Below are 67,613 nucleotides of genomic sequence, written 5' to 3'. Positions count from 1 at the left end.
TCCGTCCCTCCAGCGGAGCTCCGGCGGTTCGAAGCGGCCTGAGGCCTACCACGGCACCCGAAGCCGCGGTGTTTCCTGCCAGCCGTGGCTGGAATCACGGCGAGAATTGCGGCCGCGGCGGGACGCCTCCGCTCCTCCGGGAAGCTACCACCACCACCACCAACGGTCCTGCTAACCTAGGAGGGATCCATCTCCACCCCGACGCTCCAGGACACCAGGTACTTCACCAGGGGCGCCCACTACCCACCAGGGAGCCCAACCACCATCACACCGCCAGCCTCCAGGGACTCACTCAGGGATCCCACCATCCACCGGAAACCCCAAACCACCAGGGACCCTAAGCCACTATCCCTCCAGGGATCGCTACTACCCCACCAGGGATAGCACGGCCACCATCCCACCAGGGATCCCCTGCCCACCACCCCACCAGGGACCGCTCGCCCAGCACCCTGCTTTCCGGCACGCTATTCCCTCTGGCGATGCCCCGGCGACTAGTGGCCCACCACGACCCTTGAAGCCGCGGTCTCTCCTACCGGCCGCAACAGATCACGGTTGAGCACAAACCACGCAGGGCCGACGATCGCTACTGCAACGCCCCGCTCGACCCTGACGACGATCCTTCAACACCTCCTGACGCTGCGCCCTTCAACACCTTCAGCGCCTCACGACGCCAAGCCCACAGCACCCGACGCCTGGCCTCAACAACCCCAGTCACAGAGCCGCCAGCATCATCAGTCGCCATGCCTACCAACACCCCCAGCCATCGCACCCTACGACCCCTCCGCTAGCCGAACCACCGTACCCACTGAAGACATGCCACAGCACCCACGGTCGCCAGCTTACTGCACCCACAGACTGCTGCCAACCAGCTGCCGCCCTCCACCCTCACTCTACCCCTACAGAAGGACTCAAATGACTCTCCCACGGTAATACAGATTCCCCACACCACCCTGCCCTGACCTGTATCCCTTCACCTCCCCTGACCCAACCGTCACTCCACCCACCCCAACATGCCTCCTGCACTCCTCCTCCTCGTTTTCCTCTCCACCATCCCAAAAATCACCTCCCTCTACCCGCCTACCCCCCCAAAACAGCTCTACATTGCCCCTTCACTTCTCCCCTCTTCCCATTACGGCACTCACCACCTCCTCCTGCTACTCCACTCCCCCGTTGACCCACGTGCCACCACTATCAGACCCACACTCTCCTGCACTTCCCATCCCCATGCCACCTTCCTCACCCTTCTCCTTCTCCTATCCGCTGGGGACATCTCCCCGATCCCTGGCCCCTCGCCACCTCACCCCTCCTCTAGGGACCCCCCTGCTCCCGCCAGCTGCCGTAACCCCCTCAACCTCATACCTGTGACCCTTCTCCCCGCATCCATCCCCCCTCTCTCGGTTGCACTCCTGAACGCCCGCTCGGTCTGCAACAAACTTACTGCCATCCATGACCTCTTTATCTCCCACTCCCTTAACCTCCTAGCCATCACCGAAACCTGGGTACAGGCCACTGACTCCACCTCCCCTGCGGCACTCTCTTATGGAGGTCTCGTCTGGTCCCATTCACCAAGACTGAGCGGTCACAAAGGTGGTGGGGTCGGCCTGCTCCTATCACCGCTGAGCACCTTCCAGGTCCTCCCTAACCCTCCCTCCCTAACCTTCTCCTCCTTCGAGGCTCACTGTATCCGGCTCTTCACCCCCACCCCCCTAAGGATCGCAGTGATCTACAGGTCTCCCGGATCCATACCCCGCTTCCTGGATGACTTCGCCGCCTGGCTTCCCTTCTTCCTCTCCTCTGAGCTACCAACCATCATCCTCAGGGACTTCAATATCCCCATCAACGACAACAGCCCGGCTACTTCCCAACTCCTCCACCTAACCTCCTCCTTCGCGCTCACACAGCACACTCAATCCTCCACCCACATCATTGGGAACACCCTGGACCTCGTCTTCTCCCACCTCTGTACCCTCAACCAGTTCTCTAACACCCCCTTCCCTCTCTCCGACCACCACCTCCTCACGTTCTCCATCTCCCCTTCCCCCAACTCCCCCCCCAGAGCGCCAAACCATCACCAGCTGCAACCTCTGAACCCGGCCCCCCTCCACTCAGCTACCGACCGCCTACACGACAGCATCCTTCCACTGTCATGTCCTGACCTAGCCACTAACACGTACAACGACTCACTATCAGCTACCCTAGACTCTCTGGCACCCCTAACCACACGCTACATCAAACCCAGACCGCTCCAACCATGGCAGAACGACCACACTAAATGCCTCAAACGCCGCAGTCGCGCGCTAGAGAGACTATGGCGCAAAACCAGGTCCCCCCGTTCATTCTCCCTCTACAAATCTGCCTTCCTCACACCTCCTCCCTCCACGCCACCAAGCAGGCTTACTTCGTAAACCTGATCAACACCCTCTCCTCCTGCCCTCGCCGACTCTTCTCCACCTTCAACTCCCTACTCTCCACCCCCCTTCCTCCACTCAGTACCTCACTCACCGCCCACGAAATTGCCACTCACTTCCACAACAAGATTGATGCAATCCGTCAGGACATAGTCAACTCGCAATCTACCTCCCCACCTAGCCCCCCCCCTATCTCCCCCTCATCTCTTCCCTCCTCTGACCTCGCAACCGCACTGCCCCCCTCCACACCCAAGACCCCGCTTACCGTAACCCCCCCAACTCTGCACTCCTTCAGCCCCGCTACCACTGAGGAAGTCACCAGGGTCTTCTCAGAAGCCCGCCTCACTACCTACCCCCTGGACCCTATCCCCTCTCGACTCCTCCAGTCACCCCCCTCTTCCCTCATCTGCTCCCTCACCCACATCTTCAATCTCTCCCTCTCTACTGGCGTATTCCCCTCCCCCCTAAAGCATGCGCACATCACCCCCATACTCAAAAAGCCCTCCCTGGACCCCTCTGACCCAAACAACCTCAGACCCATCTCCCTGCTGCCACTCACTTCCAAACTCCTGGAGCGCTTAGTCTACGACCGCCTAAGCGACCACCTAACTGACAACAACCTCCTTGATCCACTACAGTCCGGCTTCCGTCCCCTACACTCCACCGAAACCGCCCTCCTCAAAATCACCAACGACCTACTAACCGCCAAAGCCAAAGGCGACTACTCTGTCCTCCTCCTCCTGGACCTCTCTGCGGCCTTCGACACAGTTGACCACCCCCTCCTCCTTAATAAACTACTCTCCCTTGGCATCAGAGACACCGCTCTCTCCTGGTTCTCCTCTTACCTATCCCGACGCTCCTTCTGCGTTTCCTACAATGGTGCCACCTCCCCTTCCCTCCCCCTCTCTGTTGGGGTCCCCCAGGGCTCTGTCCTTGGACCCCTTCTCTTCTCCATCTACACCTCCTCCCTTGGCAAACTCATACACTCCCACGGCTTCAACTACCACCTCTACGCTGATGACACTCAAATTTACCTCTCCACCCCCCACCTCACCCCCACATTCTCCGCCCGCATCACTCACCTCCTAAACGACATCTCTGACTGGATATCGCTCCATTTCCTCAAGCTCAACCTCTCCAAAACCGAGCTTCTCGTCTTCCCTCCTGCCCGTGCCCCCCCCCCATCCTATCCATCACTACTAACATCACCACCATCAATCCCGCCCCGCAAGCCAAAGTCCTTGGAGTCATTCTGGACTCTAACCTCTCCTTCCAACCTCATGTCAAATCACTTACAAACACATGCAGGCTCCACCTCCGGAACATCGCCAAGATACGCTCCTTCCTTACCCCAGACACCACTAAATTACTCGTACACTCCCTGATTATCTCACGCCTTGACTACTGCAACTCCCTCCTCACCGGTCTACCCCAGTGCAGGCTCTCCCCGCTTCAGACCATCCTGAACTCAGCGGCCAGATTCATCCACCTCACCACCCGCTCCACCTCTGCCACCCCCCTCTGCCTATCCCTCCACTGGCTCCCTATCGCCCAACGCATCAAATTCAAACTACTCACTCTGACTTACAAAGCCCTTCACAACACTGCCCCTAACTACCTCACCAACCTGATTCCCAAGTACCACCCTACCCGTACCCTTCGCTCTTCACTGGACCTCCTTCTATCTTGCTCCCTGGTCTCCTCCTCACACGCACGTCTGCAAGACTTCTCCAGGTCCTCCCCCATCCTCTGGAACTCACTACCCCAATCCATCAGACTGTCACCTTCCCTCCTCACCTTCAGGCGCTCCCTGAAAACACACCTCTTCAGGGAAGCCTACCCCACCCTCACCTAACTGCTGCTCTCCTTCATTCCTCCTACCACTCCATCCCCCACAGCCCTCCCTCCTAGATTGTAAGCTCGAAAGAGTAGGGCCCTATAACCCCTCGTGTGCTGCTTGTAGGTGCTGTGATGTTTCATGTATTGTCCCCCCCTCTATTGTACAGCGCTGAGCAAACCCTTTGGCGCTATATAAACTAGATGTTATAATAATAATAATAATAAAGATGTGAGTGAGGGAGCATAGGATGGAAGAGGGTAACTATAGTAGTTGAGAGGGGACAGAATCTAAGGGGCAGGTGGTGAGACGGGCATCTGAGAAAACTTTAGTGACCTCTTCAGTAGTAGCAAGGTCAAAAGAGGAAAGTGTTGAGGGAGGTTTAGTATGGTATGCTAAGTGGCATGGATGTCTGTGCAGTGGAGATGCCTCTACGAATTGTATCAATCTTGTATTTGAAATTATTTGCAATCCTGTAAGCAGTGAGTGAGTTACTGGGTGGAGGAGGAGAAAGTAGAGAGTTAAAAGTAGAGAAGAGATGACAAGGATTGCATGACAAGGTATTAATAAGAGTGACAAAGTAGGCTTGTTTGGAGGGAAGAATTGTATGTTAGGAAAGCAGATTTATATAGGGTGAATGCTTGCTGAGATTTGGTTTTACACCACAATCGCTCCAGTGCACAACTATGTTGCTTATGATTTCTGGTGTCCTCAGTCTGCCGCGGTTGTAATGGTCAGGGCCTGGTACTTCGTGTAGTTAGAGGAACAAGTGAGTCTAGTGTGGATGAAAGTGAACTGTTGTAGACAGCAGTGACCAGGTCAGAGCAGGACAGATGAGAGATTCTGTCATAGAGGCGTCAGTTGCAGAGTGGAAAAGAGAAGGATTAAAGTTGCGAAGGAGAGATAGGTTATGTTTGAAGACACTGTAAAGGTGATGAGAGTGTGATCAGAGAGAGGAAAGGGGGTGTTTGTGAGGTTGTAGGAAGTGCAAAGATGGGAGAAAACAAGGCCTAATGTATTCCCATCAGAGTGAGTGGAGGACTGTGTCCATTGTGTTAAGGCAAAAGATGAGGTTAGGTTGAAGAGTTGGGATGTAGCTGGGTTGTTCACATTAATGGGGATGTTAAAATCTCCAAGAATGATAGTGGGTATTTCAGAGGAGAGAAAGTAGGGTAGCCAAGCAGAGAAGTCATCAAGAAAGCGGGACACCGGTCCAGGAGGCCGATAGATCACTGCAATCCTTAGAGAAATGGGAGAAAACAGCCGAATGCAGTGAGTCTCGAAAGAAGAGAAGGATAGAGAGGGAGGGTTAGAAGGTGCTCAGTGGGGATAGAAGCAAACCAACTCCACCTCCTTTCCGACCACTGTGTCTGGGTGAGTCCAGAGAAGGCCTCCATAGGAAAGTGCTGCTGGAGAAGCAGAATCTGCTGCTTGAAGCCAGGTTTCTGTAATTGCTAGTAGGTTAAGGGAGCGGGAGACAAAAAGGTTATGGACAAAGGTGAGCTTATTACAGACAGAGCGGGCATTCCAGAGTGCACATGAAAAAGGGAGGGTGGTTTTTAGGAGCATGGGGATCGAGATTAAATTGAGAGGATTGTGGCTATTCCTGGAGGAATGAGGGTGTGGGGGTGAGTTACTGGAGGACCAGGGTTTGGGAAGATATCCCTAGAGGTTAAGAGAAGGAGGGTGAGGAAAGTAAGATGGGAGTGGAATGTATATGAGTGCACATGCCTTCCTGTTCTGGTGTTTGGATCAGCAGGTGAGTAAAGTATTAGCAGGAGGTGATGAGAGCAGTAGTAGGGAGATGGTAGCAGTGAGGGTGATATGTATAAGCTTTGAGGTGGAGCAGAGGGGTAAATGAATGAGATTTTGGGAACGCAGGATAGTAATATGAAAAGGAGGAGTAGAGGGAGCATATTAAAAGGTACACGGAGTCGGAATCAGACTTGTAGGAGATGTTTCCCAGGGTGTTTGCTTGCAGTGCATCCAGTGTGCAGTGGAGTTCTTTGTTGTATCTTTCTGCTGCTTGAGTTATCCTGCTTTAGTTAAACTGCTGTGTTCAACTGTTTTGCACTCCAGCAGAAAATGCACTCACGCAGGACAATGCCCCCCCCCCCCATCTGCAACAACTGTATCCCCCATCTGTGACCTCCCCCATAAGTTGGTCTAAATTTATAGGGAGATAATCAAATGAGCAACTCTTCTCCACCCCAATTAGGATCCGATAGGGATCACATGAATTTTGGGGGAGGTTGGCCAAAACAAGATCAGTCGTACACATAGGACAGGGTCATAAAAGATGATTGATTCTCTGATGACAGGCAAAGGAAGTGAGAATCAATCATTACAAACATACAAAAAGATATAGGACTAATTATCCTGAGTTTTGCAGAACGTTGGTGCATATCAGGGAGACAGGTTAAGGTGGGGATCACAGAACAGCATTTATCCTAAAAGCACAGGGTACCAGTGGTGGACCTGCCACTTCTGGTGTTCAATGGCAAATGCCAATCAAGCTCTATGGTGCCAGACAGTGAGCACAGGGCCCACTAGAGGACGTCGGGCCCTCAGGCCACCCTCGTAAAATCTGTTTCTGATTGGTCAGAGACATTCACACCAGTGGCCTTCTGGAGGATATTTTGTAGGGCTCTGGCAGTGCTCATCCTGTTTCTCCTTGCAAAAAAGAGCAGATACCAGTCCTGAAGATGGGTTAAGGACCTACGGTCCTGTTCAGCTCTCCCAGAGTAACTGCCTGTCTTCTGTAATTTCCTCCATGCTCTTGAGACTGTGCTGGGAGACACAGCAAACCTTCTGGCAATGGCACGTATTAATGTTCCATCCTGGAGGAGTTGGACTGCCTGTACAACCTCTGTAGGGACCTCATGTTACCAGTAGTGACACTGACCCTAGCCAAATGCAAAACTAGTGAAAAACAGTCAGAAGAGATGAGTAGGGAAAAAAATGTCAGTGCCCTCCACCTGTAAAACCATTCCTGTTTTGGGGATTGTCTCATTGTTGCCCATCTAGTGCACCTGTTGCTAATTTCATTAACACCAAAGCAGCTGAAACTGATTAACAGCCCCCTCTGCTACTTAACTGACCAGATCAATATTCCAGCAGTTTAACTGACTTGATGCTATACTCTGATTAAAAAGTGTTCCTTTAATTTTTTTGAGCAGTGTATATATACCATAGTTTGTAGACTCCATAACTTTCACACAGAATAAAAAATATACACTGATTTCAGTTATTTTTTTTACCAAAGAAATATAGCAGAATATATTTTGGCCTAAATTCATGAAGAAAGATTATTTGTTTGTAAAATTTATAACAGAAACTAAGAAAAAGGTGGGTTTTTTTTCAAAATTTTCAGGATTTTTTTGTTTGTATAGTAAAAAGTAAAAAAAAATCCAGCGGTGATAAATTACCACCAAAAGGAAACTCTATCTGTCTCAAAAGGATGATAAAAATTTTATTTGGGTACAGTGTTGCATGACTGAGTAATTGTCATTCCCCCCCATCCTCTCCAGCACGACCAACAATGCCACCATCAGTCCCACCCGCAAGCCAAAGTCCTAGGTGTCACTCTAGACTCAAACCTGTCCTTCCAACCCCATGTCCAATCGTTGGCAAACTCATGCAGGCTCCACCTCCGCAACATCTCCAAAATATGTTCGTTCCTAACCCCAGACACTACTAAACAAATAGTTCACTCCCTTATTATCTCACGTCTGGACTACTGCAACTCCCTTCTCACCGGCCTACCTCATCACAGACTCTCCCCGCTTCAGTCTATCCTGAACTCAGCGGCCAGCCTCATCCACCTTACCAACCGCTCCGCTCCTGCCACCCCCCTCTGTCATTCCCTCCACTGGCTTCCGATTGCCCAATGCATTAAATTCAAAATACTAACATTGACATACAAAGCTATCCATAACACTGCCCCAAACTACCTCACCGACCTGATACCCAAATACCACCCAACCCGTAATCTTCGCTCCTCACAAGACCTCCTACTTTCTAGCTCGCTGGTCTCCTCCTCCCACGCCCGACTGCAGGACTTCTCCAGGACTTCCCCCATCCTCTGGAACTCACTACCCCAATCCATCAGACTGTCACCTACCCTCCTCACCTTCAGGTGCACCCTGAAAACCCATCTCTTCAGGGAAGCCTACCCCGCCCTCACCTAACAGCCGATCTCCTCCACTCCTCCTACCACTCCATCCCCCACAGCCACTTCCTCCTGTACCACTATCCTCTCCCTCCTAGATTGTAACCTAGAAAGAGCAGGGCCCTCAAACCTGTGTATTGTTTTGTTACTGTATTGTCTCATGTTCTGTCCCCACTATAATGTACAGCGCTGAGCAAACCTTCTGGCACTGTATAAATACTGTATAATAATAATAATTCAAGTGACAGCACTGAAAGCTGAAAATTGACCTGGGCAGTAATGGGGTGAAAGTGTCCAGTATTGATGTGATTAAAGGGGGGAGGGGTGGTAAAAAAAAAAAAGCGGCTCAGCCAAACCATTTTACCTCCCCTGATTGCAAATGTAAACTAAGACTAAATTAGCAGCTACAAATGTTCAAAATCTGAAAGTTTAATATCACTTCAAAGCGGAACTTCATTCTCGCAACCAACATGGACTATTTCTAATCTTTTTGCTGCTAGCATTAGTAAATAGATAGGAAAGTGTATCATATTTACATGTTCTAAGGCTCGTTCACACCATGATGCAGAGACATCAGTTTTTCTGCACGCGTTCTGCAAGAGCACAACAAAATCAATTGTTCTCTATGTGCCCTGTTCACACCACAACACTACTATCATATGCAGATTTTTTTCTGTACAGTAATATGCAACGTGTATAAAACTCACTGAAATGTGCATGAAAACAGATGTCTCTGCAAATGAAATCTGCGTGCCAGTTTCCATCAGTTTTTCTGCACATATGGTGTGAAGAAGCCCTTAATCTTTTTTTTGTATTCTTTCATTTACTTCCTAGTGTCCATGCCTAGGCAAATTATGTCATACATCTCAGGAGTCTTCAGGAGGGGAGGGAGAGTTCCATAGCTCCCAACTGTAACCCCCGATTCACATATATGCGGCCGTGCGGGCTGCGTTTTGCACGGGCACAAGAGCCCATTCATTTGAATCAAGGAAGAAGTCCCTGCACTTCTTTGGAAAACACAGCCCACACAGCAACCTCGGTTCCCAGTACGGTTGCGTTTTTCAGTGTGGGCGACATGCCATTAGAACTAATGGCACCCGCCCGTTGGGTCCGCATGTCTCTGTGCGGGTGGTGCGGCTGCACCACCCGCACATATGTGAACCTAGGGTCCCTGATTTTGAGGGACTGTCCCTCATTTGGAACAAAGTCCCTCTGTCTCTCTTTCCTGCTCATTTGTCCCTCATTTTGGTCTGATCTACATAGTTGTATATAAAATGCACTTTTTATTAATCAAAAAAGTGTTTTACAGTGCTAAACCTTTCATTCAATTTCTTAATTGCTGCATTTGTATATTTCAAAAGCCAGTATGAAGGAATAGTAGTGGTAAAAAAAAAACACTTGTGGGTTTTCTCAATCATTTTTATTTGTATAATTCTCCTTTATGGGGGCGTGGCGGGGGGGGGGTGTGTCCGATATCTACATACTTTTGAAAATAGGTGTTTCTCCTCATTCCCATCTAAGAAAGTTGGGAGGTATGGAGTTGTCAGCTCAGCCAATGCCTGATCTAAGCACAGATGGACTCTAGGAAGTAACTGCTACATGCATCACCTGCCCTTAATGAAGATGGTCACTGACAGAAATGCCAGGAGGTGTTTTTAAAAATGATTTCTCAGCAAAATTAGGCATGGAGACATGGATGGATGGAGCAGTTTGCTTTGAATATTAAAAATGAATTTGATAGCATTTTTGGTTTGTGGTGCTCAGATGCAGTGCAGTTCTGCATCAGTACAGAAAGGTGTATCTCCTATCAGCCCTTAGTCTAGGTTCACACCTATGTGTTTTTCGCTGCATTTTGCAGAAAAGCACAGCAGTCCATTTAACATGATTTCCTATGGGACAGGTTCACATCTCCATGTTTTTACCCGGTGTGTTTTTTGGAAAGGGTCAAGGACTTTTTTAAACACAAAAAGTTGCATTTTTGGTTCCAAAGTCTTAATCCTGGGTTCACATCTGTGCAATTGGTGTCGCTGCAGATCCGCATGAAAATCCATGCAGCCGCACAACCCGCACAGAGGAATAAGGACCCAACGGGCGAGTGCCATTAGTTCTAATGGCACACCGCCCGCACTGGAAAATGCAACCGTACTGGGAACCGAGGTTCCCATGCGGGCTGTGTTTTCCAAAGAAGTGCAGGGACTTATTCCCTGCATGTCACGGGCACGGGAGTCCATTCAAATGATTGGGCTCTTGTGCCCGTGCAAAACGCGGCCCACACGGGCGCATATATGTGAACCAGGGGTTATTGGAGACAATGCAGAAAAGCATGTAGTGCGTTTTTGATGCATTTTATTCTTCCCAGCAAGAAGTTGAAAAAAAAACAAAATGCATCAAAACGCGTCCATAACGCATGTGCAAAAACGCTAAACGGACCAAACGCTAACTGCATAGGTGTGAACCTAGCCTTTCCAGCTGTAGCGCCCCTAAGGCACCACAAGATGGCATTAGTTGCCTCCTTAGTGCGGAACGCATGAGCCGTTTGTGTTGTCGGAAGTGACGTCAGGTAGTTGGTTGCCCAGGTGCTGAGAAGCGGTGCTAGACATGGCTGGGGACGAGGTGATATCGGCTCCGGCGGAGGGCACGAGTTTACCAGAAAAGAACGGTGAGGGCAGCGAAATGCTGTGTGTGGGCTACAAATGGCAGAGGACTGGCTCATGGCAGTGCTATCCCCTTGTCTCAGTAATGTTTTCCTATGCGGACAATAGCGGGCTCGGGGCTGCCGCGAGTGTTCCTGGGAGTTGTAGTCGGGTGGGACTTGGTCCGCTGTGTGTAATTGGCTGAAAAGACTACATATCCCGGCGTTCTATGGGCTGGCCCCAATGACGGTTAACTGTCATATGAAGAGGGCGGCTGATTATCTGTATAAAAACAGCCTTGTATATATATAAGAAGACTGATTACCAGGGTAGTCACTGGTCATCGAGGTTACTGCCATTTACACAGCTGGTTGGGTGACTTTATTAAAACGCTCAGAACCGGGGCTGGCTAGGAGAATGTTTGGATGTCATGTTTACATGAAAAGAACCTGATCATTGTGTAGTGTGACTTCTTCCAGTGTCGGTGGGACAGCCCAGATTGGTGGAATATGTTCCATAACCCTGGTGCCCAACCTGTGGTCCAAGGGACGCATGTGGCCCCTTGGTATATGATGTGCGGCCCTCGGGCCTGTCTGTCCTGGGAACATTAGTTAGAGTAATAGCATTGATCACTACTAGTCCTATGTAATGTTCCCAGTTTCGTATTGTCTGCTGCAGCATATCCCCAGCCAACAGTGTAGCATGTCCACACTCTGTGACCCTCATTTTCTCTACTAGGCCTGCAGTTTCTGACTCCTTTCAAGCATTACATATATTACATCACTACCCTAGTCTAAAAATACCAACTAAATTGTTTTCTTCGTTGCTCCCAAGACCTCCTGCTCTCTAGCTGCTTTGTCACATCCTTCCATGCTCACCTCCTGGACTTCTCCAGAGCTGCTCCCATCCTCTGGAACTCCCTTCCCTAATGTGTTTGACTATCTCCAGCTCTATCCACTTTTAGACGATCCCTGAAAACTCATCAATTCAGAGAGGCCTATCCTGTCCCCTCCTAAGAACTGTACATGTATTTTGTCCATCAGCCCATCCCCCACAGTCATTACCTTTTGTATCGAGACCCTCCCTCTTAGATTGTAAGCTCTAACGAGCAGTGTCCTTTGATCCCTCCTGTATTCATTTGTATTGTAATTGTACTGTCTGCCCTTATGTTGTAAAGTGCTACGCAAACTGTTGGTGCTATATACATTCTGTATAGTAATATACTGAATTATGTGCAGCCCTTTCGTGATTTCAAGGGTCGCATTTGAGGCCACCTTTAGCTCATAGGTTGGCAAACACTATCCTACAATGTATGACCCAGACCAGTGAGTGGGGCCAGGACATCTACCATGGTCAGAGGGCGGAGTAACAGATTGATGAACAATGATGTCTGAAGAATTGACAGCACATGATCGGTCCATGACTGCATCCTTTTATGGCAAGACCACTTGTCTGTGACAACATTCCCTAGTTTGCCTTCATTATTACTTCATATGTTCACATTTCTCTGTGTCCTGTAGTCTTGACTCTGAAACATAACATTAAAGGGGAACTAAACCTTCCTATCACTTTCATCCAAGGAAGCTGCCATCTTTACCTCTGTTTGATCTGCAGCTGCCATGATGCTGCACATGCGATCACATATGGCTCCAGCCAGCTAATGGATTGACAGTTTGGTTGAGAACACAAGCAAATGTGACAGTTAGCATTTCCAGCATTCCTGTAATGCAGTGTTTCTCAACTCCAGTCCTCATGGACCCCCAACATGTCATGTTTTCAGGATTTCCCTCAGATGAAACAGCTGTGGTAATTACTAAGGCAGTAAAACTGATCAAATCACCTGTGCAAAATAATGGAAATCCTGAAAACATGACCTGTTGGGGGTCCATGAGGACTGGAGTTGAGAAACACTGCTGTAATGTAACTTTTTTTTTTTTTAACCATTAAATTGATGGGTTTAGTTCCAATTTAATATTTTATGTTCTGTCATCATTGCCTGGAAAGAAGACCTCTTCCCCACCCCACCCCCCAAATCATGCTGTCTTGTGACTGATATGATATGCACACCCTAGCGATACGAAGGTGGAAATGAGCTCTGATGTTCTCTCAACTCATCTCTAGCCAAACTCAGAACTTGTGCTTTTTTCAATGAACTGCTGGTTGAATCATTCCTGCCCTGCAGCCTACATACATAAAGAATTGGGCTCTGGGGTGGGACAAATGTGGCCTGCAGCTCACTGAAGTAAGAAAAGATGAGTTTGGAGGATGCCCAGGCTCACCTCCACACAGAAGTAAGATTGACAACATTTTTGGGGAGAAATAAAACTTTTGATCTTTTTAACAATTTTTACTGGCCATGTGGCAATCGTACATGCAAGGGGAAAAAGCAGGAATGGTTCATGGGAAGGGAAGTTATATAAAGAGAAAGCAAGGAAAACAAATTGGGAGATGAAGGGGACTAGGGAGGCAGCAGAACCACATAAGGGGTGAAGGCCACAGAACCAGATGTTGATGGGGAGTAGAGGAGGCCGTGGAAACAGAAGTGGAGAGGGAAGGAGGAGGTAACAGAACCTGGGGAGGGGGGGGGGGGGGGGTGGAAAAGCGAAGGCAGCAGAACCAGAAGGGGCAGGGGGGGAGGGAATAATGGAGGAAGTGGAACTAAAAACAGGGAGGATGGAATTAGCAGAGGCAGAAGAACCAGAAGGGGGTGGAGGGAGAAGGCAGGAAATAGCAGAGGCAGTGTAACGAGAAGTGGTGGGAGGAGGTAATTGTGGAGGCAGCTAAACCAGAAGTGGAGGAGGAAGGAAATGGCAGACGCAATGGAACCAGAAGTGGAGAGGAAATGGAACAGTGGTGGAGACAACGGAATCAGAATTGAGGGGTGGGGGGGTGTTAGGTTGAGGGTATAGTGGAGGAAGTAGAGCCAGAAGTGGGAGAAAAAGGGAATACAGGAGGCAGTAGAACCAAATGATGGGGATGATGGGGGGGGGGGGGGGGCAGAGAGTAGAGGAGGCAGTAGAACCAGAATTGAGCAGAAAGGGAATAGTAGAAACAGCATAACCATATGTGGGGAAAGGGAATGAGGAGGCAATGGAACCAGATATGAGGGGGGGGTAATGGATTAGAGGTGGCAGGGGACCCAACTGTGGGTTGCAGGGGAAGGAATAAAGGAGGCTACAGAACCAGATGTGAAAGAGTGCACACCCAAGAAGGTAGCAGACAGGGAGAGTGACTTGCGAGGGCTCCCTGGGGTGCGGTGGTGGGAAAAGAGAGAGGCAATGGAACCAGATCATGGAGGTGTGAGAATAAGCGGCAGCTTTTAATGATATTGTAAAAAAAAAAAAAAAAAAAAACCTTAGGTAGCATAGATCATATGGCCTCTGGCTAACAGGATCATTGTGCATATTTCTTGTGATCTGAAACTGGGATTGATCAAGGTTCACACATTTGTGATTCTCTTGTATATTTGCATGTAGATCTGTCTGATTTCCCCAGTAATGCTCAGTTTAAAAATCCAGACTTTTTTGATGTTTGAACTGTGTGATGCATACATATCTAGAAAAATGCTATCTTTACCATTTTCTTTATAAACTATAACCTGAAGTTTACTTCTTTCTTTTAGTTACAGTAGTGGATCTTACAGGACAGGGTCTTCAGAAACTGACCACCACATTACCATGTGGAGCCGACACTCAAACATTGATTTTAGACAAGAACCAGATAATCAAATTGGAACACTTGGAAAAATGCAAAAATCTTACACAGGTGAATAAGAAATGGTGTTCTCCTCAGGGTTCATTTACAGCCATTAATCTAAATTGGATTTTTTTAAAGCTAAATTGAACTTTCAGTTTTAAATCTGCTACATACATTCCATGTGCATCCAAACAAAATAAGTCTTACAGTTTGTTTTCTTTATAAAGTAGCCACATCCTGAATAGAAAAGCCTGGTCCTGTCAGCATGCTGTAGAGAAGGACTCTTGCTGTTTGAGACACCACTGTTTCCATGCAGAGAGAGCAAGGGCCCTTCTAAAGCATGCTGGTAGGGGACATTTTTTTTTATAACAGGAAGTGAGATGATATCTTTCTTTCACCAAAGTTTGGTTTAAGGCTTGTTCACATCATGGTGCAGCGACATCAGTTTTTGTGCACACGTTCTGCTAGGTCACAAAATCAGTTGTTCTCTGTGTGCCCTGTACATACCACAACACTAGCATCACATGCAGATTTTTTTCTGGAATGTGTAAATAAAATTGCTGAAACGTGCATGAAAACTAATGTAAACTGATGTCTCTGCAAGTAAAATCTGAACGTCATTATTTCTGCACGTATGGTGTGAACGGAGCCTAAGACTTCACACACTTTTGTTTTAATGTATTGGGAATGTATTTTAGTTAGAAGTTCAGTTGGGCCTTAAATCTGAGTATGTATGATGTCTAAAATTTGTGCTTGCTAATATTAACAGCTTTAAATTGTGTAACTGTCACTGACAACTGTTTTTATACAATAAGTTAAAGCGGAACTAAACCCTCCTATCCTTTTTAGCCAAGGAAGCTGCTATCTTAGGCTCTGTTTGATCTGTAACTGCCATGGTACTGCCCATGTGATCAATTATGACACCAGCCATTTGATGATTTGACAGTTTGGTTAAGAACACATCCAAATGCGACAGTTATCACTCCCGGCATGCCAGGAATGTAACTGTTTTTTGAAAACTTTAAATTGATGGGTTTATTTCCAATTTAAAGTATATCTAAAGCCATAGCTTTTTCTTTTTTTCGTTTTGGATAGATTAGGAAATGCTATAACCCCTGTCATTGTCTTTTTTCCATTTTATTTTTGCTGACCATGTTCTATTTGGGAGTCTTGTCTTCACTTTCTGTCTAAAGATTCTTTTTGCAGACAGTTGCCAATAGGACAAAAATGTTCCTATTGGAAGATTTCCCCTTTGTTACTGTTCTAACGACAACTTAGAATTTTAGATCTTCCCTCACCTTCGGTCATGGTGATGATGGTCAACAGGACAAATAAAAAAAGTGAGGAGGGGGTGCAGACAGCAGATGTTCTAACCTTTCTCTACTCTAACAAAATGTGTTGAAAAAAACAAAAAAGAAGAAAAAAGTATTGCCTTTAGATACGCTTTAAGATTTGTGAGTAAATATCTTTTGCTGGAAATTAAGAGAAGTATTGTAATTTAATTTTTTTTTTTTTTATAAATCATACCTGCCTAGCTGGATGCAACATCAGTCCCCCTCTGGCTCTAATGGTGAGAACTCGGCGATTACATGACTGCTGAATGCTGAGTTCTCACAGCTGCTCTGAGCAGAGAGTGGGACTATCAGTCACCGTTCTCTGCTCAGCCCCTCCAGCACTCACTGGAGCTGTGGAGGGGGAAGGAGCGGCTGGCTCAGGCTCTCAGCAGCTCAGTGAGAGGCTGAGCCAGGTACCCCTCCGGACTCTGGGTTGGATCCTGACTTTGAAGTCGGAATCTTTCCCCAACCTGGACCCGCTGAGTGACGTCAGGCAACAGCAGACTTCAGCCCTGAATGAATGAACTGCACTCCTGTGATCCACAGGAGAAGTACAGCCAAAAGAGCTTTGGCTTTGCTTCTTTAAGTAGAATAAGGGAATGTTTTGTCCTCCAAAAACGGTGAATAATTGAAAGTGGTAGTAAGGTCTTTTTTTTTTTATATGTTTTACTTGTAGTAAGCCTTTAACTACTTCCCGTCCGGGCCATGTACATAAATGGCCGGATGGGAGCAGTGCAGGGGCGGGTGGACATTTATAAACGTGCTCCCGCTTCCCTGCTTGTGTGTACTCCCTAGGAGCACGGAGCACAGAGCACCACGATCCAGTGACATGTATATAAATGGCTGGATGGGAGCAGTGCAGGGGCGGGTGGCCATTTATAAACGTCCTCGCGCTTCCCTGCTTGTGCGTGCTCCGTAGCAGCATGTGGCACAACGATCCAGTGCCCGCTGTATCTGGAGGACACAGCAGAACACCAATCGCTGTACAGGACCTCTAAGTGAGGTCCCAATCATGTGATCACGGATTGGCCAATCCGTGATCACATGAATAGTAATAAGCAAGATGTCACTTCTTACATCATTGCTTACTACTAGTGAAATCTGTGAATGATCACAGAGGTCACATGGTACAGGGCTATTCACAACAGCCTTGTACCATGTGACAAGCTGTGACCAATCACAGCTCACACAGTATTTCTCATTGGCTGCAAGAATGCAGCCAGAGAGAAGGAGAAATGATTGCTTTTACAGCCTTTATGGGTGTAAAAGCAATCAGTGTAAAAAAAAAAAATCTTCATCACCCCCCACAAGTAGGGGGCTGCTAGGTTGACAGTATGTTAAAAAAAAAACAAATAATATAAAAAAATGAAATTAAAAATGTAAAAAAAATTTGAAAAATTATAATTTTTGGTTACAAACTAATTTGGTTTTTTTTTTTTACTAAAAATTTAACTGAATAAATTTTGGCCAAGATTTATGAAAAAAGATTATTTATTTGCAAAATTTTATAAGAAAAACACTTTTTTAAAATTTTTTGGACATTTCCATTTATATAACAAAACAAATAAAAATCCCAGTGGTGAATAAATACCACCAAAATAAAGTTTTATCTTTCTAAAAAATGCTTAAAAATTCCTATGGGTACAGTGTTGAATGACCGTGCAATTGTCATTCAAAGTGTGATAGCACTGAAAGCTGAAAATTGGCCTGGGCAGGAAGGGGGTGAAAGTGTCCGGACTTGAAGTGGTTAATAAGGCTTACCTGTAGGTACTGTAAATATCTCTTAAACATTCACTTTAGCAAAGCCGGTGATGTCACCAGCACATGCGCACTCTGTTCTCAATAGACGGCATGCTGTGGCCAAGACTCCCGCACACATGCACGGGAGTGATGTCACCGCAGCTCGGCAAGTGAAACTGACACAGTCCACGAAAAAGGAAGGAAGACTGGTGAGGATGGACCGTGACAGCGCTCCTCTGGAGTGCACTGTTTTCAGGTAAGTCTTTTGTAATGTGCTAGTATGTGATACATACTAGCACATTATGCTCTTAACTTGCAAGGGAAAGATTTTTTTTTTTTAGATTTATTTTTTGAGGTTTACTACCGCTTTAAAGAAGAATTCTGAAATCAGTCATTCTTATTTAGAACTAATAGAATATGTGCCTTGACAACAGTTGGATCATCTCAAAAAGGCAAGCTGATGTTTTTAGGCATGTTACATTCTTGGCATCCGGTTTTTGTTCAGCCCTTCATAATAGTATGATTTAGTGTAGTGTTTTCCCATGAATGGGCACCACAGATAACACATATCCTCATGGTAGCTGGTATACTGCACAGTTCAGGATTTATGTGCAGAACAACGTTGTGGGAGCATATAGTCTCAGCTGTCAGACACTAGAAAGGTAAAGTATTTAATAAGCAAATCAGATGTGTCTTTTGGGTAATTCAAAAAAGCATTTATAACTATTTTCTGGTGGCAGTTTCCTTTTGAACAAACTACACCTAATTCATTAATTTGTCCCCTTTTTTGGTAACATTATCTACAGGTACACCAATTTGGGTGGTTCTAACTACTGCTATTTTAAGAACCTGCCACCGTGGAAGTAACATATTCTTAAAGAATTACCACCAGTTTGCAGATTAGGAGCTGGTGTACAGAATGCTCTAAGGAGGGCATGACTGTCTTGGGAATCTGTTATGAATGTGGCAACTTCCTGCTCAGAGCTCTATCTCTGGCCCCATTCAGTTTTCAGCCGTGAGATTCCCCGGCCCAAAGCTAAATGTAAACAGAGGGGTTGGGAATACCCTAATATGCCAATGTGTGGGAAAGAAATCGAGTCACAGAGAAGGCGGACCTGATAAGGGAACTTGTCCCCATGGCTACAGTGCCTGGTACGCAACTGAGAGACTAGTTCCCTATCAAGTCCACCTTGTTTTTAAATACCAGTGGATGGCAGTGAATGATTTTGAAAGCCATTATTGGACTGAATAGCGGCTATGAATTTGACTAATGCCATGTGCTGTCAACCACCAGTAAGGCGGACCTGACAGCAAACTATCCTCTTAGTTCCTTATCAGACTCCACTCACCACAGTATAACATTTCTTGTCTGTGTGGTGGGCACAGTGGCCAAGGAAGGAGCCTAAAGGAGCAGGATGTGGCATATGGCGTAGGTATCATTTTTACGTAATCTTTATCCCTTACACTGATGACCGTTTGGTATAGTTCTTCTTAAAAAACGAGAATAGTTGTGGTAGCAAGCCAAATAGTTTGCGTTACTTAACAGTTCTGTAAATGTAGTTATATTGCTATTACATATTTTGTGTATTTATCAGTGTTTGCTATGTCTTTGTCTATGAATAGTTGTCTGTAGCCAACAATCGCCTTGTTCGGATGATGGGTGTTTCAAAATTATTCCATCTACGAGTTCTGAATCTACCCCATAATAGCATTGGATATGTAGAAGGGCTGAAAAACCTGGTGCACTTGGTATGGCTTAACCTTGCAGGGAACAATTTAAAGGTAAATATTTTTTTTTTTACAGCCACTTGAAGTGTTTATGATTTATCAACATATTATTCCCTTTTCTTTCAAAGATCCCTAAGGACTCATGCACACTGGATGTTTTTAACGCTGCTGTTATGGGCGTCTGGTGTTTTTTTTGCTGCCTCTAAACACCCCTGAATGTTAACCTATGTGTCGTGTCCCTGCACACCTAGGCGTTTAAAAGCAGAAAAACAACCCCACTGCCAGCATATCCAGGCGCAGTAGCACTTTTGCATAAAAAACACTTGAGGCTTCCAAAGACGCATCAAGCGCTTGAACGTTAATTCAATTCATTTGCCAGAATAAATATTATCATGGCGAGTGAAATGAATTAACAGCTAAGTTTGTTATGTGCCTAAATGTGTCTAAATCTGTTTACATGTGTCAAGCGGTCTTTCTGACAAAAATACAGCTGCCAGGATGAAGAGCATTTAGGAGAGACCACAAAGTCCTGTGCATAAGGCCTAAAGTTTCAGTGTGTTTATATGTAGGCAGTTAATTGTCCAAAATGGTTTGTCTTAAGGTAGACTTACATTGAAATGTAAACAAGGATCTGATTATTAAGTACTGAATGAACACGTCACAACATGTATGGTCAATTTGGGATTTAATAAATTACTTCTATATTCAGTAAACCTATCTGGTCCAATCACATTGCTCTTCTGTGTCAACAAGCATGATCAAAAATTTGTGACTTGAGGCTGTGTATGGTCTCCAGCATGATCTATAAATTTCAAATATCAGATTTTTGCTGTCTTGATATTTGACAGGTGGTAGATGTTATTATAATGAGAATTTTATTATAAATGCTTTTTTTAGAATTAATTTTCAATCTTTTTTTTTTTTTTTTTTTTCAAATCTCTCTAGGTTATCGATCAGATAAACAGCTGTACTTCACTTCAACATTTGGATTTGTCAGATAATAATATATCTCAGATTGGTGATCTCACAAAGCTAATATACTTAAGGGTGAGAGTTGAAGTCATTTCCTGTAATAGACCTCGTGGCTTTAAATGAAGCCATTTTCACTTGTTAAGTAATTGTTGAAATATTGGTGTTAATAAATTTGGGATTTGAGACGTCTTGCAACTAGAGAAGAATGGAAAAAGAAGCTAGACTCTTTTATTGTGATTTTGTGAGGTATTTACGTGTGTTGCAATGTTTGAAAATGGGTATTTCAGTCTACAGGGCATCATTAAATGGCTATGGAGAAAAAAGCATGTCTAAAATATAAACTACAGCAGGGGTGCTCAACCTTTTGAAGAGTGAGGGCCACTTAAATGATTTGGCAACTGGTTGGGGGCCAAAATAAAATTTAATGGTTCAGAATTTTGAATTTTTTTTTTTTTTTTAATAGCATATTGAATATTTTCCTCCTGCAGTCACTGAATGCTGGTGGGAAGGAGAGCAGAAGAAGCAAGGTTTCAGCAGTTGCAAGATGAAAATGAAGAGGATTGGTTCCTGTATATGCTGCCCCTCCTGTCCAAGTGTAATACAAAATGTGACAGGGAGGCCTCACAAGCCCCCTGGAAAATGGGGTGGGATTGCCATTGTGACCCCTGACCCTACACCAGTGGTTGGGGGGGTGGCAAAAACTGTTTTGCGCCCCCTATAAGGCTGCTTTCACAATGATGCGCTGTGGTGTATCCGCACCACGGGTGCAACGTAGTGCACCTGCATTTTTCCTGCAGGTTAACTGCTGGTTGCCATAGACTTCTAATATATTTTGTGGGTATGGTGCACTTACTGAATGCACACCAAAACTCCTGCATTCAGTTTAAGGTCAAGGGCAACATCAGAGGGTTCCGAGGGCCACAGTTTGAGCACCCCAGAACTACAGTGTATTTCCAGTGAGCAAACATATTCATGCCAATGTGTTAAATCAATAATGTTACTTTGTAATATATGTTTACTTGATGTACTAAATTTATACCTGTGTATCACTTTTAACAAGTCCCCCCCCTCCCAATTAGTAAACTTGCACTGGGAGAGAGAAACATGGAAATAAGGCATGGAAACTATGCAGGAGACAGAAAGAAGATAGCTAGAAGAACATAGGGCTGAAGACCAATCCTTTTCTGACACTTTTTGTTTACATGTAAAAATGAGTATTTTTTGCTAGAAAATTACTTCGTATCCCCAAACATTATATTTTTTAGTAGAAGCCCTAGAAAATAATATGGTGGGTTTTGCAATTTTTCCATGTCACACAGTGTTTGCGCAGCAATTTTTCAAACGCAATTTTTTGGAACAAATACATGTTAATGAATTTTAATGCACAAAAGCACAATATAATACCTACGTTTTTGGTAAAATATAAAAGGTGGTGTTACGCTAAGTAAATAGATACCTAACATGTCATGCTCTAAAATTGCACACACTCGTGGAATGGTGCCAATATCCACAGGCAAACCTTATTGCTGTCACAAAGAATGTAAACATCCCTTGTAACAGCAATAGGCAGTGACAGGTATTCTTCATGGAGAGATCTGGAGAATATTAGCGGCGCCGTGTGTGTGTGTACACGTATTGTGGTCTTCAAGTGGTTAAGACAGACCACACACATTGCAATTTAATTGTACAATATTTGTGCAATCTCCTTTCAATGTACCCACAACATTAGTGTGAGAGCCTGCCTAAACAGTCTGTTTATTTCATTTTCAGCTAGCTACACCCTCAGACTACATAGTTGTTATAAAACTGAAGGGGATTGTACAATCCAGTTGTAATTTCTGCGTCCATTTTTGCACACATTCGCAAACATATATTGCAGCTTAATGATTCTTAGATTTGATGACTACATTAGTTTTATTTTTTGGGTTTTCAATCCTCTATTTTCATTTGGCAATCAACCCAGTAAGTCTGTTGTTTTTGTTAAGAACTAGCTCTCTCTCAGAAGCATCAGTTTACAGAGATGAGACAAACCATTTACCACTGGAAGGGGTGTTTACAGTGTTCAGATTTTATTTATTCATGTAAAACATTTATCTCCAAACAAAAAAACGAGTTATGGTAACTGATTATAATGTGTGAGCTTGAGGCTGGCTTCAATTGATTAGTGTATCTAAATCTGCTAGTACATCTAACACCCCCCCTCCCAGACTGACAATGCTGCTGTGCCCCCTATTCCTCATTCATCCAAAGTGGGGGCATCTTTAATATAGGAGGTGATTTCCTGGCCAGATCACTAGGTGACAACAGAATGTAAAAGCCTAAAAAAAGAAAACTGATTCAACCACCACATCTAATGACTATAGTAATATAGTAAATTACATTTATTTTTTGGGGTTTAATACCACTTTTTCCTGAAGCCTAGATTTCATTTGTCATGTGCAACATTTACTCACATGTAGTCATGTGTAGGTAGAAAACCGAGTTCTGGCATAGATAGAAAAGGAAATAACTGACTGGACTGTTACTTTTTCTCATAGACTCTTCTGCTGCATGGCAATAACATCACATCGTTACGAACAGCACCAACCTGCCTCCCTAAGTGTCTCGCCATACTGTCCTTAGCAGAGAATGAAATCAGAGACCTCTGTGAAGTAAGTGGACCTGTTTTGAAAACTGTATGTGTATTTCAAACACACTCCAAATATGAGTTTTCAAAAACTGACTTTTGCAAAGAACGCAGAAAATTTTCAGTCTCTCCTAAGAAACACTGTCATCTTGCCTCACAAAGGAGAACATTAAAACTGTGTTTATTGTGTAAGTTCACTGAGGGGTCCAATTATTAAGCAGTGGTATAAAAAGGAAAAATAAAACACTGGTGTGCTTTACCAATGTGCCTTCAACTTTGCTTGCTTTGGGACACTGAAGCAAGCAAGTCCCCTTTTGTTGTAATTAACCTCCCTAGCGGTCTGATTATGTCAGTATTTCTGTGCCCAAAGCAGTACATTGTTTTCAGTGGAAATATGTTGTTTTTTTATTGTAGGCCTGTAATTCTTAGGAATAACTTGCTGAAATCTGTCCAAACAAGAGTCTAGTAAACATTCTGGGTATGATAAAATTTGAAACACGAAATCATAAATTCTAATATAATAAATAATCATAAAAAATAATAATATAATAAATTTAATTCAATAATGTAATCAAACCAAAAACACTGAAATTTGAAATAGAGCGCCAAGTTCGCACATCACTGATCTTAGTCATAAAATCGTTTTAAGTGTCTGATGACAAATTTTCCAACGAATCATCACTCAATTCTGCAAGTGGTTCTAATTTACTATCGCTGTTCTCTAGCTGGTCTAAAACTGCTTTTGACCTAAAGGGACACTTTTTGGATGCCATAGACATTTCTCAGTTTCAAGGCAGAAAGAACAGTAAAAATGCAGGCAGGGCACAGGACAAAGCAGTAGGGACAAAATGTATGTGAAATGGTTTGATACAGTAATGTTATACTATCACATTTTAGCGTATTGAGTGAATGTCAAATTTTTGAAATTCCCGCCGGTTCCGTCCCCCGTACGTCCCAACACTCGCAGGGAACAGAAGACGGATGCCGGCATTGGCCGGAGGACATGGCCGGGGACGATGCAGGGGGGAGATCGCGGGACCGCAGGACAAGGTAAGTGCTGGAAGGATCCCAAAGCAACGCTGCAGTGTAATCCCAAGTGTTACCGCTTCTGTACTGAAAGTTAACCCCGAGCTACACTCAGGAATACCACCAGGAAGGTTAATGGGGGAAGAAAAGTGCTCTAAGGAGGGGAGTCCAGTCACATCACCTGCCAAGGTCATGTGACAAAGCCTTCCTATCATGACATGTTCTCTGCAGCATACTGTACTACAAAGAACACTTCATATTACGCAGCAAATGCTACTTTTCAGCCTGATTCTTAAAGTGTTACAAAACCCAGGACCCTGCATCCACTATATCTGGTCTTCCACAGTACACAGAACATGGAAATGCAATTATTTTAGTAAATATGAACTGCTAAATACCTTTTCTCATCAGAAGTTAGAGCAGTCTTGTGACTTCTTTCAGTGTTCAATTGAGCACTGGTAAAGCTTTTAGAAGGAGTTTTCTTTCTGCTCTAGGAGGATGCAGAACCCCTGACCTCTGTCTGCACAGTGCTGATCACATGCAGTCTGTCAAGAAAAAAAAAACACCTCTCTAGCAATACACCCCAAACTGAGCATGTGCATAGTGTCTCCACACAATATGTCTTATTAGGAGATAAGAGGGGGACACTGGAAGAAGGGAAGGATCAGAGAAATCGGGATCAAGCAGCCTTTTTACACAATGCTGAGGAATAACCCCTTAGATTCTACAGTGAGTATAACAAGCATGCTTTACTGCATTTACAGACTGATTTTATGGTTGTTGGCTTAATAACACTTGTAAAATGCAAGCACAGTGTGGAGTAAACTCTGGGGTGTCCCGCAGATAGTGGTATCCACTCCAGATAGCATTATCTCTGTGAAGTACTGAGGTAGCCTCCTGGTAAGCTTCTTGTTTTTCACTCATTTCTGTGTATGCTCTATTGTTGGTATGCCGTAGGCTAAAACAGGTCCCATTAAGAAAGGCTTAGTATGTCTATTTTCCACATTTATCTGCACAGATATATTTGAGTTTTACTAGCCAGCAGGACTGAGGTCTGTTAAATATACCATTGCATTAGTAAAAGTTATTAGTAGTGAATTGCCTCTCTTATTGTGGCTTCTTGTATGTAAATAACTGACAAACCATCCTTGTCTGTTACAAGTCATTAATACAACTGAAACACAACTATGCTTATTGTTATGTATGTTAAAGATTTCAAAAATGTATTCTGGTTTCTATGTACGGAACCATTTATGGCATTTCTAGTACATAGTATACAAAAACAGGTCTAACGAGTACATTGTTCATTTCTGGCTTAGCCACAGGTAGAAATCACTCAAAGCGATGTTCGGGCTGTAAGGGACATGTGGCAATACTTCCCAATAATATTCACTGTTGATAGTGTCACCACAGGGTAAAAAATCCACATGAATAACGCCACTTGCCATCACTTTACCTGCAATTTAATGACAGGTTATGTGTCAATTATTATTCTGGATCAGGCGTTCCACGTGCTGAATTCAGAGGAATGACTACTGTTGCCTGGGAACCACCACACCCGGGATTATCATTGACGGACATACAGCCGTTTTTTAAACATATACACCATTCAGATGTCTTACTTTGGCTGAGCATCTCATCACCGTACCTTGCTTGAAGTCTTCTGTAGATATCCGTGGGTTTTACACCTTTGTTCACAAGAAACTTCATCATGCTGTTCCATGCATGCACTAACACTGTTGTTTGCCATCTTGATTAATGCTTTCTGGACTGGCCCGTGACATGTGCACCGCCTATCAGTAATAGAACATACGTGCCACTTACTACTGCATGTAGTACCACCACGCTAGCATCCTTTTTTATATCTGTAAAATGAAAAGTCCTGGATTGACTTGAACGCCCCTCACATATAACTCTCAAGAGCATCTTTTAAAGAGACTCACTCGGGTAGCCACAGCCGTATTGCTCACCTATCTTATAGGGAGACATTTAAAAACAGCAAGAATAGTGTACAGGTCATGAGGCAAAATTGGAGATATACCCTGTTTCTCCAAAGCATGACATCACAATCCTTGATTGGGGGACTACTTCTAGCTTTAGTGGCTCCCTAACTAATTTAGAAGTGCCAGAGGAATGCTGTAGTGGGGGTGTATTATTTATTTATGGGGTTATATATGCCGTACTGTGAATGAGGATTTTAGAATTCACTGAGCACAACGGCAAAATGCTTTTGTAGAATTCTCACAATTTCAAGCAGAAAGTCTAATATGCTTAGTAAATGAATACAGATGGTACATTATTGTAATAAAAAAAAAAATCTCACTAAAACTAACACACAGCCTGCTAGACACAGACTGACTGTTGCTTCATGGGTGGTGAGTAGCAAAATAACAGAAAGTTCCAATCACATTTAAACCAGTCTGTTAATGGTTGCAGTTTTGTTTTTGCAAACTGTGTTTTAGGATTTTGTTTGCTATATAGATCTTTAGCAAATGATTAGTTCAGCTACTGACACTAAAATCCCTCTTTGCCTTTTGCCAGGTTTCATATCTTGCAGGTCTTACTGACTTGGAACAGTTGTCAATCATGAACAATCCCTGTGTGATGGCCACACCCTCAATACCTGGCTTTGACTACAGACCTTACATTGTTAGCTGGTGTTTGAACCTCAGAGTTCTAGATGGATATGTAGTTTCTCAAAAAGAAAGGTAAATCACTGCATATGATATATACATTTGTTCAATCAAATATTTGTGTGTGATGTCAATTGTAGAAGACATTTTAGGTATATTTTGTAAATGTTTTAGATTACCAGCACTGAAGATTTTTTTTTTTTTTTTGTTAAAGTGGACCTGAACTCAAAAATTAAAGATATATGCTATAGGAAGGATCTAAACATTTTACTTCTGTCTAAGTAATACCCTGAAAAACATACCTTGTTGCCTGGAATTTCATCTGAAAATACAGTATCAGTGCATTCCCTGTGCCTGCAACCTTTATAGCTGTATATCAGAAGTTGTACCCGTGTACCTGCAGTGCAAGAAGCTCCCTGCTTCTGCTTTATTCGTCTTGTACGTTTGCACTCCTGAACCCCTCCTGCTGTTTGATTATTCCTCCATCAGTCATCAGATCGCCAGTTATCAGGGGAGCAGCTCTGTGTGATTGAGGAACCAGGCCCATGCTTCCTTGTGTCAGACACAGTGGGATGTGTGTTTTTAATGATACGTCCACCATAGCTTCCTAAATAATGTACTGTATGTCTAGTGCCAACTGTTAAGTTTAGATTTTATAACTATTGCATTATTATTGCAGTTAGTGCATGATTTAAAGTTGTTCTAAAGTGTAAACTAAGTCTTAGGAGGGAGCTGTGGGGGAGAGGTGCGTGGCCGAGCTGTGCTGTATGTGCCTATAGATGCACACAGCCCAGCTCAGGGGTGCGCCTGCACGGGTAGCCCCATAGCACATGACTTGCTACGGAGGTACCCGCAGGAAAAAGATGAGAACAGCTCTGGTCTAGGACTGCTAAAGATAATGGACTGCTCCTTGCAATATTGTTGCACGGAGCAGGTATCTATAAACCTATTTTTTATTTAAAAAAAAAAAAAAAGGTAAGCATTTGGTATCACTTTAAAATGGGAACATTCGAAAGGGAGACTTGTATTCTAGATCTGTTGGCTTTTCAGAGGTTTGTTTACCTTAATGTATTTATTTTCATTATTCTTTTGTTTTCTAGTCTGAAAGCTGAATGGCTTTATAGTCAAGGTAAAGGGAGATCATACAGGCCAGGCCAGCATGTACCTCTTGCATCATACCTGGCTTCTGTGTGTCCTTTGACCTCAGCAAATGGCCTGCAAACTGAGGAGGATGCAAAACTAGAAAAAATATTAAGCAAACAAAGGTAAAGATGTTCAAATTATTTTCTTGTAAATGTGCACCCTCACACAAAGCTGACAAAATGTTACTGTACATGTTTTCACCACATGTTCGTCTAAAAAGTCAATTAGAAATTGTTTCTGAAATTGGATGTTTCATAGTGGTATTGTATTTGTGCCAACATAGATTCACTCAGTAGACCAAACATCATTTTTTTTTTGTTTGTCTCTTTTGGCGGTAATGTGAAACTACATTGTTTCATAAAATTATAGGTAATACTGCAGTGTTTTGCTGCAAGTTTAAAATGGAGCATTACCCAAAAACAGAAGTTCTGCTTGTTTGCATACAGTATATGTAGCTGCTGACTTTTCATTTTTTGGGGGGAGACTGGAGCTTCTCTTTAAAGTGAGCTTTGAGGAGGGCCCCTGAACTCGATTCAATCCCAGCCAATTATTTTTTTTGTCCTTTCAGTGAGGAATGCATTTTTAGAGCTCTTACAGCGGAAAAAGACCTTTTTAATAAACCTGCTTTTCGGGGTATTTCTCTACACGGACTGGGATTACCCTGATCCTGGGCCCCACCTGAGAGCGTGTCGGAACTATTTCCCCTTGAGATGGAACTTATTAAATGTTTGTCCATGCCCACTGTGGATCTGTCAGTGACTCGCCTTACAGGAAAACTACTTGGCCGGTAGAGGGCGTATTCATCCTTTAAGGATTCTTTAAATATTCTACAGAACAGCAGTTGGAATCCCTCCCTAAGTTTCAAATTTGCTCTAAGAGGTTCAGTCCTCCGTCATGTGTGGGCTATGACCCTATTCTGCCAAACTGTCATAGAATGGGTTAAATTCCTCAAAATGGTCCCCCTCCGCCAGATGCAGAGAGAGCCCCCTTGTGCACTCAGGCTAAGCTCTTGCTACCAACAATCTCTCTAGTTATGTCTCCTGCCCTCCCTCCTGCTTCAGCACTGATTGGTGTACTTGCCCAGGTTTTCATAGATTCCCCTCACCCTTGGACCATTTGCTCTAGTAGACCCTGTATCAGCAAGGATTTAATAGCTGAATCCCATCTAAGCAACCTCTTTGTTTTAGAGAGTTTCCCTATCCTTGGAAAATGCTATTTACCCAGTTGTACCTGGTACTGTTTCTGTCTCACTAGGTTGTCTGGGACCAGCCTTGACTCTCCCTCACCATGTTAGGGATCTGTATCATCTGTGTTGTACCGGTGCACTTGATGCTCTTCAGAATCTTGCGTTTAAGCTTAGTTCCCTTTCCTTGCATCCCTGTTATGTGATACACTGATGACACCTTTTGAAGAGGGTAAGCTTAAAGGATCCTAGTAGACAGCATTTTCCTGAAGATCCTAGGACCTGCAAAATCTGGCTTGATTTTGCCTTGTTAGTTTTTAGCTGCCCCTTGCTGCATAGGTCCACAGTAAGCGGCCCTTTACGGCCCTTGTCATCAGAAAGGTTGTCTACTTTCTCTCCTCTCTTGCAGGGGTATATCAGAGAAACCTTTTCTCTTACCAAAGATTTTATTAAGCATGTTGAAAGAAACATACAAACCATGACAAATCGTATGATACAAAGTGACAACAAACAATAGAGGATAGGGAAACATCATACAACAAACACAGAATTATACGTATCAGACTCACACTGTGGTCTAGATAACACTGTGTAAGGCAGAGGGCTGCAAGGCCCACAACGACATTCAGAAATATAAAAGCTACATGCAAGAAGGCAGCAAAAAAAAAGAAAACACAAAGAGAGCCAAGTCCATGAGGCAATATTGTCCCTGAGAATCATAGATTTGTTAGATGACAATAACAAATGATAGACAATTGGTCTAATATAAACAAACCATATGAAAGGAGAGAGAGAGAGAGAAGAAAAAAAGAGTCAAGTAGATCCAGAGAGGGCCAAGGGGTCAAAAAAGCCCCCAATCCATAGAAAACAGGAAAACAAAAGAAAGAAAAAGAGTGGAGAGAAGAAAGAAACAGGCCAGCAAAGAAAAGGAGTTCGCCTGGGGGAGGGGGGGGAGAGCCGGGAGACATGATCCCCACATAAGGGGAATGAAGAGGCAAAACCCAACACATCATATGTTAAGTTTCGTGGTAAAACGAGAAACCAGATGGTAATCCATCTATGGTTGCCAAACGGAGAGAAACTTATGTTTATCCTCCAACATCACCGTCAATTTTTCATTGATAAAGAAACCTTGGATTCTGGACCTGAGCTCCTCAAATTGTATAGGGGTTTTCCGAGAACCGGCAATAGTCTGCTTAGTAGCCATAAAAAAAAAAAAATTGACCAGTGATCTGCGAGGTAGGCCACGAAGGCTTAAAAAGTAAGCCCTCAATAGGATATTTTTTATGGTTAATGGATGTAACTGAATAAATAAGATTATAAACTCTAGTCCACAAGCGGTGGGCCACTGGACAGATCCACCAAATGTGGAGCATCGTACCCTCTAGAGAGCAGCCTCGAAAATGCTGAGAGTCATAATCTGGTATAAATTTAGCTAATCGAGATGGGGTAAAATACCATCTCGAAATTACTTTATAGGAGTTCTTCGATGCCGGTATTGTACGAGAGCATCTGGAAACCCCTTGCCACATAGACCCCCAATCCTCAGCAGAAATTTCCATCTGAAGCTCCACATTCCATTGCGCACAGTAAGCAGGTAGAGGTTGAGCCATATGATTCCAGATTGATAAATGTGAGATAGGGCACCTTTAGTGGAAGCCGACGCCTTACAAAGAAATTCAAAGCCAGAAAAGGGGGGAATCCCGTCTACGAAGCAAAGGTACAACAAAATGACGTAATTGCAATTAATAATATAACTCCGACAGAGGAATAGCATGACTTCCGAAGCTTCGCAAACGTTCGCATACCTTGACCCATGATTAACGAGTGAACCATCGTAAAACCATGAGTTATCCACCAAGAGACCTGCCGAATACTTACACGAGTCCCAAATTTTTAAAGAGTGAGTCAGGACAGGATTCAACAGTTCAGGACGGAGGAAGCCAGGGCAAGACTGAAGGCAGAAGGGGATGTGTGTCCAAAGTATCTATCAGTGCCCACAAGGGTAAGTCCTTGAGAGAAAAAAGCTGAATAAGGGGAGTAACTTGGGCTGCAATATAGTAATGATGAACGTTCGGAAGACCAAGACCACCCCGAATATGTGGGCGGTAAAGCAACTGATTAGACAAACGAGGACGTCCCGAAGCCCATACAAACCGTAAAATTTGGCGTTGTAAGATACAGAGTATATGGGGTGGAATCCGAACAGGAGCACTCAAAAAGGATACAGTAGCTTGGGAAGTTAAGTCCTTTTTAATCGTTTGAGCCATACCAAACCAAGATAAGGACATGGATTGCCAAGAAGAGAGCAACTGGGTTAGATAAGAAAGCAGAGGAGGAATGTTCGCCTGATACAACAAATCATAAGAAGGTGTAAGTTTAACTTCGAAATAAGGAAGAGAGGAGGTCCTTTGAAAGGAAAATTAGATTGAAGGTGTGTCACAAGCGGTTGGGGAAGGGAGACGTTCATAGCCACTGTCTTAGTAGGATTTACTTGTAATCCCGAGAGATGAGCAAAATCGGTCAGAAGTGACAAGAGATTGGGGAGAGAAATAAGGTGAAACGAAAGATACATCAGAATATCGTCCGCAAATAGGGCAATCTTATGATGCAATGCTGCCAAGAGACCCAAAATGTCTAGATGAAGCCGAATGCAAAAAGCGAGGGGTTCAAGGGCCATGATGAAAAGAAGAGGAGACGGAGGACAACCCTGATGCATACCACCCTTAATTGGAAACTGAGAGGATTCAACCCCATGATAACAGACCATAGTGGATGGAATACTATAAAGTCTATAAATCCACTGAAGAAAATCATTTCCCACACCCCACCTCTGCAAGGCCCTCTGTAAATAAGTCCAGGAAAGAGTATCAAAGGCTTTAGTCATATCCAAGGACAGAAACATAAGATCACGGGAATGCATTCGAGCGAAATGACTAATTAAAATGGAGCGTCGAATACTATCGGCCGCCTGGCGCCGAGGCATGAAACCCACTTGATCCTTATCAATTAAGGTAGGGATTAACACATTCAATCTATTGGCCAGAGTTTTAGTCAGAATTTTCACATGCACATTCAACAGAGAAGTAGGGCGATAATTCCACCATGATTGTTGATCTTTCCCCGGTTTAGGAATCATCACAATCTGGGCCTTTAGCATTTCCGAAGTCAGGTGACCATCCTGCGTAAGCTGATTGAATACCTCGGCCAAAACAGGAACTACAACATTGCAAAATTTTTTATAAAAGAGAGCCGTAAAACCATCTGGGCCAGCACTCTTATGCACCTTCAAAGATTGAATCGTCTGGCGAAGCTCGTCCTGTGTAATATCAGCGCTCAGCATGTCCTTTTGATCGTCTGTTATATGAGGTAAAGCAGTCTCCCGAAGGAACGTGTCAATGACATCAGCTGGGGCGTCCCCTGCGCCAGCATAAAGTTTCAAGAGATGATGAGAAAACTCATGCACTATATGCCTGGGATTAGAGGTTCTCGGACACTTCCTAGTTTTCAGAGTATACTTATGTCGTTGAGGGGCAAACGATCGTAACTTATTAGCTAACATAGTCCCTATTTTGTTGCTATTTGCTTAAAACTTCTGACGAAACCATCGCAAATGGCGCTCAGCCTCGTCAGTCAGACAAAGATTGAGATCTGCAAAGACGATCTACCTTCTGTCAGAGCTCAGCCATTGGAGACTGCTTAAACAGCACCATAACCCTTTCAAGCTCACGTTCCAAAGTCTGCCGTTGTTGGTCCCGTTCCTTATACCACCTGGAAGCCAACTATATGATATGTCCCCTAATAACCTTTTATACACTTCCCAAAGAGTAACAGACAAAGAGACCGTCAGAGTCACCTTTTGAAGACTTTTGTTTGTCGCCAACATCAGTCATTGCTTCCACTCTTGCAGATTTAGTTCATGAGCAGAGTAGAATGTCTGCTTTCATGGACCAGGTAGTCCCTGTTGTGTATACAAAGCCTTATCTTTTAGGGGTTGGTAAGGACTCTGCCATCTATATATTTATCTTCAGAGATATTCTCCCTTCCCCGAGCTGCCTTTTGGTCTTTCAGAACAGGTGGTTTTCTCTGCTTCGTGGGATCCTGGCTTTCACAGGTCTCCTAGACCAGAATATGTTGGACACCATCAAAATACTACTGTATCTTCACCACCAACAATGGATAGGAGTCTTTCCTGCACAAGGAAAAGTAGACAAGTCCCTGTTTGATCAATACTATGAGTGATGGCCTCATGCTTACTGACCTCCTTTGAAAGCCATTTACTGTACACCAGTTCCTCTTTCCTGGTAGGCACTATTCAGAGGAAGAGGTTCACGCTTATACATATGCCTCACACAGCAGGCCAAGCTCATCTGAGGAGGATGTGTGTGTCTCCCTGGGTGGTCAATAGGCAGAGCACACTAGTCTTAAGTGGCATGTACCCCCAGGAAGGCATTGGGAACCCTTTACTGTTTTCATGAGGCTTGTCCAAATAGGGTTAGGTCCTCTTTCCATGACCAATTTGGAGCCTATTGAGGAAAGGCCTTGAATATCTTCTCTTGTTTGGGCTTCCAACCAGGCATATATTCTTGTTTGTATGCAGAATTCCTCTGAGGTTCCTCTGGGGCTGTTCCAAAGGTATTTTTCGTGTTCCAAGGAGGATATGTTTAGTTCTCCTCAGCCTGCCTGGTTGTTTCCAACTCGCCAGTCTAGTCCCAGAGTATCTATTCTTTCCCATCCTTTGGTCTTGTGGCAGCTCCACAGTCCTCTTTCCTTTGGCCTGCAGGTGGTTGTTGCTCTGTTGCCCAGCCCTCAGAATGCTTTTGAACATCCAAACAGTCTGTGAATTTTTGTGTCCCTCAATGAAGGTTAAAAACATTTATATTTCTTGGAGTCCATTGAGGGACACAGCAGACCCCTTCCCTCCGTGTTTGAGCGTGTGCTTAGTACAACTTTGCCAGGGTCCATTCTTCCTGTGGATGGCAGTAAAACCCAACAATCTGAATTCCTGTTCACCTGCAAGGAACTCCAAGGAATGGATTTTACGGTAAGTACTAACATCAGTTTTACTGATTATTTGTATTTCATGCTTTAATATGTTCTGTAAGGATAAATCACATGACTACATTTACATGCATTGGTGAGCAATGCAATTGATCTGTTTTCTTTTGAGCACTGATACAAATGGTTATTTTTAATAGATTGCACCAGAGACAGTTAATGAACCAGATTCGCAATGAAATTCGCAATGAAAGCCACCTCTCCTCTACACCAAATACAAGATCATTTTCCTTGACTGAGCCACAGATCTCAACTCCACCTCTCCTGCGATCTAATAATTGTGGTAAGCAGACAAACTAAATTTTTTTCATGGTATGGTTATTTTGCATTGAAAATTATGGGCTTTTGGGCTGTCAGAAACTGAGAGTTTGATTGCGTAAGGATCAGTGTTACAACCGATAGTGATGAACTATTCTGCCTAAATGTTTGTCTGGAGCATTTTAGGCAAATTTCATATGAAAATAGATGATCACCCCATTATTTTTTCATTCTTTTTCTTCAAGTATACTTACATTTCTTTTTGCTTCCTGTCTATTTTAATGTTTCCTGACTCTTTCCACTTGATACCAGAACCTGCTTTTTCAGATTCTTTCCAGACTTCAGCTTTTTTACTTCGGAAAAATTCCAGCTCTTGTTTGAAATAACCGCATCAGACATTCTCCACCTGTTTTCATATTTCAATAGTTGTTAAACTTGTTTCTACATATAACGTGGCATTCTTTCCATTCCATGACCTTTACATGTGTATACTTTCTTCTTATTTTTGTTTTCCTTCTTCCTATTTAAAAAGCCTAAACGTGAACTATTTTATTTTGTTTCCTAGAGCCTACTGTGAAAGTAAACAACTGGCTTGGTACAAGTGTCAGTGAAGATTATGCTTTAAGAAACATTCCATTAAGTCCTGCTCATTCTGGCACATCAAACTATAATAGCCTTTATTTAGAAGATATCCAGACTGATGAGGACAAATTAAATTGCAGCCTTCTTTCCTCTGAATCGACTTTTGTGCCTGTTGCACCAGGTTTATCCCCGGTATCTCCCACAGTAGAAATGAGAATACCAGGCTTGTCAAATGAAGCAAGCGCTAATGAAACTGTGTTGGAATTTAATACCACAAAAACAAAGAAGTTCTCCACAAGTTCGTATGAGGAACAGGTAGAATTTGAAATGGGAAGAGAAAATGATCCCATTAATCAGACTGTGATGTTAAATGAGAATGTGAAAGCAAGCCTCACTAATAACTTCACATCCTCTGATGTAAAGCCACTAAGCAATGACTCTTATTGCAGTAATGGAGGAAATAGCCAAGTGTTTTGTCTTCAGAACAATGATGCAGATAAGCTAAATTCTATGAACAGAGCTGCTACAAAACTTCAGTCGCTCTGGAGGGGCTACTACGCAAGGAAATACAATCCCAAAATCAAGGAAGTATACTATGAAATCAAACTAAGCAGAATGCATGAGTATATCATCTTCTTAAGTGAAGAAGTCATAAGGTAGGTCTCAAAGAGGATGCTATTGCTGTTTTAGCAGTAAAAAGATCATTTTACCCCTACACAAGGGGAAATTCTTAAGGATGGATGCAGAAAGAGAGGCTAGAAACAGTGTCTGTTTACTTGAAACAAATTTCCTATTCTCCTAAAGTTCTTTGTTTACTGTTCTAAAAAAGTATAATTTAATAAGGAGACCTGCCATTATCAAATGTACTGAAAATTTGCCTAAATGTCATGCTGACCATTAACTTCGCATTTTACCCTGTCAAAGTGGTTGGCTTAGTTAAAGAAAAAAAATCTATGTATATATTGAACCTTACACCTACCTAAAAGTGAATCTACAAAACCCCATTACTGCCACATAGGAGCTAAATTATAATAGAGAATGGATGTCGTTATCTACTCTACATGGCTTAAATTTTACGCCTCATATGTAAAATGCAGGCCAAGTTGTGTGCCCTGCAGTTCCCAATTGAGTTCTCTCTGCTTTACACAGTGGAGGAGAGACTCGTCACATTACTTTGCTAGGGCATGTGGCTGGGATCTCCTGTCAATCTATTTTTCCTTAATTTTGTTTTGTGGTCCACTTACTTTGGAGTTCCAAAGCCAGTGGTGTGCAGTGCACATATGTAAAGCACCTTGCTGTGCATTAGAGCTGTGTGCTTCTTTTTTGAAGCTAGGCCATTCTGCTGTTTTAAAATTGACTTCATTGTTATTACTATACTCCTATTACCATTATTTATAACAGACATTGTTGTGAACATGACATGGAAGCAAATACAATAGCTTGACTTACAAAAGGTTACCTTGTACATCAGGGGTGCTCAACTTGTGGCCTGTGGGCCACATGTGACCCTCACTGCCCTCTGATACAGCCCTCGACCTCAAACTGAATGCAGGAGTCTTGGTGCACCTTCAAAAAGTACACCACACTTACAAGATATAATCGAAGTCTATGGCGAAGCACAGCAAACCTGCAGGAAAGCCGCAGATGCACTGTACTGCACCCGTGGTGTGGGTAAACCGTAGCGCATCAGTGTGAAAGAAGACTTATAGGGGGCTGAGGACAATAAGGACTCATTTATATTTTGCAGTTTGGGGGGGCGGTAAAACCCCATAAGTTGAGACCTATTTTTACCACAATCCCTCCTCCCCCAATCACTGACATAGCATCAGGGGTTGCTCTAGGGCAGTGGTCGGCAAGCCGCGGCTCGCGAGCCACATGTGGCTCTTTACACGCTTTAATGTGGCTCTTGTGTGCCGGGCGCCCGCTCCCCTCCCTCCTCTCGGGCGGCAGGGACTCTGCAGCGTGATCCGAAAAAAAAACAGCCAGGGCAGCGCGCTCAAATGCAATGATTGGCCAGTCTTGCTGCCACTCACATCCTGATAGCCAGTGATTGGCTGTCAGGATGTGTGTAGGTGGGGCAGCGTGACGAACGTGAGAGGAGCTAGGCTCCTCTCACAGTCCGCCCTGAAGACCGGAACGGCGCGGGAACACGGCGAGAGGAACGCGTGGAGCAAAGGTAAGTGAATTGACACAGGGGGGACTTGGCTTACTACTTGCTACTTACTTACTACTACTATGAGGGATGAATTAATATGGGGGATGAATTACTATAGGGGGGATGAATTACTATATGGGGGATGAATTACTATATGGGGGATGAATTACTATAGGGGGGATGAATTACTATAGGGGGGATGAATTACTATAGGGGGGATGAATTACTATGGGGATGAATTACTATATGGGGGATGAATTACTATATGGGGGATGAATTACTATATGGGGGATGAATTACTATATGGGGGATGAATTACTATGGGGGATGAATTACTATATGGGGGATGAATTACTATGGGGGATGAATTACTATAAAAACTTATTGAAACTAAAAACAGTGTACCATCCTATGTATTTTCAGTTTTAAAATGTGGCTCTCAAAATAAATTTCAGTCGTAGTTTTGGCGAGATTTGGCTCAGTTGAAAAAAAAGGTTGCCCACCACTGCTCTAGGGGGTCCATGTGGCCTCCCTGTCACATTCTGTTTTACACTTGGACAGGAGGGGCAGCGGGGGTGGCATATACAGGAACTGACCCTCTCCATTTTCCTCCTGCTACTGCTGAAAGCCAGTTTATCATCCTATCCCTTCTGCTGGTATTCAGTGGCTACAGGAGGAAAATGTTCATTATTCTATTCAAAATAAAAAATTTTAAATTCTAAACCACTGAATTTCTTTGTTGCCTGCGACCAGTTACCAAATCATTTAAGTGGCCCTCGTTCTTGAAGATGTTGAGCACCCTTGCTGTATATTAAAGACATAAAAGACAGTCAACCAACTCACTATCTATGATAATTGATCTTAAAGCGGAGCTCCACCCAAAAGGGGAAGTTCTGCTTTAAGCATTTGTCCCCAACTCCCCATTAAGGATTGGCACCTTTGGGGAGCGGGTACCCAAATTTGACAGGTACCCGCTCCCACTTTCGCTGCGATAGCCTAGGCCCTCGTAAGCGGAAATTGTCCTCCACCCTCTCTCCCCGTAGTCTTTTGGGACACGTGACAGGTCCCAGAAGACTGGGGCCATTCACAAAGCGCAGCACTTCTCGCGCATGCGCAGTGGGCACCCGGCTGTGAAGCCGCAAGCTGTCACAGCTGGGTGCCCACACTGAAGATGCCGGCGCCAGGGAGAGAATACAGCTGGTGAAACCAGCCGTGGTGAGGACACCGCTGGACTGAGGGTAAGTGTCTATATTTTAAAAGTCAGCAGCTACAGTTTTTGTAGCTGCTGACTTTTTTTTAACTGGAACTCCGCTTTAAGCTAGCTATAGCCTGCAACTGAACAAGTTAGTCAATTCCCCTTTCCACATATATTATTATGCTTGAACAGTGACTTCATCTGATATGATGCATTCACAGCTCGGTCAATAATTTTCCTACCTGCTCAGCCGATTATTTAAATCGACACTTGTCAAGCCAGGTAACCAACAGAATCTTTAATAGCTACAAAATGTGAGGTGGCATGTAATGCTCATTACTACATTTTTATTAAAAGATATTGATCTAAAAAGAGCTGCAAAATTATACAAAGTCTTGAGCACAAAATGTATGATATATGACTTGCATCATTCTAAGTTGTTTTGCATTTTACTAAAATGAAGTTTAGATATAATTTACTTTACCTGAAAATACAGGTGTATGCAGTTCTTTTCTAAACTTTTTTAACCTTTCAACTTTTTTAGGATGAAGACTATGAATGCAGCTGAAATATGAGCAGTAGTTGTGTTAAGCTAACTTTCCATCTATAACCTGTTTAAGTAAAATATAAACAACAGATTTACTCTGCAGGCTAAATTCGTCTGGAATCTATTTCTGTTTCTTAGACTCAGTGAGATGGAAACATGTTTCAGTAATGTTAGCTTGTTCCATAATTCATGTGTGTAGGAAAAAATTAAATTGGGTAGAAAACATAAATCAAACTCTGAAAAATGAGATTCTCAAATGCAAAAAGACCAGAGTAAAAATCCAATGTAGTCTTTAGTTTAGATGATTGTAAAATAGCCAAAGCTATTTCGGTTTTACTTCTCCTTTTACTTGCTCGCATTCCGGTGTGTGTGATGATTTATTGATATAAAATCCCTTTGCAATCATTTAAACTCAAGACTACATATGTCACAGGAGTGCAGTTCGTTCTGCACTCCTGTGATCCGTTTTCAGCTGACAGTGGGCTAAGGACCCCTGTCGGCTGATGTCACAGGGCCGGTCCAGGCTCTGAAAAGATCTCGACCGTATGGTCAGGATCCACCCAGAAGCCTGGTCTGACACCTGGCTCAGCCGCTATGCGATCCACCAAGAACTTGATCCAGCCCCTCCCGCCTCCTCCCCAGCCCCGCCCTCCAGTGAGCACTGGAGTAGCAGAGCAGAAAGCCGGAAACTGACAGTCACGGTTCTCTGCTCAGAGCGGAGAGGGGGAACTGAATGATCAGTAGTATAAATGAAAACCTGTGAGCAATATTAAATTACCCCCAAAATAAATTATTTAAAAATGAAAAGCCACCCACACCTACACATACTCGCACAAATGTGCTAAATGTAAAAAAAATCATACAATATCCGTGCCGCGCTTTTCTCAAAAGTACATAATCCCTTAAAACATTGACATAAAAAATATTGACATCTAAATGATTCCAATGTGAAATAGATAAAAAAAATTTTTATATTAAACAATATACACAATAGTCCATCTCCACAACGTGATTCTGACACCAGTTGTGCTTTCACTTTAAATTTTTCACCTCACAACTTAGTAGGTGTCAGTGCTGGTGAATGTGCACTATATATGAAGAAAGGAAGATTTTTTTATGGTATAAACCTTTTGGGACGAAAGGATCACATTATGGAGATGAACTATATTCGTTCATAACGATTGTGTATCTTGTTTAATATATTATTCCCATTGGAATACTTTTTGTGTCAATATTGTTTGTCAGTGTTTTTCATTTTTTTTTAGAGCTTATGTACTTTTGAGAAAAGCAGGGATATTGTATGATTGTTTGAATGATCAGTGGTGTTTGATCGCTCCGTTCTCACTGAAGAGCTGGCCGGGGACAGATGCAGCATCTGATCGATGATTGAGAACAATCCATGACACTGGCAGGTCTCAGCTTGGCAAAGGGGGCAGTGCATGCTATAAATTCTGCAGGGTGCCCAAACTTTTGCAGACGCCATTTTTTTGTTTTCTGTTATTTTGAAAGTGTAAATGATGGAAATAAAATCTAACTTTTGTTGACATATTATAAGAATGTCTAATCTGTAATTTGATGCCTTTTGGAGATTTTTCCATCTTTCCTTGGCTTCTTTATGCACATTAATACAAATTTTTAGCTGGGGTGCCCAAACTTTCGATCCCCACTGTACATACTTTTCTTTTAAGGACCTGTGTCGATGTTATCAGTCTAAAGTGCTTCAGAGATCACCCACAATTCATTGACAAGTGCTCAGAGATTATTATTATTATTACTACGAGTTTATATAGCGCCAAAGGGTTTGCTCAGCGCTGTACAATAAGGGGGACAATACATGGCACAGTACAACAACAACAAACAACGTACGAGATCATACGGGGACATTTCATTTTTGATCACAGGAGAGGTCTTGGGAATAGGGGTATGCAAACCAATCAGTTAACAGCGATGTGCAATTCCTATCGCCGATGCCTGGAACCACATGTTCCGGGCGTCGGGCCACCTGTACAGAACATGCGGTACTAACGTTTGTTGCCATTTCACGAGTGCACACAGATTTAAGGTTTGACATGTTGGATATCTGTTTACTCGATGCAACCTCATCTTTTATATTTTACAAAAAAATTGGATAAATTATTGCTTTTTATGCCGTAAAATTAACTTAAGTGTATTTTTTACTGAAATTTTTCATTTTCTAGACCTTTGTGATAATATTGTGTGCATAAAAAATTGGATCTACCGCTATTTTATTCTCTAGGATCCCTGATTTCAGAAAATATATAATGTTGGGGGTTTTGTGTCATCTTCAGGCCTTAAATAATTTTTTTTAACGTGTGCAAAAACCGCAAAAACAGCTCTGGCAGCGAAAGGATTAAACAATAAGCCCGACACGCCCCTTTCCTGTGCAGCAGCCAATCGGTGCTCATTACACTGCAAGGTCTCTCCCCTCCCTGCTAGTCCCCGGGTGCTATGCTGGAGACAGCCGAGAAGGCGATAAACAGCGCAATGTTAAAAATATTAAACGTTTAAGTCGCCATAGAACCCCTTTTGTTTTTAAAAGTCCCGGACATTACTTAAAGCAGATTTAAATACGGTTTTGGTTAAAATTTGTTTTTTTATCAGGACAAGTAGATTGTCATGAGGGAAAAAAGATTGGGACACTGATTTAGTCCCTGGACAAGTACTTTTTTTCAAAAAAGGGATCGTGGCTATGTAGTAATGTTTAAAGTCCGGTAGTCCCACTCCGCTGACCAGTTTAGGTAAATATGTGCAGTGTTTAAATCAAAAGACTTGTTTATGTCAGATGAAAATTCTTTTTGCTTGTCTGACATCATTACCCTGGATCAAGCATATACAGTAGATGGGAAGTCAGAGGATAGGCAGAACTTGAGAAACGACTGAAACCTTTGGATTAACAGACATACAGTATTTTCACAAAGGGGGGGAACAGAATGTGAAATTCCTTATATAAAACTGTTGTGGCTCACTGAATCTGTGCTCTGAATTTTTTTTTTGATGTTAGAAATTTAATTCTGTTCTGTAGGCTGAAGAAAGAGAAAGATGAGGAGAAAATGGAACGACTTGTACAGACAGAAGCTGTGAAATATCTATGGGAACAGGTATAACTGTCATTCTGTAAATGGAAATGCATTCTCAAATACATGGTTTGCTTTTTTTTTTTTTTTTTCTTTTGCTTTTTCTTTTTTTAAAAAGCTATGGTTTGGGCTTAAAGCTGAAGTTAAAAAAAAAAAAAAAAAATTATTCCTTATAGCTTTAGTAAACTAGCTTACCTGTAATGAAATATGTCCCACAACGCCAAGTCAGCTGGAACATAGAGAAATCTTCTGTGTAGGGTGCCCTATCATTAACCTTTGGCATTATAGGAATTAATGGCTTTGGATCTTCTATGAAGCTGCAGTAAAAAAAAGTCTCCATTCGGGAGCTGTCCCCTCTTTCCTCCTCCTCCATTACAAAAAGTTGCTTCATAGTGTACACTGCATGTAACATGATTTGTAAATGGGCATGAGAATTCTGAGAATTATGAGACTCTCCCAATAACAGATTGTGTTCCAGGCAGTGTACACTATGAAGCAATTTTTTTTAATGGAAGAAGAGGGGGTGAGTCCCTGTTGGGAGCTTGTTCACTGCAGCTTCACTGAAGAATTGGAGCTAATAACTCTCACATTGATAGAAGTTTAGAGACAGAGGACTGGACACCACTGGACACCACTGGGCAAAAGGTTTCTACAGGATCCAGCTGCCTGCACAGCATGAAACATAATTCATTAAAAGTAAGTGGGGTCACTAAAGCAATTAAGAATGTTGTATGAGGAATTGTTCATTTCTGACTCTTTTAGTTGGCTATGTAAGCTGGAGCTTTAGCTTTTGAACACTATAAACAATTTTTTTTTTTTTTTTTTTGTTTTTTTTACAAAAATGTACACAAGGTTACGTAAATGGAAAGCTCCACCTGCTTCAACCATCACATAGGCCTTAAAAGAAACACTTATGAAATCAATGTAGCGTTTAGGAGGCACTTGTAAAGCACTGCAAAAGCCTTCAGAATACCTTGCTAAACTGTTTTTCCCCCAATAATGCAAAGCAAATGCCTGTTTGTCTTTGTGTGAAGGAGGTTCAGTAGTGAAATATTCATATGCAAAATGTTTAATTTACCTAACACAAAGGAAAAAAATATTTTGATTATAATGCATATACAAAGGAATTATACACAAATAAGACCCCTTTCACACTAGCGGACTGATAGAGTCCGTCTGTCCGTTTTTTCATGTGAACCTGATCGGACCGTCCAGTCTCCTCTATGGAGCGTAAAATGTAAGTCTGTCCTGTGTGAAAGAGTCCTAACTATACACTTCCCTTCATTTTTTTTTATTTCTATAAAGTATGCATACTATGAAGTTTTCAGAAATTAAATAGTTGACACCGTTTCAAGGCTTTAGAATCCGTGTAATTGGTGGCAAATCAACAGCATGCTTTCATTGCATGGCTTCAACAGGTTACAGTCTGCACCCACTATATTACATTTGAATTACCCACTGTCTTCTTGGATCTCTGTGGAAAATTGATAGCATCGAATGTCTGCATTCACATCTCTCACAAAAGATGAGAATAATGTCTTCAATGCAGCTTGATTTCCTAATTCCTGCACATATAATGCATATAACATGAAGAATCCATTGGAGGAGTGAGAAGCAGATATTGGCCTTATATTGGCAACAGTATGCAGACAGACCTTGGAATTCTGGTGACAAATCTGATCTCCAGAGTTCTTAAGAAAAACAAGACTGCTACATATTCTTCATTACCCAGCAACCACTCCATTTGGCCTTGAATTTTGTAAATTGTGTAGCAGACTGAGTCAGCTGTGTCTTTTAAAGTTGACCAGTCAGGGTAGAAATATGATAGTGAGCTTTGTTTTGTAATGTGCAAAAAGTACTACAAAAGGAAGTACTGCAAAAAGTCCAGTACAGTTATCCTTCTCTTTCCTTCGCTAGTTAGTAAGACACCAGAAACTGTGTGTTTTTCATGCATTTCTGCATGTGTGTTTACTGTATATGTGTTTGTGCCGTAAAAATGTGCAGCTTGCTGTACTTTTTTTTTTTTTTCACTGCACTGCAGTACAATGGTATGTACTATACTCATTAGCTAACATTTATTTTTGACAGTCCATGCAGTGGGAATGCATTCAAAAATGCAGCCAACTGCATCTGGTGTGAATAGGCCCTAAGTCACTGTTCTGAAACAACCATCCTATTATATATTGTAGCTTTACTAATCCTTAGATGTGGTGGTTGCATATGTTTTCTTTTTTAAGGCTTTTATTCTTTTTTCACCTGGTCATCCTACCAGTAACACTCCCTCTTCCACCTTGGGGTGGCTGCTTTCTGTGGAGGAGCAACCTAGCCATCCTTGGACAGCAGCATTGTCAAGCTGTGGAAAGGGTAGTGCACTGGTAGATTTAGATGAACTTTATATAAGCAACTAACAAATGTAAGCCTAAGGCCTTGTTTACACTTGCATTTCTCTCTGAAGATCGATCCAAGCTTGGATATAGTGCAATACAATGCCTCATCACTGCCTGACTTAACTCCCTAAATGCCGCACTACTGCGCTGCAACTTTGTGTGTGGTTGTGGAGCGGCCCCTTTCACTTGAATAGGTTGTATTTGAGGGGTGGTAATGCCCACCGAATGCAACGGGAGTATAATTCCTGCTGCTACACAGAGCATTATGTCCACAACAAGTGTACACCCCTGGCTAATGCCTTTCCAGCTAAAGGGGGAGCAGTTGAGGGGCAGTACTAACACAGCTCAATCCCATAGTTTCACCACCCCCCAACTGTTAGTGTAAACACTTTTTAAAGCGGAACACACCCAAAAGGGGAAGTTTTGCTTTAAGGACTGCTCCCACACTCCCCATTAAGGATTGGCACCTTTGGGGGGTGGGTACCTGAATTTGACAGGTACCCGCTCCCACTTCCAGTCTGATCGCCTAGATGACCGGAAGCGGAAGGTGTCCTCCCTCCCTGTAGTCTTTTGGGACACGTGACAGGTCCCAGAAGACTACAGGACCATTCATGAAGCACAGCGCTACTTGTGCATGCGCAGTGGGTACCGGGCTCTGAAGCCGTAAGCTGTCACAGCCAGGTGCCCACACTGAAGATGCCGGCCTCCTGGAATACAGGACGGCCAGTGAAACGGGCTGCAGGGGACACACCACGGTATCGAGGGACAGGTAAGTGGCTGTTATTTAAAAGTTAGCAGCTACAGTTTTTGTAGCTGCTGACTTTATTTTTTTTTGACAGGGTGAGTGGAACTCCACTTTAAGCAGTTACAGCAACATTTTGTTTTCCTTTTGGATTAAAGATTTTACCAATATAAATAAAAGCTGACCACTGTAAGCACCACTGACAGTGTTAAATGGTTTGTCTAAATCCTTTAACTGCCACTTTTGCTCAACTTGGGTGCAAATTTAATAAACCATGATAATGCTAGCATTATCACAGTTTATCTTTTCTCTGCATATCACAGTGGTGTCACACCGCCATAATAAGGCTTTATAATAAGCTGTGAATTGGAATGTGGGCTCTGTGAGGAACTGCAATAAACAGTGACAGGTCTGCATTTTTATGCAGCACAATGCACAACACCGCATACCACCACAGTGCATTGTAAAAAGCATTGCATAGAGTTGAATTGCGGTGCGCATCCACAAAGAAAGCCAGTGGAAATGTGTTGTGTACCATAAACTCTCCTGCCAGTGTGAATGGGCTCTCTGCATTTGTTGCAGAAGTTGCAAGTGGCAATAGTTTCCATTGATAAAAGTGAATATCTTGAATGTCTTTTCTGGTGCATCTGTGCACCAAAAAACAGTCCTATAAATAATAATGAATTCTTCCCTGAAGGTCAAACAGGGAGGAGGAGGAAGCAAGTTATTTCTCTCTGTCAGAACACAATAGCTCAGCGGGGAGATTGCCGCACTAATATTGGATTTATTAGTATGGCAATCTATGTTTTTTGTTGTTTTTTTTTTTTTGGTCAGAACAACTGGGTTGAACAAAAAAAAAACTTTGTACGCAGCATTAGGTGAAGTTGGGCTTTAAAGTCTAATTCTGGGCAGCTAAAAAAATTATCCCTTGCAGTGGGGCCATGCCTGCACTCCAAGGGTTAATTGCTCGTTTAGATCTAGGGGGTGAAAAAAGGTTTACTTACCTGGTCCTCCGCTCCACCCTGCAGCCTCTCCACCCCATAGCTACATAACCTCTGACCTCCTTTGATATAAAAACATGTTTGCGTTTTTTTTTTTATTCAGTTATGTTTGATGGACTATTTTGATAAACCTAAACAAACTGATAAAAACTGAACTACCTATAATGTTATAAAGCCAGAGGAGGCTGTAACAAATGACACAAATTTGTGAGAGCCCAGTGTACAATATTGCAGGTAGTACCCTAATTACACCACTGTGTGGCAATGTGTTACCACATTAGTACAATGCAAGGTTTCTGATAAATCTTTACACATGGTTGTATTATATTATTAAAATGAAAACCGCTTAGTTTAGAGATTTTCACTGTTAAAGAGTCAAGACAAAAATATTTTATTTTAATTTGAGAATGCTTGCTCCAAGCTCCTAGGCTTATTCATTCTTTGCTGATTGGTAGGCCAGTGGCTCAGAACAAATGACAACCATGATAGGTAATACAGACCAGCAACTAACTTAGAAGTGAAGAAAGAATAAGGATGACTGTCCTGAAACTTGCAATTTCAAAAATAAGTGAGCTTCCATACTTCCACTCTGAAAGGTTCCTTTTAAGGCTTTTTTTTAAGAATGCTAAATATGTGCTAGAAGTCCATGGCTGAGCATCCATATACTTTATGACATGATCCATATAGTTTGATCACTCTCTATCTCTTGCATATGCCACTCTGGATGTAGACATTTGGTCATATAACAGATCAGTTAGCATACATTGCTCTGATTGAAGGAAGATGTAGTGGGGTGAAAAAGATTTCAAGACTTCAACATATTATTTTCTTAGTGCTAAGTGCTGCATAAGATGAAAAATAACATGTTATAGCAGATTTGTGCTACAGTAAGGAATACAAAACACTATATAAAATCAAGTACCTAGACATACAGACTGCGTCTACAAACATTTGTGAAAGAAACTCTCGGGAGCTCAGTGAAGTCAAGCATGGTGATAGGTTGCCATCTGTGCAATAAGTCCATCCGTGAAATTTCCTTTCTACTAAATATTCCACATTAGTGGAATATTCAACTGTTAGTGATATTATAACAAAGTGGAAGCAACTGGGAACTACATCAACTCAGCCACGAAGTGGTAGGCCACGTAGAATGACAGAGCAGGGTCAGTGCATGCTGAAGCGCACAGTGTGCCAAAGTTGCCAACTGGCTGCAGAGTCAATGGCTAAAGACCTCCAAACTGTGTGTGGCCTTCAGATTAGCACAACAACAGTGCATAGAGATCTTCATGGAATGGGTTTCCATGGCCGAGCAGCTGCATCCAAGCCTTACATCACCAAGTGCAATGCAAAGCATTGGATGCAGTGGTGTAAAGCACCCCGCCACTGGACTCTAGAGCAGTGGAGATGTGTTCTCTGGAGTGAACAATTACGCTTTTCTGTCTGGCAATCCGATGGACATGTCTGGGTTTGGTGGTTGCCAGGAGAACGGTACTTGCCTGACTGCATTGTGCCAACTGTAAAGTGGGGGATGGGCCCCATTCCAGGAAGGACTCACAAGAATTCAAGGAGAGTCTAATTATTCATTAAACAGGTGTCCTGTAGACAGTTGATTATAAAAGGGCGTTACTTAACAAAGAAAAACCCTTCCCATTTCATGCTGTCAGCAATGGACCACATAGAAGAGAAATGTCACAAGGCCTGAGAAAGAAAATAATTTATTTACACAAGAATGGTGAAGGCTACAAGAAGATCAGCAAAGCTTTACTTAGCAGTCAGAATACTGTAGCAAAAGTGATACGAAGATGGAACTGCAACTATCTTACAGAGATGTCCAGGCCGCCATGATAGTAAACACCTCGACAGGAGCATCGCGAAGGGTTGAAGGAAATCGCTATGCAAGTTCATTGCAGTTAGCTAAAGACGTAGAAAGCCAAATTGGGGTGATTGTTTCTCATGACACAATACAGCGTACACTACAGAGGAATGGCATGTATGGGTGTTGTCCACGTAGAAAGCCTCTTCTATAGCCTGTGCAAAAAGAAAAAAAAAAAAAGCCCACCTAGAATTTGCCAGGGTCCATGCTGAAAAAGAAGATGACTACTGGGACTCTGTACTCTGGAGTGACGAGGCCAAGATAAATGGTTTTGAAACTGATGGCTTCAAAGCTGTATGGTGTTGCAAAGGTGAGTAGTACAAAGAAGAATGCATGGTGCCTACAGTGAAACATGGTGTCCTAATGTGGGGCTGGATGAGTACTGCTGGTGTCGGGGAGCTACATTTCATTGATGGTACCATGAATTCACAGATGTATATTGAAAGAGAAGCTGCTACCATTACTCCATGCCCTTGGTCATCGTGCACTTTTCCACCATGACAATGATCCAAAACACACATTTAAGGCCACTGTTGCATTTCTGAAGAAGAACAGGGTGAAAGTGATTCAGTGGCCAAGTATGTCTCCTGATCTGAACCCAATCGAACACCTATGGGGAATTCTGAAGAGACAAGTTGAGCATCACTCTCCATCCAGCATCCAGGCTCTAAAAGAGGTTGTTCTTGAATGGAAAAAGATCGATGTTGCAATATGTCACCAACTTGTTCATTCCATGACTAGAAGACTTGGTGCTGTCCTTACAAATCATGAAGGTCATACAAAATACTAGTTGTAGTAGTTTTTGTTGTGGGTTGTATTCATTTTTGCATCAACTAATTTGAGTAAAACAGAATATTTTGTAATCTATGTTATATTATTAACCTTACTTTCATGTAATGAGCTAAACAAGTGTTCTATAAAACTCCAGTTTTGTAAACATTTTGGAAATTGTTCTTGTGTTCATTGAGATTGATTGATTAAAATCTTACTTTTCAAAAGGGGTGTACTTATTTATGTTGAGCCCTGTATGCTGTTTACAGCTCTAAGACCCCTGGCACAGGAGTTCCTAGATACACTCACATGCCAGGAAGTGCACTGTTATTTTTCAGGAATTCCAGACAAAGGGTACATTTTTCAGGGTACAATTAACAATTCTAGATATTCTCTGTAAGTAGCAAATGTTCTTTTTTAGTTTGGGTCTACTTGATCAAATAAAGCTCACAATAGCACATAAATGTGTAAGGAAACAAAATATTTAACACCTTTTTGTGGATTTTGTTTCCTTTTGTGCAGTGCCTATTTTAAAGCAGATCAGTGTCAGTGTTTCATTGGTTATGCAAACAAATATTTTTCTTCATGATGATTTCATACTGTCGCGCCAAGGTTTGGCCGCAGTGCACTCAAATTTCCTATAGACTTCTAATAGATTTTTTTGGTATGTTTTCTGAAAGCACACCAAAAGTTCTGCATGCTGCACCTTTGGTGCAGGTTCAAAAGATGCACCAAAAACATGCAATCTAAGACTATGGGAAACCACAAGTAACCTACACTAAAAATATAGGTACACTGTGCTGCGATAAATCACATGGCAGCAGTGTGAAACTGCGCTCTTTCCTTTAACAGCAAGAATTTTAACCTTTGCATATTACAGAAATGTATTTCAGTCTTGATTGACCTTCTGTATTAAGACATGATTATTTCTCATTTTCAGGTCCGGTCCCTTAAAGAATGGCAAAATGAAGTAAATGCTAAGATTGAGCACATCGGCATGTTTGAGAAACCATTGTCCAGTGTCCAAGACTGCTCATTTGAAGTCCTAGGACATCATACAGATTCTGCTGCAACGCTTCCTGAAAAGGTTAATCGAAAAACCTCCCCTGACATCCCAGACTCTGGTTTTCATTCCATTAATGTAGAGCATGACGTTCATCAGGAAAAAGGTAGTTCTGAAAAGAGTTCAACTGAGGGCAGTGTATCTTCTGAGCACTCCCTGGAGACAGTGAGACATTACCATCAGCAAGAACCCCATTGCCCAGTTGACCAAGATACGGCTGTTGAAGTGCACAGTGAAACCAGCAAGGATACCTCCAGCAGTGAACAAGATAGCAGTCTTCTGCAGCAGTATTTGGACAAGGTAGAAGAATTGGAGCAAACAGATAACATGAGTCACAGTGATGTAGCTGAAGAAAGTAAACCTGAAATCACCAACAGTTCATTCAGCTCTGACTTCCATGTTAGCAGCATCTCTGATGTGTGTGAAGATATCAAGGCAGACATCCTTCAGATCCATGATGATACTTTTCAGTCATCAGATAAAGAACAAAGCTTTCAAAAGCCATCCAATATTTTCATACATGAGCCACAAGGAGACTTGACACCCTAACGAAGAATGCAATTTTGTTGCATTCTTCCCTTCATACGCTCCATGATGTAATCAGTAAATTGCCTCTATTGTGGTAAGGTTGGAGATAAATATACATTTATCACTGCTATTATGCACTTTGCCTGAATAGAGTGTTCCTTTCTGTGAAATGGACCATTGATGTTTACACTGTCATTAGGTGGAAAAGCAGCTTTGTTTTTCCTTGCACATGGAGAATTCCATCATCAAATTGAAGTGTTGCACCAACTTACAATACAAATCTCTTGCATGAAGTGTCTTATGGTGGGCCCCACAAACACAATGAACATATCCATTTGTGGGCCGAATGTGATTTGTGTGAGCTTGTAACCTTGCTTCAGCGTGCAAAATTTGGGGCTTTATGCTGTAGGGATGTCACTAGGTAATTGAGAGGCTGCAATGTCATGGATACATCTGCACACAAATTGGTTGCCAAAATTGTACAGCAATAATTGAAATTTAAAACTGAATTCTGTGACAAACAAATGAGTCAAAAATAAAAAACACACATAGGAGCTGTTTTATCTGCCAAAGGATTTGTATTTCTATCCATCTAGATGGATATACATCTATATCTGTTTGCTCCACAGTGAAGATCTGTGTAGTAGGCCTGATTTTCTCTTTGCTGCAGGTTCACTTTCCCTTACAGGTCTTGGCCCTGACTGGATAGCAAAAGAAGAAGCAGCAAACTGATGAGCTTTTCTCTGGCTCTGCTCTCTCCTCTGATTAGAATGCTCCTTCCACTGCAGCACACTTATTTGGATTCTTGTGCTGCTTCTGTCTCCCCCTTTCTGAGCTCAGAGGCTGATACCAAGTCAGATTTAGGTGCCTACATGTACCTAGACTGCTTGTATTTAAAAATGCATGTCATTTTATGTTAATGATTATACAGCTGCATTATGCGTGCCTTTTATATCTGCCTGGAGTTCAGCTTTTAAAAGGTCATGGTGATAGGAAGCTGTATTTTAACAGGAAATCTAGAATAATCCATTTCAATAATTAATAGAAGATGTCTTCACTACCATTTTTAATATTTAAGAGTTTTTCTCTTTCAAGAACACACTGGGGGCCACTGAGCTAAGTAGTGATTATCAATCAATGAACTGTTCTATATCATTGTAAAAGCAGCTGGAGCTTTGCTGTGCCAAAAGGGCTGAACTGAACTAGATACTTTAGCTTAGCTGCTTTCACAGAGGCTCAAAACAGCAAATTGGCAAGCGTGTTCGTTTTGGAGAGAGTAGAGAGGGATTAGAACACCGGTCAGGTTTTTATTGCTGTCTGTGCCGCAATAGGGAGATTCACCCTGTCACTGTCACTGTTTTCAAAAGTGATAGTAAAAGCATATCCTAAATTTTGGCTTTATTTATTACAGTTACTCATACATCAATTTCTGCAGCTCTTTAAATATATATATATATATATATATATATATATATATTAAATTCACATCAGTCCCTAACCCTCAGGGAGCATACAATCTAAGGACCCTAACTCACATTCCTACATACACATAATAGGGACAATTTAGACAGGATCCAATTAAACTACCAGCATGTTTTTGGAGTGTGGGAGGAAGCCCAGGCAGGCAAAGGGAGAACATGCAAACTCCAGGCAGGTGGTGCCGTGGTTGGGATTTGAACCAGCCACCTTAATGCTGCCAGGCGGAAGTGCTAAGCATTGCCAACTGCTGCCCATATCAGAACACTCATATTCCAATGTGGGCACTAGTTCTTGTAACCCACTGGTATTCCTTCACTTTAGAGGGATTTCCTCTCACTTCCTGTTCTGGCAATGGGAGAGGAAGGGAAGGAAAATCACCCCCAATGGGACACAGATGGAAAAAAAAAAAAAAGACAAGGGTTTATAACCCTTCCTTACTCTATTCCAACTGAAAAAACGTTTTGTCTTTAGTTACAATTTAAGGAAATGGGTGTCATCCTTCTTTATTGTGCAATTGATAAGCTTTTTAAATTAAACGAAAGGTCCCCCCACCCCTCCTGCAGCCTTAGTGAATACTCTAAGAGAATCGCTGATGTTTGCTTTGGGGTCCTATAACAATGGTGATCACTGATGAGTGGGATAACAAACCATTTTCAGCTGTGACTGACCACCATGGAACTCGTAAGCAAAATTTCCTACAAACAGGTATTTCAGGGGTTCTTTAATTATTTTTTATTTTAATTGTCCTGGCCATGCATACTCTCCATGGTCCACATTTATTCCATATATGACTATTCATCCAATGGCAAGTAGAGGGCCAGGGCTGTTTTGAAGAAAAGGCTGTGCAGCACTCTGGGCATCCTTCATATCAAAAGAGAAGAAAAGTTCAGGATAGTAGCAAGACTTGCTGTCTCCTTCCCCCACAATATTAGCACATCACTATGGTGGGCTGCCTCATTGCCCATAGGAATCTGGAAACTAACAGGATATGTTGAAGCTTTGCATAATAATAACAGCTCACCATTTGGGCAGATCTGGAAATATGGAAGGCTGCTGCTTTCCATATGCTTCCTAACTTTTAAGAAGAAGTCCTAATCAAATAAGGCCTAATGTTTTCTGCATTTCCACCGGTATCATTGGTTTTCAGTACTGAATATTTTACACTTTGGAATGGGCAATATTGAATTGGTATTAATGCATTTTTTTAAAGAGTGGCTGCTTAGACTCGCATTTCAGACAAGTAAAACTTGTCCCACAATGAAATGCCCATAAGATATGTAAAACAGTAGGTTGTACCAGCCTTGAAATGTATCTTACTCTATAATAATCTTTATCTGGGAACAGAAGGAAAACTTTCCAAAAAGTATTCCTAGCTAAATGCCAATTCCCGCCAAACTATTAAGTACCAAAATCAAAACATGGGATTTCTTTAACCTACCAAACAAATGTAAAGTGATGCTCATATTCTTGCTGCTTGACTGAATAATATGAAGGGTGACTGCACTTTTCAAAGCTTGCACTTCTGCAGACTCTGTGCCGCTGTTACACCTTCAGCCTTGGATAAATGTAAAGCATCTTACCACGGATAATTCCCACAGTGTATTCCTTTTTCTAAGCTCCTCTAACTTCCACCACTTCTCACCCTTCAGCAGCACTCCAACTACAAGCCAGATTTCAGCATTAACCTGGCATATAGCAGTTCAGAATAAACACAAATTTCAGGTCATGAAAATAGCTGAATTAAAAAGTGGTTTAATGAATTTTGAATATATATAAAACACTTTAGTTTATTTGTGAATGCCTTCAATAGTTTTCCATAACCCTAGTTCATGTAACGTATGTAGATAAGATACATGCATGGGCGTCTAATAGTTTTTATATAGTATAGCGATGCACCATGCTTAATCACAACATTTGAAAGGTCATGCAGATAAACCGTAAGTCTGTTTTAGTGCCAAGTGTTTATTGAAAAAGCTTGAATTTATCTACAATTTCTAAACACAAAAATCCATTTGTCACTTTTTTATTTGGCTATAGTGGCCAGCATGAGTCGACACAAATATTACATTTAGTAGATAGCAATTTTATAGGATGGTATTGTTTATTTGAAAAGCACAAACTTGGCCCAAACTTGTTTAAATTTCTGATCACATTGGGGATAGTTAGAACATCTGCTGTCTGTTGCTAGACTGAGTGTACTTCACCCTTGCCTTCTTTAAAGAAAGAAAAGAAATAAGAACAGACAGGAGAGTAACAAAACAAGTTTCTAACACCTACCCTCTGTCCAAAGCTAAAATACAAAGTTTGGGCTGGAGTTTGGCTTTAAAATGCAACCGTAATAAATTGTTTGTTAACCAAAGACCTGCATGGTCTTCTAAACCCCCAATCAGCCCTTAAATCAAAGGCTGGCTAGCAGTAATCAAATTACTAACTCTTGAGAGTAAATCTGGCCATAGATGAATCGAATCTCAGCTGGTTCAACAGGGACCAACTAAGATTCCTTCCATCTATGAGCAGGCTGGTTGTACCCTAGTCAATTGACTTGGGTACAACCAGCCTGTTGGATTTTTTACATGCAATTACTGCCGGCAGCTATAGCCGCTAGCAGTAATCATTGTGTTCTGCCAGCAAGGTAAGCTCCCAGCGGGCAGAACACAATAGGGCTGCAACAGGGTTTCAGTGTTGATGGGGGAATCGAGTGCATTTTTTTTCCTTCCACCTGTAGTGGAAGGAAAGAAGAAAATTGCATGATCTATGAGCTGCTTTAGCAGAGCTGATAATTTTCACAAGGCAAATAAGTAATATTAGTAACCAGTCCACACATACCATATTTTCACTCAGTGTTCAGTACACGACTGTATACAGGATTTTATTGTAAATCAAAACTCCATGAAAAAGCTGAACACAAAGTTGATCTGCATATACATACATTGTTTTAACTGCCAAAGAATTTATAGTTCTATTTAGCCAGTCTTGAAAGTCACACAACACAAAGTATAATCAGCATAGTGACTGCACCTAAAGGCTTCCTGTGTCACCTACCTGGTAACTGGGCTATGAGTTAGCAGATGTGATTCATTTAAAGGGTTAGTACCAGTTTACAAAAAAAAAAACCCAGCTTGTGCAGGTAAGAGGTGTTCGTAGATAAAAACATATGCATCTCTGACTAAAGTTCAATAATACCCTTGCTTTAGGTGTGGGTCATTTACATACCTCCTGAAGCCTGACTGGAATACTCCTAGGATGTTACTAAGTGAGGCCTAGTCATTACTGCTCACCTCCTCCATCACAGAAGTGAGTGCGTTCCCTTATCCAAACACCCTTATATGCTTTTTTTTTTTTTTTCTGTTCTGATGCAGTAGCTCTGAGATCAGCATTTGAGAGCTCACTCTTGTGATGACGGAGGTGAGCAGTGACTACTATGCCTCACTTATCAACAACCTGGGAGTATTCTAGTCAGGTTCCAGAGGGAAGTAAATGGCCTACATCTGTAGCAAAGACATTATTCAACTTAAGTTAAAGCCACACAGCTTGTTCTTTACAGACACCCATTATCTGCATAAGCAGCTTTTGAGTAAAGGTGAACTAACCCTTTAAATCTCAAAAGTGAGTTGGCTAAAGGCAGGAAGGTTACGCAGAAAGCGTAACCTGGAAAATGGGGTGTCACCTGCCTGTGCTCTGGGCTAAAAAGAGTAAAAATCACAAGAATGGTTTAATAGAACTACAAATCCCTTAGGGAGGTATATATATATATATATATAAATACATTTTTGTATACACGCACAATGTATGGAATCCTGTTGTGGATTGTTGGCTGGAAATCAAATCTAAATTTCCATAATTTGTATCTTTTGTTTAAAACAAGCTATTGGATTGCCTGTGAGCAGCCCCTGTACAGATAGTAGCAAATTTCAATCAAGAACAAAATATTCTTGTTACTTGTTACAAAATGTTGCGCATTTGACAAATGTATTAGAATTTCTTTGTAAGCACCTTTCCTTTTCTTCTTGTTTTGTTTTCTACCTTGTGTTCTACAAACAGCATTATTACAGTTCTAATATTTTCATTGCTATGGCTAGCACATTGTATGGATCATATCATATATATATATATACTAAATATGTCATTGTTTGTGACAAGTAAATAGAAGTACTATGTTTGGTTGCTATGCTTAATATTTATTAGGGATACTGGGAATATTTACAATTGATTAAAATGTGGTATTTTATAAAAAATACAAAGTATCTTTAAAAATTCGAGTGTGAGCTATATGCACATATTTAATAAAGCTATATATTTTATAAGTGCGTAATTTTAGTCTGGAAATGTCTTCTTTTTTTTTTTTTTCATTTTGAGCAATAAAGTTTTGTTTATAATTACCAATATCTAACTTTGTGTTATAAATCTACATAAAAAGTATCTGTTAGTTTGCTATTATATGATTAACAGTAAAATGCTTTGAATAATAATAACTTGCTCACTTTAATCAACCTAATTAAGGAGGAAATTATAACCATTTTATTATGAGGACGCATATTACCCAGCCTCTTTTTTTTCTCCTACAGAAACTAGAACTACAGACAAAACTTTTTTTTTTTTCCCTTATTTTCCAGGACAGCTACCCAAGGGATAGGCCCCTTCTACCTAGCAGGAAACACATTACTGTACTTTAAAAAGGCCATCACATGTTTCCTCCAGCCAGACAGGACCTTTTTTATTTTATTTTTTCTTCTTTCAGGCCTTCTTGCTGGAGACAAGGATGTTGGATTCCTATTGCCCAAGACCCGGAATATGTATTTCTGGGCACCGGGCAGGTAGTTTTTCTTTCTACCTTTAGCCCTGCTGCAGGCAAGCAGCGGGCTCACCTGTCAAGTGGAAGCAATTGCCAGCCTCTCCATGCCCCACCCTGGATGTCTCAAACAGAACCTGTCACCAAAAATCATCACATAGGGGACATGTTACACCCAAGCACATACCATTTCCCCCCCCCAAAAAAAAATTGAGACCCCCACATATACGAACGTACAAATGTAAAAGCACATGCTGGGGCGCATACACATGAAACTGTCGATTGCGATATACATGTCACATTGCCACACATGCTAGAATGAGAGCATTAATTCTAACACCAGACCTCCTCCATAACTCTAAACTGGTGACCTATAAGGAGCTTTAAAAGTGCTGACCTATAGAAAATATAGGGTACTGAAATTCATCGCCATTTTATGAGCGTGTACAAATTTAAGGTTTGACAAGTTGGATATCTAGTTACTTGCTACAACCTCATCTTTTATATTTTGCAAAAAATAGGGTAATATATTGCTTTTTTGTGTCCTAAAATTAACTTGTATTTTTTACTAAAATTTTGCGGTAAAATCATGCGACATAAAATATTGTAACTACCACTATTTTATTCTCTAGGGTCCCTGCTTTCAGAAAATATATAACATTTAGGGGGTTTATGTAATCTTCAGGCCTAAATTGATTTTTTAAATGTGTGTAAAAAACGCAAAAAACGGGTTTGGCAACCAAAACGCAAAAACGGCTCTGGCAGCGAAAGGGATAAAGTATATGCCCTGACCCACCCTTTACTGACGAACAGCCAATCGTTCACACTGCAAGGTCTCTCCCCTCCCTGCTAGTCCCCGAGTGCGGTTCTGGAGACAGGCAGGGAGGGGAGGAGGAGATAAACATCACAATGTTAAAAATATTAAACGTTTAAGTCGCCATAAAGACTCTTGTTTTTAAAAGCTACAGACATTCCTAAAATCACCTCCAATTTAAATACGGTTTTGGTTAAAAAATAAAAATTTTTATCAGGACAAGTAGATCGTCATGAGGAACAAGTAGATTGGGGCCCTGATTTAGGGACAAGTAGTTTTTTCAAAAGTTTTCACACCCCTATAGGGAGCAGGGGCCTCTCGGGTAAACAGGTGCAGGGGTACCCAGGGAGAGTGTGGACCAAGACCTGGGGATACCAAGGAAAGTTCTGGGTCCCTTTTTATTTGTTTTAGATGTTGGCACACACTTCAGAGACTGTGAGTTGCCTGTTCCTGTAAGCATGGTGGTCAGGGGACTCCTGCCTCAGACTCTGTATCCAGGAGAGTGGCTGTGGCTTCTTGTGGTGGTGTGGAAGTTTCTTTCATGGCAGCCAGAGGTTTCCATTTTCACTTCTAGCTCATGGGGACTGATGTCACTTCAGGTGAATGGTGTCTGATGTCACTTCCGGGTGTGGCATGTGGCCTCCATCTTTTTGGTTATTTCTCCCGGGGGATACAAATGAGCTTCCTTTTGGAGCATGGCATTTGATCCAAAGTTCCGCGGAAGGACCTCAGGACAGACACAGGTGCGGGGGGCAATGCCCAATTAACTCCTTACTTTAGTGCCAGAACCAAGGTGGATCCAGGGGGTCAGCTGCTCCTAGCCATTTTTGAGCCAGATCTGGCAGAGACTGGGGAGGCATGCACCAAGGTAAGATGGATGGAGGAGGGCCTCTTGTTATTTCCTTCTGTTGCTCTATCAAGCAAGAAAGTTCTTAGGTGGTGGAGGAGGCACTAGCTGTAAGCTTCAGTTCGACAGGGGTATGATTACTGGGCTACTACTTATCTTTAGTGCACTGGGTGCAGTAAGTATTCTTCTCTTTTACATGTGCTAACTGGGTGGTTTTTGCTTATTTTAGGCAAACCCCCAGGAGAAGAAAGGGCAATCTTCAGAAAGTGAACCTTCCAAAAAAATGCTGTGTGTCTTGTAAAAATAAAATGTCAAGCTCTTGGAATAGCAGCTCTTCAAAGATTGCATGGATAAACTTATGAAAAAATAGTCGGGTAGTATGCGTAAAGACTTCATGGGAAGCTTGAAGCACAAATTGGCATTTACATTTCAATCCGTCAGAACCCTAATGGATGAGTATGCCCATGAAGACGCAGTACTGAGTACTTATAGTGCTGGATTGTCCACAGCTGCTTCTAGCCCCACAGTGGTGAGGGAGGAGCAGGGCCCATTGGACAATTCAGAGACAAATTTGAGGGAAGACCCAGATTCTGAAGAGGGCCCTACAACATCTTGAACCCCGCTTCCAAAACTGTATCTAGTGTGATATTTGATTGATGTAAAACGTTTGACAGTCTTTTTCCTGTCAGTAGATTTTAAATATTTGTTGTATTAATAAAATTGACTTAAAATATTTTTACATACAAAAACTTTTTTTGTCTTCATCTGCCTTTAAAATTCCACAAAAGAGAGGGCTTATTCCATATGTAGATTCTGAAGAGAGATCGGTGAAGAGAAGGAAAGTAAGCAGCAGAAATTGCTGTTTACTGTAGAGTAAACTGAAGAACTGTTAAAAAACAATTCATGACACTCTGGGGTTTGAGGAAAAAGAAAAGGTGCTCTTGCTCCATGATCAGCTTTATGCGGTGCTCTAAAAGAAGCAGGCCTGTTCCTTTCTGGTGTATTCCACTCTCAAGGAAACTATCCTGCGAGAGTGTTTGGAGCCGGAAAAGGTTTTCCTCCCTAACCGTCGTAAAAAGAGGTTCCCATTTAAGGAGGACTCAGATCTTTTGGAAAATGTCCACGTCTGGATGCCTCCTTAGCAAAAGTGTCAAGGAAATCTGGCCTGCAAAAGTGTCAAGGAAATCTGGCCTGTTGTTCGATGATGAAGGGGCACTGAAGGTCTGACATGGACCATAAGGCAGAAGGGTACCTCAAGTGTGCATGGGAAGCCAGTGCAGCAAACTTTAGGTCTACATTGGCCACTACATGCATTGTCCACACGCTGGATGTGTGGCTAGGTCAGCTAAAAACCCATCTACTTAAGTGTACTTCAACCAGATTTTAAAATCTCTTTCTGTCCTGAACAAGGCAGTGGCATTCATGGCAGATTCCTCGGCGGAAACCATCAAACTCACCGCCAAGTCCACTGCCCTGTAAGCTCCAAGGAGCAGGACCCTCAAATCCCTCTTGTATTGAACTGTATTGTTGCTGTATTGTCTCCCGTTATATTGTAAAGCGCTGAGCAAACTGTTGGCGCTATATAAATCCTGTATAATAATAATAATAAACACTGCTAGAAGGGCCATTTGGCTGAAAACTTGGCAAGGGGACCAAGTATCCAAAACCAAGCTGCAGCCTGCCATTTGAAGGAAATCTCCTGTTTGGATTAGAACTCGCTTCAGTACTGGCAAGGTAAGCAGATAAAAAAAAAAGAAAAGGTTTTCCGACTCCAGAGAAGCAAATGCGGAAGACGTTTTTTCACCCTTCCAATCCACAGCAGTTGGCCAGAAGACAGGAAAAGTCAGCTGAAAAAAGGAAAGGCTGGACCTTCAAGAAGGGAAAAGACACGGGAGGTTTCTTATTCAAGCCTTCCCAGTCTAAGAATAAGTCACAATCCCAGCCACATTCCTACATTGTCATTTTATGTGTGCCCTCTGTGCTGCTGGGACCTATGGAGTCCTGTCGGAGTATGTGCACTCCCGCTGAGACTACAACTGTAGGTGCAGAGCACAGTACACACAGGCAGTGTGAGAGGGAGCAAGAACAAAAGCCATGCCCCACGTCTCTACAGTGGAAATCTGTCTTGTACTGATGTGCTTTTGGAAGTGAGTGAAATATCACTCAGGTGTGGGCATTAACTGAAAGGCTACTTTTACAGTGATCCGCCACAAAACCGCATAAGTATTTTTGCCACGCTTTCTGAGCATTTATAAAGGACACGTGACTTAAAAACTGCTCAAAAAACGCTTCCCAGAGGCTTTCTGGGGCATTTTTTTTTAACTCGTCAAACATGCCCCAAAGATGCTGCAAGCAGGCATTTTTACACCGCCCCGCAAGCACAACGCCTCAGTGTGAAAACATACATAGATATACATTCACATACACAGGGAAGCATTTTTGTTGAGCTTTTTTTACATTTTTGTGTACCTTTTTTTACCGCAAAAACAGTTCACAAACTCCTTTAGTGTGAAAGTAGCCTTAAAGTGATTATTAAGCGTTTTTTTGTAATAAAAGTCATGCTTACCTGCTATGTGCAGCAATATTGCACAAAAACAACCCTTACTGCCTCTTCTGGCAGTGCTTGCCAGATCTTTCCTTGTTGGGATCCTTCCCAAATGTGGTGTGACTTTGCCCCTTTGACTGACAGCAGGCAATAGGAGAACATGCTACCAATATACTAGAAACAACCTGTGCTTGATGTCTTAGAGCGAGACTGCAGCAAACACTATATCTGAATACAAGAGAAGTATTCAGATGTGGGTTACCATGAAATGTGTAGAACCTATTTTGTGACATCATTGCGCATTTTACATGCCTGTCTTGTGATATGCTTATGAGTACCGCGTAGTACAATAAATAAATTCTATGGAAGATATTGACCTTTTTTTTTTTTGAGCAATATTGGCGCTGTTCTTGTGCCCGAGACTGTGAGGAGCGGAGGTGATCTGTAGTGCCATCCATAGGAGATCCATTTGATGCGGAGTTGCTGTGTTTGTCACAAGTTTGAGAAGTATGCTGTTTTAACCTCTTATAATGCAGAGGTTAATTGTTTTGGTACGCAGCCTTTTCTGAAGGTGGTGGTCTCTCACTCTGAGGTGCGGTCCTGTATCATTCCATCACAGCATCAATGGCACATTAGTGGATGCCATATATCTGCTATGACCTTTGGGTTTTACACTACATTTTATAAAGCATAGGACACATCTTCACTTTATTTGATTTATGCATTATAGCACTTTGGTGGTTTACCGATATTCATGATTTTATATTTTGTGTCATATGAGATGATGGACCCAATGATTTTTGAATTATGAATTTATTGCACGTAGCACTTTGTTCAATTGCACTTTATGATTGATATTTATTGTTTGTTCTATGATATATAGTATGTGCTGCACATTTTAACCACTTCATATCCGGGCACTTTTACCCCCTTCCTGTCAAGGCCAATTTTCAGCTTTCAGCGCTGTCACACTTTGACAATTGTGCGGTCATGCAACACTGTACCCATATGAATTTTTTAGCATTTTTTTGAGACAGATAAAACTTTATTTTAGTGGTATATATTCACCACTGGGATTTAAATTTTTTTTTTTTGCTATGTAAATGAAAAAGTCCAAAAATTTTGAAAAAAAGTGTTTTTCTTATAAAATTTTGCAAATAAATCTTTCTTCATAAATCTTGGCCAAAATTTATTCAGTTATCTTTTTAGTAAAAAAAAAACCAAATTACTTTATAACCAAAAATTATAATTTGAAAAAGATTTAAAATTTTTTTTTATATATATTTTATGTTTTTTTTTTCACATACTGTCACCCTAACAGTACAGTGTCACCATAGTGACACTGTACTACTTTGGGGGGGGGGGGGGTGATGAAGATTTTTTTTTTTACACTGATAGCATTTACACCCATAAAGGCTATAAAAGCAATCATTTCTCCTTCTCTCTGGCTGCATTCCATTGAGAAATACTGTGTGAGCTGTGATTGGTCACATCTTGTCACATTGTACAATGTTGTGCTGTTGTGAATAGCCTTGTATCATGTGATCATTCACAGATTTCACACGTAGTAAGCAATGATGTCAGAAGTACTATTCATGTGATCATTGATTGGCCAATTAGTGATCACATGATCGGGACCTCAAACAGATCCGGACACAGCGGGCACCAGTTTGCGGTGCTGTGGGCCCCCAGGGAGCGCACACAGTCCAAAATGGCGGGCGCCATTTATGAACGGCAACCCGCTCCTGCACTGCCCCTGTCCGGCCATTTATATACATGGGCCGGACGGGAAGTGGTTAAAGAGACACCATTTTTTTGTTTTTAATAGGAGAACATGGGAAGATTCTGAAATTATGTATTGAATATATTAACCTCTTTAGAACCCACTTTGTGCTGCGGACGAGAGGCTCCCACAAGCACAGTGATGTATCTGTATGTTGCTGCCTGGTTCTGGGTTCTGGGTGCATGCACAATCCCCCCATCGACTCCCACTGTGATTGTACACAGCTAGATTTTGTCAGCAGGTCCCAGCCAATGATACATAGCCAGGACCTGCTGCTCCCCAGTGTTCAATCACATTCTGCACAGAGGGAGTGATCTCTTTGTTTCCTCTCCCTGCAAATCAGAGAAAAGAAACAAAGATATTTAGTAAAAAGTGGTACATATTACACACATTAACACTTCTTAGGCACACACTTAACCCCTTGATTACCCCAAGATGTTAACCCCTTCCCAGCTAGTGTCATTAGTACAGGGACAGTGTATAGTATTAGCTGATCACTGTAATAGTTTCACTGGTGATGTCCGTGTCAGTTGGTGTCAGAATGCCTGCTGCACTAGCACAGTCCAACTATAAGTCATTGATAATCACCATTAGTAGTATACAAAAAATAAATAAAAGTACCAGTGTATATATTTTATAGTTTGTAGGCGCTATAACTTTCAAGCAAACCAATTGATAGACGCTAATTGGGATTTTCTTTTACCAAAGACACATAACAGAATACATTTTTATTAGGTATGTTTTATAGCAGAAAGTAAAAAATACAGGTTTTTTTCAAATGTTTTGGTCTTTTTTCATTTATATACAGTGAAGGAAATAAGTATTTGATCCCCTGCTGATTTTGAATGTTTGCCCACTCACAAAGAAATGATCAGTCTAAAAATCGAATGGTAGGTGTATTGTAACACTGAATAGCAACAAAAAATTAAAAAGAAATGCATGTCTAACAAATTATGCACTGATTTGCATGTTCAGGAGGGAAATAAGTATTTGATCCCCTATCATTCAGCAGGATTTCTGGCTACCAGGTGTCTTTCATACAGCTAACAAGCTGAGATTAGAAGCAGTCTCTTAAAGGGAGTGGTGCTAATCTAATTTTGTTACCTGTATAAAAGACACCTGTCCACAGGAGCAATCAAACAATCAGATTCCAAACTCTCCACCATGGCAAAGACCAAAGAGCTGTCCAAGGATGTCAGGGACAAGATTGTAGACCTACACAAGGCTGGACTGGGCTTCAAAACTATTGCCAAGCAGCTTGGTGTTGGTGAGAAGGTGACAACCAGGGCGGACTGACAACTCATGGGGCCCCTGGGCAATAGGGGATCATGGGGCCCCTGTGTCCTTGCCCAAACTCAAAAAAGCCTATGAAAAAGGTACCAGGGGCATCTCATGGGGCCCCCTACTGACCCCGGGCCCTCGGGCAGTGCCCGAGTTTCCAAATGGTCAGTCCTCCCCTGGTGACAACAAGTGGTGCAATCATTCGCAAATGGAAGAAGCATAAAACACTTACCATTCGATTTTTAGACTGATCATTTCTTTGTGAGTGGGCAAACATTCAAAATCAGCAGGGAATCAAATACTTATTTCCTTCACTATAATAATAAATTAAAAACCTAGTGGTGATCAAATACTACCAAAAGAAAGCTCTATTTGTGTGAAAAAATTATATAAATTTCATTTGGGTACAGCATTGCACGACTGCGCAATAACCAGTTAAAGTAGTGCAGTGTTAAACAGCAAAAAATGGCCTGGTCCTGAAGGGGGTAAAACCTTCCGGAGCTGAAGTGGTTAAAGTGGATTTGGCTATTCCTGTAAGCCCTGGTTCAAACTCAATGCGGCTTTGCAGTCGTGCTACTTCACTTGAAGTAGCGTGATTTCAAAGCTGCTGGTCAGTGCGATTTCATGTGCGGCTTGACTGACATCTGTGTGACTTCATGCACATATGTCGATGCAACTCGCACATGAAATCACCAAAAATAATGGAATACTTTTTCAAAATCGTTGCAGCACCACAAAGTCAGAGTCGCAGTGATTTGAATGTTGCCGTAGATACAAATACGGTGTGACTTGTCATGCGATTTTGAACTGTCAAATCCCATTGGTGTGAACAGGGCCCTCTGATTTCTCTTGTACCAAGTTGTGTTGTAACTGTACTGTTTGCCCTCACGTTATAAAGCACTGCGCAAATTGTTGGCACTAGATAAATCCTGTATAATAATAATAGGTCATAGCATGCTGACATTGTTATATCATTGGTGCTCAAGGGAACTTTATTTTACCATACGCTCGCTAATCACTGCGTTTTATTGCTGCTGACAAAACAAAATAATTGTTTCTTATTCTCTGCAGTGAGACACAGTAACCCCGATTTGTGCGGGGACTAGAGCCCATTCATTTGAATGGACTCTCGTGCTCTGGGACACACAGGGAAGAAGTCTGTGTGCTACTTACTAACATTTATAGGTAAAGTCGATACAAGGAATATCCGATTGCCTCTCAGGGGATCAGGAAGGAATTTTTTCCCAGCAGGAGCAAATTGGATCATGCTTTGCTGTTTTTTGTTTGCCTTCCTCTGGATCAACTGTGGGTATAGCATTATAACTTTTTTTTTTTTCATAGGTTGAACTGAATGGACATTTGTATTTTTTCAGCCAGACTAACTATACTTGGGAAACCGCAGCCTGCATGGGAACCTCGGTTCCCAGTCTGGTTGCGATTTCCAGTGCGGACAGCGTGCCATTTATTATTAATGGCACCTGCCTTCCACTGTGTGGGTGGTGCCGCTGCAGGTATTTGTGTGGGCTCCGCAGTGGCACCACCCATACAGATGTGAGCTGAGCATAACACCTCACCAATATGATATTAGGCTAGGTTCACATCTGTGCGGGTGGTGCCGCTGCGGATCCGCACAAAAGTCTGTGCAGCTGCACGACCTGCACAGAGGAATGGGGTCAGTTGATGTAAGGGGGCACTCTGATGAGGCAATTGATATAAGGGGGCACTCTCATGAGGCAATTGATGTAAGGGGACACTCTGAAGGGGATAGTAGATGTAAAGGAAAACTCTGATGGGGTCAGTTGATGTAAGGGGGCACTCTGATGAGGCAATTGATGTAAAGGGGCACTCTGATGAGGTAATTGATGTAAGGGGGCACTCTGATGAGACAATTGATGTAAGGGGGCACTCTGATGAGGCATTTGATGTAAGGGGGCACTCTGATGAGGCATTTGATGTAAGGGGGCACTCTGATGAGGCAACTGATGTAAGAGGACACTCTGAAGGGGACAGTAGATGTAAAGGAAAACTCTGATAGGGTCAGCTGATGTAAGGGGGCACTCTGATGAGGCAATTGATGTAAGGGGGAACTCTGATGAGGCAATTGATGTAAGGGGGCACTCTGATGAGGCAATTGATGTAAGGGGGCACTCTGATGAGGCAATTGATGTAAAGGGGCACTCTGATGAGGTAATTGATGTAAGGGGGCACTCTGATGAGACAATTGATGTAAGGGGGCACTCTGATGAGGCATTTGATGTAAGGGGGCACTCTGATGAGGCAACTGATGTAAGAGGACACTCTGAAGGGGACAGTAGATGTAAAGGAAAACTCTGATAGGGTCAGTTGATGTAAGGGGGCACTCTGATGAGGCAATTGATGTAAGGGGGAACTCTGATGAGGCAATTGATGTAAGGGGGCACTCTGATGAGGCAATTGATGTAAGGGGGCACTCTGATGAGGCAATTGATGTAAGGGTCACTCTGATGAGGCAATTGATGTAAGGGGGCACTCTGATGAGGCAACTGATGTAAGAGGACACTCTGAAGGGGACAGTAGATGTAAAGGAAAACTCTGATAGGGTCAGTTGATGTAAGGGGGCACTCTGATGAGGCAATTGATGTAAGGGGGCACTCTGATGAGGCAATTGATGTAAGGGGGCACTCTGATGAGGCAATTGATGTAAGGGGGCACTCTGATGAGGCAATTGATGTAAGGGGGAACTCTGATGAGGCAATTGATGTAAGGGGGCACTCTGATGAGGCAATTGATGTAAGGGGGCACTCTGATGAGGCAACTGATGTAAGAGGACACTCTGAAGGGGACAGTAGATGTAAAGGAAAACTCTGATAGGGCCAGTTGATGTAAGGGGGCACTCTGATGAGGCAACTGATGTAAGAGGACACTCTGAAGGGGACAGTAGATGTAAACCTCTAATGGGATCAGTTGATGTAAGGGGGCACTCTGATGAGGCAATTGATGTAAGGGGGCACTCTGATGAGGCAATTGATGTAAGGGGGCACTCTGATGTGCCCATTTTATGTACAGTGCACTCCGATGAGGGCACCTGATGTAAGTAGGGAATTTTATAGGAGCTTTGATGTAAGGAGGAACTCTGAGAACACCTGATATAAGGAAAGACACCTGATATAAGCGGGTGCAGGTTCTGTTCACCCTAAACTGACAGCATTCCCAGTTCACTCCGGCACCACTTCTGCACTACCTGTCAGACATTACTTCAGGGTTATTACTCTTTGGTACAGAAGTGTGTCACGTAAACAGGGAAAACTGGTTCCATGCATCCCTGTCACACTACCGACATTATGCCCCCCTGACTTTTTTTTATTGCACCCCCAGATCAGACAGGCTAGATCCGGCCTTGGTATATAGTATGAACGTTGTCACCCGAGGACAGGAAGTGTGTCAGTGGTATTTACCACCAGGTGAAAGTAAAAGCAAAAAAAAACCGAATAAAGAACGAATGCCGCCACCATTTCTCGGGACTAAGAAGCTGCATGTCCTTCCATTCCCGTTCTTCGGATAGATACACTTCCACAGGACTGCACTTGAGGCGTCTACCAGTGACTTCACCCCAGCAGTGAATGTGTTACACAGCGCGTGTCCCCGCCCCCTCCCGCCGAATCTATATATATGACATTACCCACAATCCTCTCTTCCTCTTCGCCATTTTAG

At 42.5% G+C, this 67,613-nt stretch overlaps 2 protein-coding genes across 2 annotated transcripts in view; both read left to right on the top strand.

The window, feature by feature from the left end:
- Positions 1 to 10,970: 10,970 nt before the first annotated feature.
- On the top strand, positions 10,971 to 56,176 carry CEP97 (centrosomal protein 97). The gene is made up of 11 exons (XM_089652907.1): positions 10,971 to 11,075; positions 14,672 to 14,814; positions 19,443 to 19,601; positions 20,493 to 20,594; positions 23,057 to 23,170; positions 26,713 to 26,879; positions 27,905 to 28,069; positions 34,329 to 34,471; positions 35,012 to 35,684; positions 41,969 to 42,044; positions 49,735 to 56,176. The coding sequence occupies exons 1-11, from the start codon at positions 11,015 to 11,017 to the stop codon at positions 50,404 to 50,406; spliced, it is 2,475 nt and encodes an 824-aa protein (XP_089509033.1). The 5' UTR covers positions 10,971 to 11,014; the 3' UTR covers positions 50,407 to 56,176.
- Positions 56,177 to 67,557: 11,381 nt separating this feature from the next.
- Positions 67,558 to 67,613, top strand: part of RPL24 (ribosomal protein L24) — a 12,946-nt gene continuing 12,890 nt past the window's right edge. The window contains exon 1 of the mRNA XM_089652906.1: positions 67,558 to 67,613. This exon is cut by the window's right edge and continues 13 nt beyond it. The gene's annotated coding sequence lies outside the window, so the exon portion shown is untranslated.

This window comes from Staurois parvus, unplaced genomic scaffold (assembly GCF_062004578.1).
Source record: "Staurois parvus isolate SC_StPar_1 unplaced genomic scaffold, SC_StPar_1.0 ptg000696l, whole genome shotgun sequence".
NCBI lineage: Eukaryota > Metazoa > Chordata > Amphibia > Anura > Ranidae > Staurois > Staurois parvus.
This window is presented reverse-complemented; position numbering and strand designations above follow the sequence as displayed.

Excerpts from the sequence above, each read along its gene's own strand:
- CEP97 (XM_089652907.1), top strand. The coding sequence starts at position 11,015 with ATGGCTGGGGACGAGGTGATATCGGCTCCGGCGGAGGGCACGAGTTTA. Across the intron at positions 23,171-26,712 it reads AAATCAGAGACCTCTGTGAA|GTTTCATATCTTGCAGGTCT; the intron begins GTAAGTGGACCT and ends GCCTTTTGCCAG. Across the intron at positions 42,045-49,734 it reads TGAAATATCTATGGGAACAG|GTCCGGTCCCTTAAAGAATG; the intron begins GTATAACTGTCA and ends TCTCATTTTCAG.